Raw genomic sequence first — 61941 nt, 5'->3', positions numbered from 1 at the left:
AGAAGCTAAGATGCGAAAACTAAATAAGTAGTCGCATCTCCAGAAATGGAGAACCCTATTTGTTGATAGATACACAAGATCATTTTTATATTATCAAACCAAAACTATATTTGTTGATATTTACACAATATCATTTTTATATGATCAAACAAAAACCCTATATGTCGATATGTACACAAGATCATTATACATGATCAATTCTAAACTCATTTGTCGATGGTACATACGATCATTTATGATGTGTGTCAAATTCACCCAGTTGTCGATGGTACATGTGATCATTTATGATGTGTGTCAAATCAAAACACACATGTCGATGGTACATGCGATCATTTTTTATGTTTGTCAAATCCAAACACATATGTTGATGGTACATACAATCATTTCTGATGTGGGTCAAATCCAAACCCATATGTCATGATACATACAATCATTTCTAATTTGTTTTAAAACCCATTTATCAATGGTACATACAATCATTTTTTATGTGTGTCAAATCCAAACTCATCTGTCAATGGTACATACGATCATTTTTGATGTGTGTCAAATCAAAACCCATATGTCGATGGTACATATGATTATTTTTGATGTGTGTCATCCAAACTCACATGTCGATGATACATACAATAATTTCTAATGTGTGTCAAATACAAACTCATCTGTCGATGGTACATACGATCATTTCTGAGTTAGTTTTTTAATTGTATTTTGAAAAGTTAGTTAGCCTTTTGTTTTAGAAAGTTAATTAGATTAGTTAAGAGTTAGTTGCTTAACTTTATAATTTATTTTAATTGATTTTGTTCCATTTTTTAAGGGAATCTTAAGAGGAAAACCAAAAATAGGGTTTTATGGGTCAAGATTCATCACAAAAAAAATCAAGATCCAGAAAAAAATCAAGGTCTATAAAAAAATCTAGGAATTCAAAAGGGTCAAGATCCACCAAGGAAGAGGCCCAATTCGAAATTCAAGCAATGATCAACGTCAAGGTCAAGGTCAATGTCAAGTCAAGGTTTGGATCCAACCGATGACTCAACCCAATATTTGTTCAAGAAAAGCCCATGGAGCCTCCAATAATTCTAGTCGCTTGTCATGAAGGAAATGAGGGAAGGTTTGAATTTCAAAATTGAAATGTTAAGGTCATGAGATGTAAACTAAATAACACCAAGTCATGACATTGTTCATTAATCTTATTGGCCAAAATGTGCCACATCATTTCATGACATGTCAAGTGAGCCACCTCAAGAGTCATGAGTTTTCCTTAAGTTACTACATGTGTTACTTAGAGAAAAACTAATGACATTTCAAATGTCATGAGACTAGATAGGTAGTTAGCCTCCCAAGACTTGTAAGTTAGTTTTAAATGGGCCTTGGACCTAAAATTTCCACTACCATTCCCTACATAACAAAAGTTAAAAACACTTTACAAAAATATCTGACACTAATACCCCTAGCTGCCCCTTAATTCTAAACTAGGGCGCAATGCCCATATAAAACTAACTTACCAAGGTCTTATAGACAATTTTAACTCATATTTTTATGTAATTATTGTGGTTGAATGTATTTTTCAAGATTTTTCTTTTCCAAATAACAAGAGAAGTATCTACCATCTTGTTATTTAGCTTGATTCACAAATTCTAAATTATTCAATCTTGTTTTTCTAAATTCATCATTGGTTTGTTTTGATGTTTAGAGTCAATCTTTTCACTATAACTTAAAACATGCTAGTTCTTTTGAGTGACAAAATCCTTTTAAAAGAAAACATACTCTTATTGGATGCTTTAATACTAACTAGTTAAACTTAAAAGACATAGGCAAGATATAACATAAAAGATGAATGTGGACCAAACATATCTTTGTCAAAATTTATTAATTTGAAATCCGCTGAAACAATTAATATTATCAAATACTAATTAGCAATTATTTTGTAAATAATAATTGAATCCACACTGGAACGTTTAAGTTACTAATATGAATCAAAACAACAATTTAATGACCTGTATCATAATCCAGAAGAGAAACATACAAAATAATTTCAAAATATAATGTTCTTGCTGACTGTTATTACAAAAAATAAAATAAACCAACTTTACTTGTAATAAATCTAGATTTCCTACATATAAAGTTTCATGTCCGTATCTATTTGTCTATCTATATATTCTGGTATGATTTCAACTACCAACCAACAAACCAACAAATACAACCACCTTTTTTTTCTTTTCTATAATTTACATAACATTTTTCTTCTTTAAATAGTCGCTAGAACTCACCCTCTTGTGGTCATTAGTCTCGATGTTCTATCCAAAAATTCGCTCAACGTAGAAACGAATTGAAGAAAGGATCTTCCACGTTTTCTTCTTTTGCTTTAGACAATCCATTTTCAGCGTAGTTTACAACGTTAGCCATGTTTGAGTTCCCAAATCCCGAGTAACCGTAATTGCCTGAACCCTGGATCAACTCAAGCCTATGCGGTGGTCTTGTACCCGAAGAATTGTTCGAGTTACCACCGTTCATAGCCACTGGCCTAATTGCCCCTGTGGGACCACTGTTGTTACTAACGGAAGGAACCCTATTAACAGCACCATAACCTCCACTCCCCCTCGGTGCAGGAACATCGTGATTGTGTTTCCCTTCGTATGTCGTGATCACAGCCCTCAAATCATGGGATGCCCGTTCCACGTGTTTTCGCACTGGACATCCTATGAATGTACATTTATAATAGCTCCTGTAAAGTTTAATTATTAGTTGGGGACCCAAGAAAAGAAATTGACAATATTTTGAGAATGTTTTGTTGTTTGAAATTACCAACCTAGGATTAGGATTTCCTTTGACCACCTTTTGTCCATATTTCCTCCATCTATAACCGTCATCAAGAATATCAATATCGCTCGTGGTTTGAACAACAACACGTGGCTCACGGACAGTTCTGTTTCCAGAAGCTGACATAGCTTCATTTTCATTACTAAAATTGTTGTTGTCACCTTTCCATCTCTTAGCATCCCGTTCATTCCCATTGTTCTCCTCCTCCGATTTCGTCATTGAATTAGATTCTTGATCGAACTCTTCGTCACCATACGACGTCGTGGAGGAGTTCTCGGGCGTGGTGACACACTCTGGTTTAGCATACATTGTTGTTGTCATTTGGTCAGATGATTTTCTAGAAGTATGAAGTGGTTTAGGATGATTGTGTGTTCCTTTGTATACTATTTCAGTTATTTCTCCTCCATCAATGTTTGTTTCAACTTTTTTCTTTGTTGGACAACTTGGGTATGTGCATTTGTAATAACTTCGAGGATTTTCGCTTCCTTTTACTTGTTTCTGACCGTATTTTCTCCAATTGTAACCGTCGTCTGATTTCTTCTGTAATTCTCTTGTGTTTTGGGAGTGATTTGGGCCGTTGGTATGTTGATTCGGTTCTCGGTTGCTTATTGATTGGATTGGCATTATTAACTCCGGTGATTTTTTCAATGAAGGTAATTGATTGTTCATGTTCCAACCATGTTCTTGCTCTTCTCTTTTCAATCCTGATGATTTCTGCTCAAAAACCAATAATTCCAATTAGTAAAAAAGGAAATAGGTTGTAAAGGAAGATGAAATAATCAAATTTGAAAAAAAAATGCTAAAAAAACCAAAGATTTCAGTTCAATTTTTATTAAAAACACTTTAAATTTTAGTTATTTTCGAACAAAATCAAAAAACAAATATTTCAATTAGGAAAAGATGAAAGTTGTTATAAAGGAAGAGATGAAATAATCAAATTTGTAAAACAATTGCTAAAAAAACAAAGGATTTTGGGTTAATTTCTTTTTAAGAATTTAATTCTTCTATTTCCAATCTAATAATATCTGCCAAATATCAAAATTTCAAAAAAAAAATCAATTAGAAAAGTTGTAAAGGAAGATGAAAGAATCAAATTTGTAAAAAAATTGTAAAATACAAAATTTTCAAGTTAAATTCTTAATAAAAATGACTTAGGATGTCAGTATTAGCATAAAGGAGAACCTTAAAGTAAATGAAAATAAGAAAATTTCACTTTAGGTTTTACCCTAGACCAGCAGAGATCAAATTTAAATTAACATATTAAGAAACAATTAATAATATCATTTATTAATCAAGAGAGATTTAATGAACATATTGGAGTAATTAAGATCAAAGTAACATTGTTCCTATTTTTTCTATGCTTTCCATGTGCTTGTCTAAATCCAAAAAATCAACAAAAATCATCATTCCTTTATGAAAAAATAAATTAAAATAAAAAATGATGAAACATACCGATAGAGTTGACCCATTAGCAGAAGATGAGAACATGTTTGAAGAAGATCTAACAAGAGCTGTTTGAGGCAATCTAAAAGAGAAATCAGAACCACCATTCTTATCATCCTTAAAAGAAGCAAAACTCGAGTAACTTCCAGTTGTAGGAGAATTAAGAGCCTAATAATCAAAACCCACAATTAATCCAATGAATCATCACAAAAAGATTCAATCTTTAACCAAATTAAACAATTAAAAACTTACATGAGATGAAGATAACATAATAGGAGAATCCAAGAAAGAACTAGGGCTTAAACCAGATGGAATAGAGAAAAATGAAGAAGGTGAAAAGGGTGTAGAAATAGGTAGAGAAGGAGGTGGAATTGATTTAAACTTTGGTATCTCTGAATTAAATCCCCAATTGTTATCATAACTATTAAGTTCTTGACCAAAACTTCCAATTTCTTCATTTCCTTTTGCTAAAAGATCAGTCAAAGATGAACTCATGAATTGAGATGGAAAAGAAAAGGAACTGTTTAAATTCCCACCAGAGGAAGACATTTGAACAAAGAATCAGAAGATAGATTTTGAGATTGATTGATTTGGTTTTGATATTTTATGGGGAAGAAAGAAGAAGATGAAGTTTATATTATGTGGGTTTTTTATGTTTAGAAGTTGTTTCTGGGAAGAAGCTTATACGAGAATTTTGACTGTGGAAAAAAAAAACAAACATGTTTGGTCAAATGTTGTGGCTTTGACTGGACTTTTATCAGGCGGCTGAATCAAATGGGGGGAGTAATCGTATACGGCGTTCCCTATTTGACACTTGTGTGCTCTACATTTGTACAGATAGACAGCCTAGAAATAATATTACTTATGTAATAGATGACATAGGGAAGGAAAGGGTAGTATTGTCTTTTTGTTTTTAAAATGACATTTTTATTTTTTTATTTAATTATGGTTGGATTATTTAATTATCATCGTATTTTTAAATGGGCGGATTTGGCACGCTTATTAAGTAAAAAAAATGGTTATTATTATTATTTTATTTTTAAAATATCAATTATATTAAAAATGATAACAATTATTTAAATTTAATGATAATGAAAAAAAGAAGAGTAGAATACAACCATATTGTTTAATAGATTATTGACATATGTTTTGAAAAATAATTAACTCTCTTAATTGATTTTAACGACTCTTAAAAATGATCATAATAATAATATAATTAAACAATATGTATCAAACAACTAAGATAATATTGAAGTTTGGACGATTTCTTTCAGATAATTTATCTGAAAATAACGAAAATAATTGGGATATAACACAAATATGTATAATTGCTATATCGATGCTTCTCCAAACTTTCAAGCAAGTACTCAATAGTTCAGACATCATTCTCGCATAAGTTCCTTATTATTATTAAGGAGAAAAATGTTATAGAAATTTATAAAAATGTAATATTAGTCCGAATAAGCATAAATTCTTTAATTTTAGTTTTTTCTTTTAGTTTTTTATAGTCATTATTAACACGATTTTCATTTTCAAAATCTCAAAATCAATATAAACCCAGTTTTATTTCAAAATTTGCGATTAATTTTTTTTAAAAAAAAAATTCAAGATTGATTCATACAAATATAAATTGTTTAAATTTATGTAGATCTAAAGAAATAATTGAGTTATTCTCTAACTATATTATAGGGGAAGAAAATGAAAAAATATCACAGATCAATCGCATCTATACCAAGACGATTAATGGGCCTGGACTAAGGTGTGGTTAAAATTTCAGAAAAAGTTAATTAGTGTAATTTTAAATAAACTTTTAAATAGATAAACTATTATGATTTTAAATTTACGATAATAAAATTTTACGATTTTATACTATTTTACGTTAAAAAAATTATATTAATAAATCAAAAAATGTTATTATATATTCAAATAAATAATTAATTTTGTAAATATAATTTGTTTAAGTGTTATTTATTTATTATTAATTTTTAATTAATTTATATTTAAATATATAATTTTTTTAAAATTGGTTAAGTATAAAATACTTAATTATATATATAGATAATAATAATATATTTTTAATCTCAAAATCTTATCTAAATTCTACATTTTACAAGTTTATTTGTACTTTGACAATTTGTGTAACCTCTCAATTTTGAGATGATTGGTATAGACTCTGAACTAGGCCGATTTGAAGCTACCTAAAATTTAATAAAATTGTTTTAAGAAAAGGAACTAGATTTGATGCTCATTTGGATTGGGTTTGGTGGTTGCCACAATAATCCAATTATATAATAACAATAAACAATCCCATCATTACTATCACTAATCTAATAATTAAGTGCAATAAATGTATTATTCATTTATAAGGTATTAATGAAACATTATTAAGGTCAACCATCAAATAAATCATAACTCTATTATTGAACATTTTTATTCATAATTCTCCTCAAATTCAATCATCAACAATCTTTTATATGATGATTCATAGGGCAATATGAACATCTCATATATCATGGGTTTTGATCCAACCATTCATTTCTAGACTGGCTTAATTAATTATGTTCTTTGACCTAATCCAACTTATTATTAAATATGTTTATTAACAAACAATAATCTTATCATGCTCTAAGTTACCCTCTTAAAAAGCCCATAACATCAAAACATAGTTATAGTTCAATTTTCATCAATCAAAGTGCTTTAAATAAGTTTCCAATTTGATACATTTAACTTCACAAATTCAAACCCTATATAATATACCCACTTAAACTAATATGAAATCAAGAAAACACCACTCAATAATTAAGAAATTATTTGGTCCTCAGCTTCTCCATAATATTATTTATACAGTTACAAGAAAATATACAATTAAGGAAACTTATAATTCATTAAATTATTGACACTCCAATCTAACTAGTACTAAGAACCATTAGCAATACATACTATTACTAACCTCTCCTCTCCATGACAAATGGGCCTTGGAGACTCTTTCAAGCATGTTTTGATTACACAAATTCTCGTTTCAAACGATACCTTATGCACATTATGCGGTTGGTTGGTTGGTTGATTTTATTAATCGCTCCAGCTATCCTCATCGTCGTCGTCATCATCGCTTCCAGCGTGTGCCTGAAATCCCAAACCATCATCATATATGACACCAATGCTCTCAGTAATGATGTAAATAGAGATGGAGAAAGGATAGAAAGAGACCTGTCGAATCGAGTTTGCTTTTGCCAATATTGCGGCAACTCTTAAATTTGTCTTATTAGGACCCTGAATGCTGGGTCGTGCCACTGCCGTAGGTCTCAAGTTGAAAGACTGGTGAATTCAAGATGATTTTTTTTCATTTGTAAGCACGCTATAATCTGAATCATAATCTAGAAAACAATATAATGCCAAAGGAAAAGAAAATAGTGTTGGCTTACTTTTGATCTTATTTCTTCCAGGAATGAATTTCTTTCATCAACCTTTTGGCCAATTGCAGGCATAATCCTGTCTGTTACTTTTCGCAACTGTTTCAAAAAATAAAGTATATAATTAATTAACTATAAATACTTCTTTTGTCTGTTGAATTGTCGCAAAAGAAAACATACCTTGGTTTTATCAAGGGCAACAACAGCATCAATTAGAGGATTTCTAGGTCGTGGAAGTTTCTTATGTAGACCTCCGTTTAATTGTTCATCCGCAACCTCTGGAAGTGGATCAGAAAACATACTTGATGAATAAGAAACCGACTGTGGTGGTTTCTCATCATTCATATTGGTTGATGTCTGCTCCATAGTTGTTACAGACAGTGACGACTTCTCATTCTCTGAGCTCGTTTCTGGAGCTAATATACTTGATGAATAAGAAACCGACTGTGGTGGTTTCTCATCATTCATATTGGTTGGTGTCTGCTCCATAGTTGTTACAGACAGTGACGACTTCTCATTCTCTGATCTCGTTTCTGGAGCTAATATACTTAATGAATAAGAAACCGACTGTGGTGGTATCTCATCATTCATATTGGTTGATGTCTGCTCCACAGTTGTTACAGACAGTGACGACTGCTCATTCTCTGAGCTCGTTTCTGGAGCTAATATACTTGATGAATAAGAAACCAACTGTGGTGGTTTCTCATCATTCATATTGGTTGATGTCTGCTCCATAGTTGTTACATACCACGACGACTTCTCATTCTCTGAGCTCGTTTCTGGAGCTAATACACTTGATGAATAAGAAACCGACTGTGATGGTTTCTCATCATTCATATTGGTTGATGTCTGCTCCACAGTTGTTACAGACAGTGACGACTTCTCATTCTCTGAGCTCGTTTCTGGAGCTAATATACTTGATGCATAAGAAGCTGATTGTGGTGATTTCTCATCATTAATACTGGTTGATGTCTGCTCCACAGTTGTTACAGACAGTGACGACTTATCATTCTCTGAGCTCGTTTCTGGAGCTAATATATTTGATGAATAGGAAACGGACTGTGGTGGTTTCTCATCATTCATATTGGTTGTCTGCTCCACAGTTGTTACAGAAAGTGACGACTTCTCATTCTCTGAGCTCGTTTCTGGAGCTAATATACTTGATGAATAAGAAACGGACTGTGGTGGTTTCTCATCATTCATATTGGTTGATGTCTGCTCCACAGTTGTTACAGTAAGTGACGACTTCTCGTTATCTGAGCTCGTTTCTGGAGCTAATATACTTGATGAATAAGAAACCGACAGTGATGGTTTCTCATCATTCATATTGGTTGATGTCTGTTCCGTAGTCTTTACAGACAGTGACAACTTCTCGTTCTCTGAGCTCGTTTCTGGAGCTAAACCGTCTAAAGGTTCAATCGGTTTCTCCTGTAAACTATTATCTTCCTCATTCACCATTGGCCCTGGGTTTAAATGGGACTCCTCTGAAATGGGAGAATCTTTTATTGATACTGAGGACAAATTGAACTCATGATGAGATACTTCGTCTTTCATAGAGAAGAAAGTTGAGAATGGGTGTGGGATTTTTGTTTCATGATCCAATGATGACATCATCGGAGGATCGATATCTTGAGGTGAGGGAGCATGCTGAAACTTTGGTGTTCGCCACTGAACTGGAGGAAGTGGTGGTAGGGGAGGCATTTCATCGAACATGTTATGAGATGGACCTGGAAGACTGAACCTGGGAAATGTTGAAATTGAAGGAACCCTGATTTCTTCAGGTTTAACCAGAAAATATGACGATGGAAAAGATTGTACAACAGGATGAGATTCTTCTACCGAAATTGTTGACAAACAAACATCGTCCCTATCACAAGAAATGGAAACTGCCGTCGTGGTCTTTGATTGTTCCGTGTTTGTAGCTTCAGCACAAAGAACTAAGGGAGAGTATTCCAAATTTAGAGCATCATCTTGGACAAAATCTCTCCTATCCATGAAGAAATCAGAAGAGATGCTAACATTTTCTCCATCATCTGCTAGGCGAAGGTTAACTGGAGAAACAGTATCTAAACTTTCTGGGGAAGGTTCTTCTGTTGATGATGTTATCAATTGAAGCTGCTCTTCTTCAGCTTGTGATGGTGATAATTGAGGGTATTCTTCTTGTGACGATGTCAATTGAGATTGTTCTTCGGCTTGTGTATCCAATGGGTTCCTCTGCATTTCTATGTCCACAACAACCAATTGGGTCTGCTCTTCTTTGTTTGATACAGACAATTGATTATGGTCTTCCTTTGTGTATGATAGCACCGATTGGGATTCTTCTTCTAAATGTGAAACAGCAAACTGATGCTGTTCTTCAGCATGTGAAACCAACATTTGAGGCTTCTCGTCTTCTGACTGTGGAACAACCAATCCAGGTTGCTCTTCTTCATACAATACAGAAAATTCAAGTTGCTTTTCTCCCCCCCGTGCAACAATCGGTTGAGGTTTCACATCTATATGCAAAAAAGAGAAATGGAATGGATTCATGTAACTTTCAAAAGAATCCTTCACGTCAATATCAGGTTCTTCTGTCACAGTATTCATCAAATCTTTTGAAGGTGGAACATCTCCTGCATTGTCTCCTTCAGTAGAATTTTCGGTGAAATCTGCATAGTTACTGATTTCACTCTGTACGGTTTTTATAAGAATAGGTGAAGTAACAGCTTGATCTTGATCGTCTAGATGGTTTTCAGAAGAGGATACATGGAGAAAATTTTGAGCTGCATCTGAAGGAACAAAAAGGTCATTATTAGTATAATATACTTCACTGGATTCTGAATGCTCAAATGCATCACCTTCTAAACTTCCTTCAAGATCAAATGATAACGTAACAGGATATGAATCTGTACGACGTGAACTAGAAGTCTGTTGTTGTTCTTCCCCAATGTCATTGTACATACTTTCCAAATCATCTAAAGTCTGTTCAGATAACCTATGAACATCTTCGACTATTCCATAATCACTAGATTCAATACCATCGGATGATAGTTCAGATAGCTCTTCGCTGGAAGAAAGGTTCTCATTATCTGTTAAACTACTGAAACTTCCAACAGGTTCAGAGTCTGGCAAGTCGGACAGATTTTCTTGCAGCTTACTTGAATCTTCAACATTATGCAAGTATTTATTACTGTTTTTGTACTCAATATCTGATTCAATATCAGAATCAATTGTAGCAAGGGCATCCATGTAATTGTCAACATCACTAACAATTTCATCTGACCGGTAACTATTAGCAGTGCTGCCTTCCATTTTTCTTTCTCCATCAACTTCTATTTCCTTTTCATCAGCCTGTTGATGAGGGAAGAAAGTGTCGTACAGTTCAGAACTCGAGTCCGTTGTTATCCCTGAGAGTTCATAATTAGCTTCCATGGGCAACTGATAAATTGATGGTTTCGGTAGAGTGGCGTATATCTCTGAAGATGAAGATGACCTTCTTTTATGCGATACCTCTTCCCTACTTACGTTGTTGACATAAAATTCCTCAACCGTTGATGACGAACCTCCATTACAAGGCACCAGAGGTGTGTAACTAACAGATGTTTCACTAACCAAATCAAGCTCTTTCGAATTTATTTTCAAGAATTTCTCCATGTAACTTCCTCCACTTTTCAAATTACAAGGAAATTCACTCAGTCTTCTCTTCAATTTTACATGAGGTGCAGGGACGTTAAGATGACCTCCGACTCTCTCTTCTTGAAGCAAGTCATGCAACCTGCATTTTTCACGAGTCATTGATTGATAAGTTATAGTTAGAGTATACTTGCAGTTAAAAACACCCAGAAATTCAGTCCATGATTGGAAAACTAAGATCCCACCTAGTCTGCCCTTTTGGCAAGGCTTGGGGGGTTCCTCCATTCATCCATTGGGATCCTTTCTTCTGCAAGTTAAGATATATGTATTTTTTTAGCAAAAAGAAAAGACATATGTAAACATGTAAGTTATTGTTCATGGCAAACTTCGATACCAAGAAATTTAAAAAAAAACTTGAAATGCTTTGGCAACTTGTATTATATAAGGAAGAAATGAGCTCAATGTCACTAGGTATTTGCCCTATATATCATGCTCAATATGATACAAAACAAAGATTAGGGTTTTGAAGGACCAATGAGACAAAAAATTAGAATAGGATAATTATGTATTTATTAGTAAATAAATAGATTAAAGAAAAAAATGAAAAGGTGTTATTTGATTACAGTTGGTAGTTAGTAAAGATAGAGTTAGATAAGTTATAGTTTTATTAGGATTTAAATAGCTACTACTGTATATTGACAGTGATAGAAATTACATAAAGCATGACATTATTGATAATCAAATGACTGGAGTTCTTGGCTTCTCAACTCTATTCCCTTTATTTTCTCTCCCTAACTTCTCTCCAAATAGTGATTTCTATCACAGTACTCCTGATTTATACCTTAACCTATTAAGAGAAGATTTTTCACTTTTTCATCCCAAGGAATTGACAGCAATATCTCAAAGATTATTGTCTTGACATCCAGAAAATCTACATCCCATATACATTTTGAAGATGCGTATAAAAATCATATGAAACCTAAGAGAAATAATTGTAACGGAACAGTCATGCCATTCAAAATATTATTTATACAATGATTGAAACTTTTGAACAACCTCATAATTCTTTGAGTAACCATGGACTATTAAGAAATATAGTTATAATTTCCTCAAAGATGAGCCTAAGGAATTCTAACCCTTTAGGAGGAACAACTGACACAGTAACAAGACATTGATATTCTCATGGACCTCAGCCTTAGAAATTTATGTCAGGGGATATAAATGCTTAGCTGTATCCATGAAGACCGAATATATCAGACAATACAATAGCTTGTTATGAACAGGTAAAAAAAGAAGCCAAAGTTTGTTCCACAAGTTATTTCTGATGTAACACTGCTCTTATCACTCACCTTAGCTTTTCTTGTCTTGTTTTCCCTATGATTTTCAGAATTTTCCAGTCCATCAACCTTAAAAGATGGATCAGTGTAACGTTTCAAACATGCACCAGCACCAGCAACATCAAACCTGCATTGCCATCCATATAACAAATTAGTCTCTTGCATGTCTGCATCTCAAGATCCTCAACTACTCCAACAAGCACAAACCAAAAGAACACACCTGTCTAGAAGGAATAGTTTGGGAGGACCACGACATTCTTCATAAGAGTCCATAATGAACCGTGGAAAATCGCCTTGTGTGATCAGATTCTGCTCCATCCGCAGGTTAGGATGCCAGTCACTACCTACATTAGTTACACATCAAAAAGCTATAGAAAATCTCTCAAATGTAAGCATTTACTTTGTAATGCAATTCACGTCAACAGACTAACTCAAATGATGAAAAAAAATATAGACTTAAGCATGATCAAATCTCAGGTGCACTTAGTGGCGAAAAGAGTACCAAATAATCATTGTTTGCTACTAAGCTATTATTTCCATTCAACAAGAAAATAAAGATTTGAAGAAAATAGAATACCCCCAAAAAGAGAAGCAATGAAGTTTAAAAGGCATCCTTACCTGAATTATAAAGGAGATATGAATGGCTGGTCTGGGATAATAATGTCCTCTCAATAGAAGGAAGATCTGCTTCAAGCTGTTGAACACGAACCAATAGACCATGACCTCTGGAAGCAGTAGCCATTACTTCTTCATGTAAGTCATGAAATATTTCTGCAGCAAACCTTGAGAAATTGAAAGAAATTGGTGATTCATGATGAATATTTAACAGATGTACAAATAAACTGATGGCAACAGAATAAGAGAAGAAAAGAGATGAAGGAATGATCCAAATATGAGTTTCCTTACCGTCTTCCAAAAAATAATGAGGAAAATGTGCAAGTGAGAGAATCTATCAAAAGATCATGGTTAATCCAGTGAGAGATCTATGTTTTAATCTACTATCTTGCAGTGCATATCTACATTAACCCATATATGCTCTTTTTATTGAGAATCAATTTACTGCACATAATGTTTGAAAAGACAAATGGGCAGAAGGAAGAGCTCTCAAATGGGCTAATTAAAAACTGGATACACTATATTTGAAAAGCCAAAAAGCAAAGGGTAATAGGTTTAATTGATATTGATTAAAATCCATTTACACAAAATTTGTGACAATTCTAATATATGCAAGCTTTTACCTTACAAAAAACACTCATAGAATTGGTTCTTGATTGAGACTTCTATCTACAAAACCTTTGTGTGAAGGAATGGTGATGATTTATGTGATATAGTACCTAATATGCAACAAATTAGTCTTCTGGTTATACCTGTTATTCCTCCTAAGAACAGCTATGCTGAAGACAATAAAATACCCAATGATACATATTTTGCTCTATCCATGTTTATTTCTCTCTACACACATAGAGTCCTATATTCCATAACAATAAGACCTTAATTTTTTATTCTAGAAACAGAAAGGTAGTCTTTTCAATCTGGGGGGATTTTATTCTATTAACAAATAAATAATATAGAAAATAACGTTTTTCTAGCTTTTCATTCCAACAGGAACCATCTTTTTAAGGACAAAGTGGGAGGTGACTGTGGAGAATCGTGCTAGCTTCTTCAAGACACTAAACTCTGGTTTAAAAAAAATCGTTGAAGGCCGCGTGGTAACTATAACACATCCAGGCTCAGTTGTCAATTTCTAATGTAAGAAAAAATATACTTCTATTTACAAGAATGTGCTTAACCATATACTACTACTTACATTCCTAATGGCATCTGAGCATACTTGTTTCAGAAAAATCCACACATCATTTGCTCAAAAGGTGAGAATTCCAGAGTATCTTTTCGACTTAAAACAGAAACAACAAATATTTGTTTGAAATTTGTGAAATGCTTATGTATGAGAGAATATGCACCTCAAATCAGAAAAGAGAATCACTTAAGTCCTGAAATCATAATATGCTAGTTTTTTCATGTATATCACTAGGATTTAGAAGGCTTGATTCTTACTTTTTACACAACATAAATCAGAAGCTGATTGAGCACAATGTCACTAAAATATCACCATGCATTCAAGTTAGATTAAGAAAAAAAATGCTCAGTATACATCTCAATCTCAAAATCAACAACATTTTGGTAAATTTTATTGTCCAATTTGTCCCGATTGAAGAACTAATGGAATTCATCAATGACCAATCTCCAAACAGAATTCATCATATAGCATCAAAACTAAACTTTAAACACGAAAAGATCACAGGTCCGGATTCATCGGAGAAATTACGCACAAATTTCCGCTTGAAGAAATCTGACCGAAATTATACAATTCATCATATAGTTCCAACATTCCATCCAAACGCTAACTAAACAAGACGAATTGCAATAAAAAAAACAACCTAAAGAAGGAACTGATAGGAATAAGAAAACTCACTCGGCTAAATCTCCTAACTGACGCAAGAGACCGACTAGACCAGCCATGGCCACACCTTCAAGTATAGCTTCAGGATCATCTTTGTCAGCTGCTCCATAAAGCTCTGGATCGGCCAATCCGTATTCATTCTTTATCTGGTAACGGCTCAAAGGCATTATTATCCAGTTTCTCAACTCAATTCAAAACTCTGCTGATTTCTTCTTCGTTCTTCCCTTCCGTCCTTAGTTTCTCTTTCTCTGTTCTTCTTCAACCTTCAACTATACATTTCCGTCATTAATATTATTAACCAGAGTAAATACTTAAAATGTAAAAGAAAACAGACTGGGGAGGGAGATAGAAGGACTATCTTATTAAGCCTTGTTTGTTATTCAAACAACTTTTATATATAATCAAATCATTTTCAATTTTATTCAACTCATTATAAATAGAATTAAATTGTCAATCAGATCAAATAATTTTGGCAATCTACTTGTTTAAAAAAGCAATCTAAATATTATTTGGATACAAAATGAAATTTAAAAGTAATATGTTATCCATATTACAATCTCAATTAAGATTCAGAATCTCTCCTTTCTGCCATTTGTTGTTTTTTTTTCTTTAATAAATAATATTAAAAAAATTTCTAGCACAAAATAAATTAAAAATTAATTTGAGAATCATACTTATAAGCATTTAAAATGTCAGTCCAAAATATGTACCAATTATAATTTTTCTTTACATAAATATAAAATATAAACTTTTTTAAAAATTTTTAAAAAAATAAATTAAATTAAATCAAATAAATTGAGACAATTCTTTCATAAAATAAACAAATAAAATTTAGGGTGTAAAACAATGTTTATTTTTGTGTTTGATTATAAATAAAAGTTTGGAGTTGCTCCTTAGAGCATCTCCAGCGCATGACCTGTGCCCGCATCGGACAGCATGGAAAAGGGCAGGTCATTGGGTTTTTTCATTTTTTGCATTGGAGATAAAAGCAAAAAGAGGGCAGTGCCCTCTATGCTGGTCATGCCCTCTTCTGACTTTTTCATAATTATATAATATAATATATTATATAATATAGGAATATTAGTTATATATTTAATTATAATATTTTTTCCTACTATTTTTAAGTAACATTATTATAATAACGTTAAATAAATATATATTCTAAAGTTTTACTATAAGATAGGAATATTAATTATATATTAAATTATAATAATATTAATTATATATTTAATTATAAAAATATTATAATATATTTTAAATTATAAAAATATTTTATATTTTATTATAATATAAAAATATTAATTATATATTCTCAAATTTTCCTATAATATAGTAATATAGGTTATATATTCTCAAATTTATTCTTGTAATTGTAAATTAATATATTTTTCTATTAATTATATTAACATGTTTTATATAGTTATAAATTATATCCGTTATAAAATATTTTCTATTAATTATATTAATATGTTTTAAGGGTGAAATTTTCAAATTCTCCTATAATATATATAATACAGGAATATTATTTATATATTTAATTAATAAATATATATTTTAAATAAATTAATATATTTTTTATTAATTATATTAACACGATCTCAAATTTTCCTATAATATAGGAATATTAGTTATAATATTCCTATATTATAAATTAGTTATTTATTTAAAATAGTATAAATAAAATTTATTATTTAGATAAGAGGGCGGGCAAAAGCGTTGGAGTGTTTTGGCCAAGTACAATGTGTGCCCGCTTTTTGCTGATGTGGAATATTGATTTCACAAAATAAGAGGGCAGAGGGCTTGTGCGCTGCTGATGCTCTTAATAAAGATTCATGCCTCGTTTGATTCAGCGTTAATAAGCCGCGTATGGGCATCCGCTTTCATAAGCTGCTACAGTAACTTTGTGTAATAAGTTCACACACAATATTATAATCAAACACACAATTTCTGTTCAAATTCAATTTTTTTTATACCTCCCTCTTCAGCGTTTAAGATTATAATATCAGTGTTTTTCTCTCTCATCATTTTTATTTATAATTATAATTTCAGAAATCAACCTAACTTTAATTAATTATTTAAAAGTATCTATTACAATTGAAATGAATTAAAGGTGGCCGAAAGAATGATAATACTAATAGGGTGGAGAAAATCGAAAATGAATTGACAATTTAAATATTGAATAGGAGAGAAATGGTTGAAAGTTGAAAAATATATATAATAATAATAAATTACTTTATTCGTATAATTTATTTTAAAATATATTAATTTTTAATTTAAGTCATTTATTAATATTTAAAATTATATATTAATAAAAATTTATAAAAATTAATATATAATATAATTTATTTTTTAATATATATTCTTTTTTAATTTAAATAATTTATTAATATTTAAAATTAAATTAATAAATATACATAACATTTTATATATATATATATAATATTAATTATTAAATAATATTATAAATATAAAAAATAAATAAGTTGGGATGGGTTATTAAAATAAGATAAATGATTTGGATGAAATTTGGAAGAAAAAAAAAAGTTAAGAAAAAATTATGGTATAAATTAATTTTTTGAAAAAATAATAATATTTCTTCTTTTTCTCTTTCCTCATTCATTTAGAGATAGTAATACAGTGACATCTTCGTTCTCTAAATTCTTTTTTTATCATTGATCTTCAAATAATTAAAATTTTATTTACACCTCTAAATTTTGAATTAATTATGACAAAAATGCAGAAATGCTGGACAAATTGATGACCGAGAAAATAGTAAAATAATTATTTAATGAGGTAGAGTATTAATTGTGTACGGTGGAGCACAACAAAGACTGACTTATGTGGAGCACGAAAAGAAAATGAACGGCACAACAAAGACTGACTTATGTGGAGCACGAAAAGAAAATGAACGGCTGTGATATTTTGGATGAAAAACAAGCACAATCAAGACGTGTAATCATGAATAGTTAATGTGGACCCCATAGAGTCCAGACCAACCAAGACTACTACGTACGTTAACTCAGTATTTATTTATACTGTCATGCCTTCCATTATAAGCATCAAGCTCCCACATTAATGAATCATTTTCTTCATTTTTTTTCTTCATTTAAATTAAATATATATATATATATATATATATATATATATATTCATATTAACTAAACTGGTCAAAAATCGGAATATGCACGAATTTATATATTTTTATTTTAAAGATAAATAATTATTAATTTAATAATTGATAATTAAATATTTTAAAAATATATTAAAATATACCATACATCATAAAATGCATAAAATAATTATTTGATTTTATTAAAAATTATATAAAATAAATTTAAAAATATTTATTTTAATGATAATAGAATATTATTATTCAAATGTTTATAGTTAAATAAAAAATAAAATAAGTATGTATATTATAATCATATAATTATGAAAAATATAATATTAAATATAATAATTTTTAAAGTAAGTTGAAAGATAATATATCAATATTAATTTAATATATAATTAATTTTTTTAATAAAATAAAATTTAAAATTAATTAGAATTATTATCTTTTTTTTTTATTAAGGTTATATATATTAGAAGGGGACACTTGTTTGCATCCAGGGTCGAACCTATTTGGAGGCGAGAGAGGCCATTGCATCAGGGCTCCGCCTATCAAGGGGTTCAAACTTTTTAATATTAATATATATATTATATTTAATATGATGAAAAAGGCTCGCCAAGATTTCTACTTGCGTAACCTACCGACTATCGTCCCCAATCTGGTCATCTCATGGCCGCAAAGGTATCAACAATTCAAATCTTTCTCAATCTGACCATCTCATGGCCCCAAAGGTATCAACAATCCCCAATATTTTTTTATTCTTCAATTTGTTGATCTTACAAGCTGAATAAAGAAGTATTTTCTCTTATAGACTTATGTGATTTTGATGAAATGTTTGAAACAGGTGGAGCTTTAGTACTTTACTTGCATTAATAGATTTTTTTTCTTTATTATATTATCAATGATTTTTTAGAATTTGTAGGATAGAACTCAAAATCAAAATCATATCAATTAATTATAATAGATATTCCAATATATTGAAACGAAGAAGTCCTAGTTCTATACTTCTATTGCTCTATGGTATGGATGAATGTGTTGTTGAGTTAGGTTGTGTTGAATAAATTAACTTTGTTTGAAAAGAGTTAGATGAATTCAATCTTTATTTGATGAAATTCTAAATTGTGACAATTTCAGAATCTGTCAACTGCAAAAATTGGTTGTAGATACTGGAATTGATGTTGTGTAAAAGGCCTCCTAAACATTTATTTGGAGCTCAAAAGAAAAAATTGAAACAAAGGGAGGATACATTAATTCAAAGTCAAGCCGAGTGATATTAACAAATATTTTAGTAGAAATAACATAACAGAAAAAGAGGAATTAGGAGATAGTTTGGTGATTGAAGAACAAAGTCATTATGAAAATGAAGAATTGGTTGAGGTTGTTAATTTGGGTGAATCGAATGAGAACTTGGAGAATGACTCTCAACATGAAAAAAATTAAATTCGACTAAGAATTTGGAGGATCCTAGACATTGGAATAACATCAGTAAAAAACTGATAGATTACTTGGTACATATGGGTCCAAAAAGAGTGGATGATTTTTTGTTTCCTAAGGATAGTAACAATAAAAATTTTGATTCATCGCATTATACACGGATAATAGAAAATGGACAAACATTTGATAGACTATGGCTTGTATATATTATGTTTCATTAGATATAATATTTTGCTTAATCGTTGTATGTTTTTCAAGACTGAACAAATGATGAGTAGGATGGGGGATTTGGCTAATGACGGATACAAAGACTGGCATAATATACATAGAAGTCTTAAACACCATGAAGTTAGTAGGGATCATATAGATTGCATGTTTGCTTGGGTTGAATTAGAAAAGAGGCTGAAAAAAATCAAACAATTGATGACAGTATGCAACTTCAAATCAACAAAGAAAGACAACATTGGAGGCAAGTGTTAACAAGAATAATCTCCATTGTGAAAACACTTTCCAAAAATACTTTGGCCTTCCGAGGAAATGATGAGAAACTTTATGTCGAAAACAATGGACTATTTTTTGCAAATGATAGAAATGGTTGCTGAGTTTGATCTAGTGATGGAGGAGCATGTTCGATGTTGTGAAGCAAGAAAATCACAATATACATATTTGTGGAATTGAGCTTAGGGTTTTGAGGCTCAATTTAGTGTGCTTCAATGTTAGGTACAAAAGAATGAAAGAATCCATATATATTATATTAGAGGAGTGATAGAGGGAGGGAATTTGGTGAGGGAATTTGGTGAGGGAATGACGTGACATCACATTCATTGGTTGGAAAATGTAAAAGTGGGAAGAAAGAGAGAAAAGAGAGAAATTATTTGATTTTTTCAGCGAATAAGATTATGTCACGTCATTCCCTCACCAAATTCCCTCACCAAATTCCCTCACCTAATCATTTCTCATTATATTATATGGAGAGAGAATGATATATTTTAAAACAAGTCCAAGATGTGTCCATAATGATAAGAAAGTTAGTCTAGTTTGAAGCCACGCCTGAGCTCTTTGCAAGACCTCTTTCTGCTCACGAGGTAATGAGAGCCACCAGAAAGGCTGTTGGAATAACCATTGGGGAACCAAGGCCTACTCCAAAACCTTTTAAGGTCATTGGAAAAGGCAAGGCAATTGCAACCTATTCAAATGAGGAGGTCTCTGAAGCAACATGTATTGTTAATTTAATGATGGATTATGCCAAAGTAAGGTCTGGTGAAAAGATCAAGATCTTCAATACTTGGGTTTTAAACAGAATGTCCATTAGGTATGATGAGGTCATCAATGGAAAAGGCATAAGTAGGCAATGGTTGAAGCTGGTCAACGTTGAAAATAGAGTATTGGAATGGACTAAAACTTCGAAGTCTATGAAGCTCTAAAGAGAAAAGAGCTAGTTGAAGCCAATCTGAGAGGTCGGGCTCTCTTTCCGATCCTCCAAGCCAGAAAAGCCAACTTCAATCCTTTGGAAAGGAATGCTAATGCAGAGGAGAAGGCTCTAAAAAGACTTAATGAAATCATGCAGGATTACATCTCTATCATTCTTAGATACGTTCATGAAGTAGATTGTTCCGGGGTTAGTCCTTTCGGAAGCGTGTTAGATGAATATGATATAATGCAACTATCCGATGATTGTAATTTTGTTCTTCCGGAAGATGAGCAAGTCGCTGCTCTTCTCATTGAACTGGGAAGCCTTTCTATTGAAGAAAAATGTCTAATGGCTCAACCTAGAATTGATCAGATTGTGGAACCAGTTCAACCCGATCTTATAATTGAAGAAGAAGAAATCAATATAGAACCTGTTCAACCACTTGTAACCCAAAAAAGGAAGCGCTGAAGTCTCCTGTTTTCGATTCAGAGGCATCTCCAGAGAAGGAGGCTGAAGCCAGTCAGCCCATCGAAGCACGGTCTGAGGGGGAACCCTCAAAAGACAAGGAATCTGATAAGAATTCTTCATCTGAGAGGGAACCAAATAACAATGATACTTCCTCGGAAAGTTCTGAAGATTTTCCTCAACCAACTCCGTTGATTACGGCCGCGAATATTCATGATAACGTTGTTGACCTTCCTCATCATTCAGACGGTACGTCTGACCAGATTCACAAGGTGTGTGAAGATATTCTGGGTGATGAAGAAGAGAGAAAGTCTAAAAGTGATTCAGAGAAGGATGAACTAGAGCAGTCCCTGAAGGTTCACACTCATATCAGTCTCATTCGGACCGCTCCAGCAGATTCTCAAGAGATTTTATCAAATGAAGGAACATCCGCTAGTGGTGCAAAGCTTCTGAAGTCTATGACAGAAGTGATATCAGAAGACTGTTGCGAATTTGCAATCCAACATGGTGAAGATCTTAAAGAATCATAAATTTAACAAGAAGGAGTTTGCCTCTCTCGTTAGAACTCATAATGAAATGGAGCAAACCATAAAGAGGAACACGTACGAAATCAACATCCTCAACAAAACATACGCCAAATTCGAAAAGAACTTATTCAAACGGCAAACCGATTTATATGACTATGAAAGGGAAAACTCCATTGAACTTCATCAATAAGTCATGGATGAAGTGAGCTTGCTTCAAAGTCAAATAGTTGAGATACAAGGTCATATGAGTAGAGCTAATGCTGAGCGAAATGAACAAGCTGATTCTTTTACAAGGCAAATTCAAGCTATAGAAGATGCTGAAGAAGCTGCTAGTAAAGAGAAGAACCTCATTTCTCATGGCGACGATAATGTTAAACAGGGGGAAGGAAGTTTTAGAGGAAGCAAAAGTAGTAGAGGATGCGGTGGTGTTTCAACCGACACCAGATCAAAGAGAAAACAAACCAGTGATGGAAGTTGCAGGTCAACCAAAAGAGGTGGAGGTCGTAGTGGTGATCGTGGTGGTGGAAGTGGTCGTGATGGTCGTTCTCTCCCTCCTTTTCGAAACCTTCTGAACGGTGAAGGATTCAGCGGTGAAGGATTCAATTACCCAATCGTGAAAAGGGAAGATCAATAATTTCTCCTCTTCTAAACTATCTTTTATTGGTTTTTGAACTTGGTTTTTAAACTTGACTCTTTGAATATTGGTTTTTGGAACTTACTTCTATAGTTTGTGAACAAGTTATATTCTTTCTTTAATTGGATGGATATTTATCTAAGTGATTGTGTAAAGTTTTAACATCATCATCAAAAGGGGGAAATTGTTGGGTTAAATTATTTTGACTAAGGGTCAAATTATTTTGACTAACAAAATTTTGATGATGAGTTTGTGTAAAATTTGAATAAGATGGAAACTAAGTTGTCTAATTGTTTTTGTGCAGGTGCATTAAAACGTGCTAAGTTAGACTTAGTCTGAATGAGGTTCATTAGACTTACTAGCTATTAAACGCATTGAGTTAGACGTGTAGTCTAACAAAGACGTAATTAGACGTGAAGTCTAACAGATACGTAATTAGACGTGCAGTTTAACTGATACGTAGTTAGACGTGCAGTCTAATAGATACGTAGTTAGATGTGCAATCTAACAGATACGTAGTTAGACGTGTAGTCTAACAGATACGTAATTAGACGTGCAGTCTAATAGAGATGTAGTTAGACGTGCAGTCTAACAGATGTAGTTAGACGCGCAGTCTAACAAATACATAGTTAGACGTGCAGTCTAACAGAGACGTAGTTAGGCGTGTAGTCTAACAGATACGTAGTTAGACGTGCAGTCTAATAGAGACATAGTTAGACGTGCAATCTATTAGACGTAGTTAGACGTGCAGTCTAACAGATGCGTAATAAGACGTGAAGTCTAACAGATACGTAGTTATACGTGCAGTCTAACAGATACGTAGTTAGACGTGTAGTCTAATAGATACGTAGTTAGACGTGCAATCTAACAGAGATGTAGTTAGACGTGCAGTCTAACAGATGCGTAGTTAGACGTGCAATCTAATAGATACGTAGTTATACGTGCAATCTAATAGATACGTAGTTAGGCGTGCAATCTAACAGATACGTAGTTAGACGTGCAATCTAACAGACGTAGTTAGACGTGTAGTCTAACAGATATGTAGTTAAACGTGCAGTCTAATAGAGACGTAGTTAGACGTGCAGTCTAACATATACCTAGTTAGACGTGCAGTCTAAGAGATACGTAGTTAGACGTGCAATCTAACAAATACGTAGTTAGACGTGCAGTCTAACAGACGTAGTTAGACGTGCAGTCTAACTGATACGTAATTAGACGTGTAGTCTAACAGATACGAAGTTAGACATGCAGTATAACAGATATGTAATTAGACGTGCAGTCTAACAGATACGTAGTTAGACGTGCAGTCTAATAGATATGTAGTTAGACGTGCAGTCTAACAGATACGTAGTTAGACGTGCAGTCTAACAGATACGTAGTTAGACGTGTAGTCTAACAGATATGTATTTAGACGTGCAGTCTAACTCTTTCAGATTAGTTTGAAGGGACACGTAGTTAGACGTGTCGTCTAACTCCATTAGACTTGGTAGTCTAATGGATCCTGCTATTAGACGGGGACGTCTAACTTCATTAGACTTGTCAGTCTAATTGGAGCACGTCTAATGCCTTGCTTTAGCAGTTGCTTAAAGCTACCATCCGTCTACCCATGATCAACTAGTTGTACGCTACTCCTACTCCACTAATTTGTGCAGATTAGTACGACAACCAATTATATCCTATGAATTAATGTCACGTAAACAAATATTCTTCCCACTACTTGTTTCTTACAAGACAATCCTAGAAGAATATTTGGCACACTACCAGATTGGTACGGCCACGATCTTTATGCACAGAGTCTGTTGCACCAGTGTACTATGGAGGCTTCCCAATGGGTGCTTGCCATGTGTCATTCTAGAAGATTCAACTATTGGTACCTATTCTCTATTTAAAGACCTTCGAGGACAACAGACGAATATACACGCAAACATACAAGCTGATACACGAACGAATTACTGAACTTACAATCTCACGAATTGCTTTCTTGTTTTACTGTGTTTGTACATCAAGAGATAGATAAAATCAAAGTATTGTCTAGCTGAGTGATATTCTTCAATATACTGTAAGTTGAACAGAGTCTGATCTGTTCAACAGTGAGCTAGTTTTGCAACTGTAATTAATTCTAAGAAAAGTATAGTGAATCCTTCCGGTGGTTGGAAGAAGGGGTGACGTATAAGAGTTTTGCTCTGAACATCCATAAACATCTCTTTGTGTCATTTACATTCTGTCATCTTCTCCTTCATTGGTTCTTAGCTTCAAACCTAAGCAAACGTTTCTGCACTTGAATCGTTCAAGACTTTGCAAGGGTTTGTAAAGAATAGAAAGTGATACAAATCCCTAACCAGATTTCTATCAAACCGTTTTTGTACTAGGTTGTCATCAATAGTTAGACCCCTGTCTTTATTGGTGCCACTAATCCTTTTAAAACTCTATTATGAGACGAAGTCTCCATAATATTTAACCTCCTTCTATATCTAATTCGGTTAGCAAAATTACAATACTGATGATCAAATATGTCCTTAACTATGACAACATATAACAATGGATGCAATCTCAAAATATGTTGCATCTAGACTTTTGAAACTACATCAAATGTCGTTACAAAAATTAATCGAAGAACCATCCTCACAATGAATCTAGATTGCTTACAAAAAATTTCTAAATAGGACAAATTACCCTCCAATGTTACACCCTTTTGGATAATTAGACATTTTGATGAACCAACTAGACCAACCATGATCATACTTACATCTGATTATCGATGCCCAAAGACTATTTGGCTCTGTTGTAAACCTACTACACCATTTTGATAGAAGATCCCTATTAAAGAAAATAAGATCTCGAATATTCAGACCTTCTTGATATTTTTAATATTTAACCTTATCCTAACTAACTAGATGACAAAATGATGAGTTGAAAGATACCCATAGAAATTTACACATTATTCTCTCAATTTTTACCGTCACACTCTTAAGAAGAATGAATAAAGACATCATATATTGGCATATATGAAAACACACTCTTAATGAGGATAAGCCGACCCCTTTTTAAAATTATTTTACTTTTCCATCTAGACAATTTACATTCCATTTTATTGATAATCGGGTCCTAAGAGAAATTGGATCGTAATTTAGTACCTAATGACATACCAAGATATGTTGATGGAAGATCACCAATTTTGAACCCCACCATATTTGTTAACCTTATATTTCTTCTATTCGAAACAGAATATGAGAAAAAGATGTCTGACTTATTAAAATTAACTCAAAATACCGAAACATGCACTAAATAAATATATCATGAAGGTGTTTAAAATTCATATAGGTAGCTTGAACCATGTAGAGCTTGTCATCGGCAAAAAGTAAATATGATATAGAAAAATGATATATTCTTGACCCACAACTCACTCCATGGATGAGTTTTGAGTTTTTTTTGCAAAAATTATCATTTTTTTAGAGCTTTTATAATGTTATGACGAACAAAAAAGGAGAGAGTGGATCACCATGTTTGATCCCTCGGAAGCTCTCAAAAAAAAATTGAAAACTCTTATTAACAATGATAAAAAAACTTAACCGTCAAGAGACAAAATCTAATACAACTAATCATATTCGCACACATTCTGATTTTGTCCATTACATCAAACAAAAACTCCAAATTAACATGATCATAAACATTTTCGATACTTAATTTGAGAAAAATACATTTTTCACCTCTTAAATTAACTAAGTCAATGCACTCATTGACTATTAATACAACATCATAGATTTGACGACACTTGATGAACGCCATCTGATTACTAGATATGACTGTCTCTAATACCCTCCGCAACATGTTGGTCAAACATTTTGCGGCAATCTTATAAACAAACGAAATAAGACTAATATGCCTAAAGTTCTTCACATTAATAGTCCTTAGAGCTTTATGAATGAGACATATCAAAGTAGAGTTCTAACTCTTGTCAAATGATGAAAATCGACAAAAATGATTAATCGCTTCTATAATTTCAGTCTTAAGGAAATGTCATGCCTTCTTAAAAAAGCCAAAGTAAACTCGTTGCATCTCGGTGTTTTATCACTTCAACACCCTTAATAACCTCCTCGACCTCCTCCAACGTAAAACTAGTCTCCAACATATTTTTTTGCATTGTACTAATTGAATCAAAAGTAATATCATTCAATTTAGGCCTGACCTTAAATGACTCCTTAGAAAAATTCTTATAGAATTTGAAAATACTCGTAGAGATTTAAGCTTCACTATCATGAACTTCTCCCTCGATCGAGATCAAATTAATCACATTTTTTCTTATTTACGCATAAGAGATCCCATGGAAAGACTTGGTGTTTCTATCTTTGAATCTTAACCATGTAGCTATACTTCACTTTCGTGCCCTAATTTCTTCCTCCTTACACATATTGAGCAACTTGCTAACAATGTGAATCCGAGAACTAACCTCATCAACGGAGAGTTCACGAATCACATTACCCCGTTAATGACATTAATTTTATTACACAAGTCATTGTTTTTAGCACAAAATAAAGCACAATCTCCCACGAACCAATTTTTGAGAAGTTCACAAAAATGTTACTCGATGGAGAACCAATCGATGTCTAATTCACCCACCATAATTGCACACACGATATAAAGTCTTTCTTGATCAACCTTTTATTTTTAAATCTAAATAATCGACATGTTCCCTCCACCATTCAACGTTCCATCAAGATTAGTCGGTAATTTGAACAACTCTATGGAATGACCTTTTGAAATATATTAAAAAAAACCTCAAAAAAATGATTCACTAATTAGAAATATGTCGATACGAGAATGAACTTGACCCCCATTATTATTACCTCTCCTAAACGTTCAAGTTTTTAATTGTCTGTAAGAACTCGCGCATTAGGCTACTATGCATGTTGACCCATTTTCTTTAAGACGGGAATCTAACTTCGTTCATGTCGCCCGTAAAAACAATTGGTAAATTATAGAGACTAGCCATATTCTTCATATTATTAAAGAACTCTATTTTAAATTATGAAAGAATTGGTCCATAGACCGCAAAAATTACTCATCGAAAATTATCCTTCCGATTTCTTAATTGAACATTAACTGATATCTACCCAAATTAACATCCATTTTCTTATACATGTCTTCATTCAATACAACAAAAATTCCACCCGATGCCCCTATAGAATTAAGAGCCTCCCAACTATAGAACCACCAATTACATAGATCCTTAACGATCTACTTATCCATCTTCTAAATTTTAGGCTCACTAAAACAGTATATGCTACAACCAAGGGTCCCATTAATGACGATATGATATATCTCTTCACACCATCATTTAATCCATAAACATTGCAAGCAATAATCTTTCCAATAATTGATAAATCTAGTCGGAATAACTCTTTTTCCACTTCGAGACACACTTTCTTACATGCATATAACCCTATAATAGATTATTTAGCTTCTTTGGATCACAATGTTGGTAGATTTTTTTATGAAGAAGGACTTGGGTGGAATGTATACGGGAGGGGTGAAATATCGTGCACATTGAGCCATATTTTAGTCTATAATTCAAGAACCTCCTTCATGTAGGAATTGTTTTCATCCATCGTCATATTATGTGTCAATAATTCTATTTGAATATTCTTGTTGACATCATAATCTAGCTTAGAAACTACCAATGTCTCATCAGACACATCATGAATGAAAACGGATGATTCAAGAACATTAATCTTAGGATAAAATATCATAATAGGATTGACTTGAATTATATCTTCTATATTAGACCAAATTTATTTCTACTTTGTCAATCGTTTTTTCTCGGACAACAAATTCGAAATAGGATGAGGAGTAGATGCTCGCTCACCTCTTGATATACCACTACCTACCTACTCTCCATTTTTTCGACATTTTGGGAGTCATCATAACCCGAGATCTATGGATGGATGCTCCATCTCAGCCTCACGAGAAATTATTGGCTCATTTAATTCATCATCGTCCTTCTCAACCACCCTCCCGACCATATCAAATCCATCGGATTTGTCATCCCGACAATTAGCTTTTCAACATCAGCAAAGTTAACCATACAGATCCAATCAATATAAAATGGTGTAATCATTGATTCTCTCGTTAGTCCAAACGAAGTCGATGCCTCTAACACAATCAGATTTGACGATGAAGAGGATCCCCGTAAAGAAGACATGACAATAGGACGTTCAAAACACACCATCACTTTATATACTTGTGTCCCTTTATCAACACAGGGTAACGACTATTTGGATCAAAATGATGCACCTTAATTCTAACACAATCGTTCTCTTGTGTTAATTGAGTTTCTTCATCGAGTTCAATAAATCCCCCAAGATCATTATTGGCATAACTAAGAAGACTATGATTCCACATATATGTTTTCATCCCAAATAATCGAATCCATGTACCCTCCCTATCTACGAGCGGTCTTATGTTGTGTCCGGGCGCAACTACATGTGTGTTTTAAATATTAACTGACCGACCATCAATGAGTCGTCGGATTCCTTCATCGACTAAGGGTCTAATACGCTTATCAATTTGCATGATAAATGTTGTTTTAAATTATTTACATAGAGCAATATATCTTCCACGAGAATTGAATGCATACCAAAAGATGCTCTCATTAGATTCGATCCTAAGACGCCCTTGGTTCTAAGTCGACGTTTGAAGGGCCCGACGTAACAACTTTAATTGAATCAAATCAACCTCAATCGCTCTATTTTTTCGTTCTTAATTTTCGATATAGCCACAACTCCAGGATGCGTCTCCAATGTTTAAAATTCAAAATATTTAGGTCTGACATGAACCGCCTTCATCTAGTCGACCCAAATAGTATGTTTCCTAGCGCCTACCACTATTGTATAAATCTAAGCTTCAGCCTTGCGAGGATCTGGTTGCACCACTCCGAACCTATTTTCCTGCATAAGTTGCGTGTTAACTAGAGATATCTTCTTCCTTTGATTGTTAACACGAAGTCTAGTCGATGACAAACCCTTTTATAGAATCCTCCTTCTATCACCAGTGACATTCATGGTACAAAGTCTCCCCGTACTCAAATGTGAGAGACGCCTTTTAAGGGTTGTTTAGAAATTAATTGAAGATCGATATCCGATTTAACCATTTTACTTCTCCTACTCTCTTATGAAGTTCTGTGTTGCTTTACCTTGAACGCTCACCAATGGTTGTACATCCACTTTTTGGACCGCACGACCAAACCTATTAACCAAGAAAGATTTTTTTTTAAAGTAAGATAGTTTTCCAATAACTATAATTGTACGTACAAATAAATTAAAAAGAGAAAGATAGAAAGAACTAGACTTCTTATTATATTTTTCTTATTAAAAAATTAAATAATAGAACACAGATTAAAAAAAAAAAAGTTTAATTAGAATTATTATTATTATTATATATAATCTAACATTAATATGGGAGAATGCCATTTATTTTGTTTTTAATTATTTATTAATATTTAAAGATATATTATTTTATTTTGTAATTAAGATCTTCACCTACTAATATGTCAATTCATATATTATTCATAATCATTTATACTTATAAACTAAAATAAATGAGATCTACTTATTAATAATTAAGTTTTATATTATATATAACAGATATCACAATTATTATTTTAAAATTGTTAATTAAAAAATGAATTTTTTTTATTGTTAAATTTTGTTCCTGATCATTACATTTAAATATTGTAAAGTAAAAATAATTTGATTTTAATTCTATTTAGTATGAAAAGTGTCTTTTTTTTTTAAAACGTTAATTGTGCATATATATATATATATATATATTATTTTTAGAATACATTTTAATATACATAATTTTTTGTTACTTTTTTTCTTATTAAATTAGTGTTTGTGGTTAAATTTTTTTTATTTAATTAGTAATCAACAAAATAATCCAGTTATATAAAAATTGATAATTATAAATGGACTATATATACTATATATGCTATTACTCAGTTAATTATTCATTACTTGTACTTTTATAAAATTATTAAAATTAAGCTCATTATCAATTTAAAAAACTTATAAATTGCATAAGAAATAAAATATTTATAATATAACATCAATAATCACGTCTTTTCTTAAATAATTTGAACCAATAAAAAAAGAATAACAGTCACACACCAATATTATAAATTAATTTTTAAAATATAGTCATAAATATCATAAACTATTCTAACAAATAATAATTTAAATTTAATAAATTAAAAAAATTGATTGTAATTATAAGAGAGTAAACGGATTTGTTTCACAGATTTAGTGCTAATTTACACAGATAACTAAAAAAGTGTAATTAACTAGTATATTAATATATAATTTAAATATTTATACGATTATATTTAATATTAAGCCAAAATAATTATTAGTTTTTCAAATTTAAGTATTATATTTTATTTATTATTAGTAATATATAATTAACTTATGATTATTACAATTGAACTATTTGAAATTAAGGTGTTCAAATAAATAAACAAAAAAAAGTAAAATATATTGTTTATATAAAACTTATATCAAACTAATTAAATTATTCTTAAAAATTATGTCAAAAGTGTTGACAGTGTATAATTAACAATTATTATATATTATAACCTATAAATTCAAATAATAAAATAAATAAATAATTTCTTTAAATAAAATAATTAAATATAGTAATCTATTCGTAAACACAATTTAATTAAAATAAGAATACTATCATGTACTTAAAAAAATATATTAAAATTTAACATTGAATTACATATATAATATATATTCCTTTCGTTCAACTATTTTTTTTTTATTTTTTTTAGTCAAATATTTGTCTTCTACAAGATACAAGAGAGAAATAAAAAAACTAACTTACAATAAAAAAAATTAGAAAGTTCAAAAAATAACATGGTTTATAGAGTTCGGCTCAATTTGATCTCTCGTACAAATTACGATTACCATTAATTTCTCCTCTCCTCTAATTTTTTTATTATTATTAAATTGGTTTATAATATATTTATATATTTTTATTTTTTGCCGAAAACTTCAAATCGAGATTTCTAGTTGGGAGAAGGCCAAAATTCTAGGATAACTTTTTTCGAACTTTATAACTTGAGGTTTCTTATTATTAAAGTTATACAAAATAAGATAATGGGTTAATGGCTTCAAACGCATTGACTACTAAGTCGTTAAAATTTAGTAGTAGCAATCATTAATTCGCTGAAATTCGATAATCTATATATATATAATGATGCTTAATTTTTAAAGTGTCCAGATTGCCGGGTCGAGAGCTGTGGTTAATTTGGATATTTGGGTCGGATTGTGGGTTTACCCGTTTTTAAATTTAAAACGGTTAAAAATAAAATTAAAAATGCTAGAGGTATGTTTCGAACTTGCAACCTAACAAAATAAGTACAACTCTTTAACCAACTAAGCTACAAAGACTTTATATTTTAAATTCAACACCAAATTTGATAAACGCGGAACGTTTTAACATTAATATAAGTTCAACTTTTTTAACTAACTAATCTATATATATATAATGATGCTTAATTTTTAAAGTGTCCGGATTGCCGAGTCGAGAGTTGTGGTTAATTTGGATACTTGGGTCGGATTGTGGGTTTACCCATTTTTAAATTTAAAACGGTTAAAAATAAAATTAAAAAATGCTAGAGGTATGTTTCAAACTTGCAACCTAACAAAACAAGTACAACTCTTTAACCAAATATATAATGATGCTTAATTTTTAAAGTGTCCGGATTGCCGGGTCGAGAGCTGTGGTTAATTTGGATACTTGGGTCGGATTGTGGGTTTACCCATTTTTAAATTTAAAACGGTTAAAAATAAAATTAAAAATGCTAGAGGTATGTTTCGAACTTGCAACCTAACAAAACAAGTACAACTCTTTAACCAACTAGGCTACAAAGACTTTATATTTTAAATTCAACACCAAATTTGATAAACGCGGGACGTTTTAACATTAATATAAGTTCAACTTTTTAACTAACTAATCTATATATATATATATAATGATGCTTAATTTTTAAAGTGTCCGGATTGCCGGGTCGAGAGCTGTGGTTAATTTGGATACTTGGGTCGGATTGTGGGTTTACCCGTTTTTAAATTTAAAACGGTTAAAATTAAAATTAAAAATGCTAGAGGTATGTTTCGAACTTACAACCTAACAAAACAAGTACAACTCTTTAACCAAATATATAATGATGCTTAATTTTTAAAGTGTCCGGATTGCCGGGTCGAGAGCTGTGGTTAATTTGGATACTTGGGTTGGATTGTGGGTTTACTCGTTTTTAAATTTAAAACGGTTAAAAATAAAATTAAAAATGCTAAAGGTATGTTTCGAACTTGCAACCTAACAAAACAAGTACAACTCTTTAACCAACTAGTGTACAAAGACTTTATATATTAAATTCAAACACCAAATTTGATAAATGCGGGACGTTTTAATATTAATATAAGTTCAACTTTTTAACTAACTAATATATAATGATGTTGAGTAAATGGATACTTGGGTCGAATTATGTGTTGACCCACCCATAAATTTAAAACGATTAAAAATAAAATTAAAAATGTTATCCGTAATTTTTTTTACGGTTTTTTATATTATTACTCGTGCAAATGCACGGGCTAAATGCTAGTTAAATTAGTGACATAATTTATTTATTTATAAATGTCACGTATATAATAAATTAACTATAATGTTGAGACAAAATCTTATTTTATATAATTTTAACGTAAAATGTTTGTAATCTCGTCTACTCCAAAATAATTAGTTTTAATTTGTAAATTTGGTCTTTTATTTTTTTTAATATAAGGAGAATCTTTATATTTTCATCAAAAATGTTTAATTATAAATTTATAAATTAATTTAAAATTTAAATATTATTTCATTTAATATTACAAAATAAATTTTAAATTTATTTTATTATTTTCTCTTATTAGTTAGACTTTTAATTATTTTTTTATTACTCAGTTTTTTAGTTATATAAATAATTTAAAATTTCAAAAACCCCAATCCAAACAAAACCTCAACCAATCCATTTGAATAGTACAAAAACGTCATGTATACTGTCTAAACAAAATGGAGTAGCCGAAAGAAAAAATTGTCATCTACTCGAAGTAACTCGAGCTCTCTTAATCGATTCAAATGCTCTCAAAATATATTGGGGAGATGCCATATCCACCGCTGCCTACCTCATCAACCGTATGCCATCACGCATTCTTTGATTCCAAAATCCAATTGAAACTCTTTTAAAAATATTTCTCGATTCTAAAATCGCATCCAAACACATCCCCACAAATGTTTTTGGATGCACATCCTTTGTCCACACTCATAACCACAATCGGGACAAACTCGACCCTCGAGCCACAAAATGTATCTTTCTAGGGTACTCGCCAAATTAGAAAGGATACAAATGCTATTGTCCTCATTCTAAAAAGACTTTTTACTCCATAGATGTTTCATTCTTTGAAGATCAACCCTTCTATCACCATGTTTAGGGGAGAATCTCAACAATCTTTAACATGTTGGTCCTCCCCAAAACATCATCCCTCGTACCTCCATACATGTACCCAAATCTGTACCTGAAACCACAATATAATCTCTAATCGAAGTTACATCCGAACCTACAACCATTTCTTCACCAGCATCACATATATTCATACCTGTACCAGAATCTGTAATTGAAAACACAATGTCATCTCCAATCGAAGTTACAACCGAACCCACAACCACAACCTCACAGCCACCTCCTTCCGAAAAAGAGCTAAAAGTCCACGACGAAGAGCACAACTTGCACCCTTCCATGAATCCTCCTCAGGACCGAGTCCAACATAAATTTCAGGTACGACAGTTAATCATGATATTCCTTCTATTGACTTACCCATTGCTCTTAAGAAAGGTGTCAGGTCATGCACAAATCACCCGATCTCGAAATTTGTTTCATACAGATGTTTATCGGAGTCATACCAGGCATGCATTGCCGATTACGACAATGTGAAAATACCTACATCCATTCATGAAGCCTTCGAACAACTAAAATGGAAGCGTGCCGTTAATGAGGAAATTGAGGCACTTATAAAAAATCATACATGGTCCCTTTGTGAGCTTCCAAAAGGAAATAAATCTGTCGGATGTAAATGGATCTTCAAGACTAAACATAACTCAGACGGATCAATTAAAAGGTACAAAGCACGCCTAGTCGCCAAAGGATTCTCCCAATCATATGTGATAAATTACTTAGAAACCTTTGCGCCTGTTGCCAAACTCAACACCATCCGAATACTTATATCTCTAACAGCTAACAAAGATTGGGAACAACACCAACTCGACGTAAAAAATGCTTTCCTAAATGGAGACCTTGAAGAAGAAGTTTACATGGACGTGCCTCCTGGTATTAGTGCTTCACCTAACGAAGTTTGTCGCCTAAATAAATCTTTGTATGGTCTCAAACAATCACCAAGGGAATGGTTTAGAAAATTCTCAATCTCCATCATCGAGAATGGTTTCTCTAAATGCCAAGCTGACCACACAATGTTTGTCAAGATTGCTCAAAATAAAAAGACCACAATTCTCATTGTCTACGTTGATGACATCAATATAACCGGAGACGATAAAAAATAAATTCTAAATTTGAAAGAGTTCATTAGTAGCTGAATCGACAATAAAGATCTCAGACCCCTTAAATTTTTTCTAGGAATGGAACTTGCCCGATCAAAGAAGGGTATCTCCTTATCTCAAAGGAAATACACCATAAACTTTTTAAAGGAAACCAACATGCTCGGATGTAAGCCTACTGACACTCCCATGGATTCCGTCCACAAAATTGGAAATAACAACAAAGACACCCCAACCGACAAAGGTAGATACCATCAACTCGTGGGGCGACTCCTATACTTATCTCACACTCGTCCCGACATTGGCTTCGTAGTGAGCGTTGTTAGCCAATTCATGAATTATCCCTCCGAATATCATATGAACGCAATTTTTAGAATTCTAAGATACCTAAAAGGTTCTCCGGGAAAAGAACTTCTATTCACAAGTAAAACCGACAAGTCAATTCATGTGTTTACCGATGTCGATTGGGTTGGGGACATTACCGACATAAAATCCACCTCTGGATATTATTCATTTGTATGGGGCCACCTCGTCACATGGAGAAGCGCGAAACAATCTGTCGTCGCTCGAAGTAGTGTCGAAGATGAGTATCGTTCTATTGCACTTGGAATTTGTGAAAGAATTTGGATACGCCGCATCCTTGAAAAGTTAGGATTGCCTCCAGACGGACCTATTCAAATGATGTGTGACAACTACGCTGCAATCAGTATTGCAAAGATTCCGGTTCATCATGATAGGACCAAATACATTGAAGTTGATAGTCACTTTATTTCAAAGAATGTCAATAAAGGCTCTATTACACCTCTCTACATTACATCTAACAATTAGGTGACCGACATACTCACCAAAGCTCTCTCCAAGCCAAATTTCAAGAACTATGTGGCAAGTTTGACACGTTCAATATCTACTACCCAACTTGAGGGGAGTGTACGTAGAATTATCTCTTAAATATGGAAAGTCGGTATCAAATCAATCAATTAGTCTAATTGATCTGCTACTATAAATTATGATCATATTATTAGAATATAAAATAATATATCTTAAGATATTATCAAAATATGATAATTTGTGATAATATCATTATTATTTTATATTATTAGATTAGTTTCCTTATAAATTTAATGTAATGTCTATATAATAGACATAACCTATGTAACCGAAAACATTTATTCTAATAAAAATTTTCTCTTCTATTTATTTTTTCTACCATTAAAAAAATATAAAATAATAATAATAATTAATAGAGCATTATTAAAAGATATAATAATAATAATAATTAATGACTAAGGTAACCATTGATGGAAGCAGCGAAAGACTAAATTTGTAGCTCAAGAACAAAAGTTTGGCTCTGATACCATGTAGAATTTTGAGAGAAGGAAAATAATATTTTATTGATGTATTTGAGAGAATATTTTATTAATCAACATTCAGCGACACTACGGTGATTCGAACGTCACTCGCTGTCATCAACATTAAACGACACTCCAACGATTCAAACGTCACTCGCTGTCATCAACATTCAGCGACACTCCGGCGATTTGAATGTCACTCACTGTCATCAAAAATTCAGCGACACTCTGGCGATTCGAACGTCATCATATCCAACGATACTTCAGCGATTCGAACGTCACTCGTTGTCCTCAACATTCAACGACACTCCGGCGATTCAAACGTCACTCACTGTCATCAAATTCTAGTGAAACTCCGGAAATTCAAAGCCTTTTCACTGTCATTTCATCCCATCGGCAACACCCACTTCAATCTCTGCCCAAGGCTCTATTGTACTCCACTACGTTACATCCCGCAATTAGGTGGCTGACATTAGGGTTGTAAATGAATCAAATACTTTTGATTCGATTCGGTATTTGTATTCGAATTTTGATATTCGTATTCGTAATTTTGTGATTCGAATTCGAATAAAAATATTCGATTCGATTAATAAACGAATACAAATACAAAATCAAGATATTCGATTCGGTATTCGCTAATATTCGATTAAGACATTGCAATTTCTTTTGAAGAGGTGCGTGCAAAAGAAAATGCACACTGAAAAGCAAAAGACATTGCAATTTTAGCCTATCAAATCCAAGTTTGAGATGAATCCTTTGTCAGATGGTAAATATGATCATATGAAGCAAAGAGAGGCAATTGCCTCCACGTCTAAAGAAAAATTTGTGCCTTCTGGTTTGTCTATGTTTGATCGGTATTTGGATAATGTTGAGGTTCATGATCCTCTGAAGTCGGATTTGGATATTTACTTGGAGGAAGGGGTTTTTAGAACTCAAGACGAGGATACAAGTGTACAGTTTGATGCCTTGGCTTGGTGGAAATCTCAAGAATTGAAGTTTAAAATTCTATCCAAGTTAGTTCGTGATGTTCTAGCTATCCCTATTAGTACAGTGGCATCAGAGGCTACATTTAGTGCAGGAACGCGAGTGTTGGATCCTTATCGATCAAGGTTAACATCTGATATGGTACAAGTGTTGATTTGTGGAGCAGAGTGGGTTCGTCAGATTCATGGGATCAAGAAACCCCTTATGACATATGTGAGTTCTCTATTTATTTTATAATTTATTTGAGTTATAGCATGTTTTCATAAATAAATAATTTTTTAATTGATTTTTATTTTTGTTTAGGAGCAAGAACAACCGATCAATGTCATGTTGCAAACCACTTGATTTGCAAGCCATGAAGGATTCGAATATTGATTTACAAACCACTTTAATGAAATGTTCTTTTGATAACTATTGTTTATGTTATGTTACGCGTAATGGTTTGCATTGCATTGTATTGGGAGTTAAATATTGAAATCGTAATTTGAACATTATTATTTAATTTTTATTAGGTAATTTTATTGAATATTGTTATATATTATGTAAAAATATTAAGTTTCAAATTTTCGAATAAATTGTATAAAATATGTTTTAAAAAAATCGAATCGAATACTCGAATCGAATCGAATAATACGAATATCAATTTCCAATCGAATACGAATCACTTTAATTATTCGAAAAAATTTCGAATACGAATATTCGAATAGTTTCACGAATACGAATCGAATACAATAATATTCGCTTCGATTCGATTCGTTTACAACCCTAGCTGACATACTCACCAAGGCGATTCGAGGAAGTATGTGGCAAGTTGGGCAGTCTCAACATCTACTACCCAACTTGTGGGGAGTGTAGAATTATCTTGGAAGGAAACAATTTCAATAATGGAAATTCTAAGAATGGAATGTTATCCGTAACAAATCAATGAGAATAATTGATTTGCTACTTGATTGAATACTTGATTGAAGATTTGTTGCTGATTGTCAATTTTTCTTTTATTGATAAATTTTAATTTTTTTATTGATATTTTTTTATTGATATATAATTTTTACTATTTAAACATTAGACTTCTTAGGTAATACAAGTAAATACGTAAAATATATAATAAATATTATATAAAATTAAATAACATTGTTGTATTTATAGTCCACAAACTCTCACTTTTTATAATTTATTTGAGTAAGCAAATTTTGACCACTTTGACCATGCTTTATTTTCTTCCTCTTCATATCTTCATCAGCAAAGAAGACAATCCATTTCTCAATTATTTACAAGTTGAAACATCTAATATACTTGATTAATGATTAGATTAAACACTTATTTCTAAATTTCACAAGTGTTTGATAAATTGTGATATGATTGATTCTATTATTTTCAATCTAGGTAGAATATCAACAACTAACACAATATGTGAAAATAGAAAATTATATAACGTATTTTGTTTTCATTTTTTTATGTTTTATTTTCTATTTGTTATATATAATATTTTTAAATAAATTATTTTATTTTAATTTTTATTTAATATATTTTATTTTATACTTCATGATGTAGTGTATTTTTATTGTAGTGTATAATATTTTATTTTAATTTATAATATTTATTTGAATGATTTAATTTAATATGTTTAATTTTAATTATATATATTATATTTATAAAAAAATAAAAAATATATGTGTTATTTTAATATATTTTAATTATTTAATTAAGTATTATTAATTTTAATTTATATATTTTAAAATTAAAGTTAAAATAAATTGCCCCTGCATATGCATGATCAAAGCTTGAGTTGGTCAATTTTCTTAAGATTGTTAATTGTCAGAAAGTTTCAACTTAATCAATCCATTTGAATAGTACACAAGAAAAGAAAACGTATGTATACTGTCTAAATTGATCAACCTTACCTTATGCACTGCCTTCAATTTTCTACGTCAACAAGTCAACACATGTAGTTTCTCTTGTTATTCCAAATTTCCAATTAGTCATCTCACACGATTTGTTTTATATGATCTCAAAGTCAAGAGTCAAGTCTCCCCCATCTTACTCTTTTTCGTGTAAAAAACTTCTTAAGCTTTAAAAGTTGAAATGCTTTTAGTATTTATTACCATACATACTCTGCTGATGTGTGATGCATACTCTAACTAATACAATTTCAAACATGATGAGTTTCTGGTTGGTGCTACAACAATTGGCACTCCTCATACTAATCATTACTACTGATGCTCTTAATAATAATAACGAATCTGATCATGCTGCACTATTGGCTATGAAGTCCAAGATCCTCGACCCTTTTGGTGGAGGAGCTTTGAGTTCATGGAATGAGTCTTCCCATTTCTGCAATTGGGAAGGCGTGGTCTGCGGTAAAAGGCACAAGAGGGTCACTATCATTCATCTAAGCTCTTTGGGTTTGTCGGGCACCTTGTCTCCTCATGTAGGAAATCTCACCTTTCTTAGACGACTGTTGCTGAACAACAATACCTTCCATGGGGAAATACCAAATGAAATAGGTGGCTTGTACAGGCTGAAAGCATTGGTGCTCCGAAGGAACAGTTTCCAGGGAAGGATTCCTTCTAGCCTGTCGCGCTGCTCTAATCTCATGAATATATCCATTGGGTTCAATAACCTGGTGGGAACCATCCCCGAAGAATTTAGCTCCTTGTCGATGCTCAAGGAGATCTCCGTACATTATAACAATTTAACTGGAGGAATTCCAAAATCTCTGGGCAATATCACTTCTCTTGAAGAATTCTCTGCTGCATATAATCACTTTGCTGGAACTATTCCAAATAACTTGGGGCAATTAAAGAACCTCGTATTTCTTGGATTGGCTGGTAATCAGATCTCTGGTATGATCCCTTCATCATTGTATAACCTCTCCAACTTGAATTTTTTATCTTTATCATTTAATCATCTTCACGGGAGTCTTCCGCCCTACTTTGGCAACATGTTCCCGCATTTGAAAATCCTTCAACTCCATTATAACAACTTTACCGGACAACTTCCAAATTCAATAGGGAATCTTACCAAAGCCAAGACGCTAGCTTTTTCCGGTAACGAATTCAGTGGGAAACTAACGGTTGATTTCAGAAAACTAGTGAATCTCAGGCGTCTTTATTTAGATTCTAACAATTTAGGGAGTGGAGATTTTGACGAAATGCATTTCCTCGAGTCGCTTACGAATTGCAACAGTTTGGAAGTATTGAACATACATGGAAACCAGTTTCGAGGAGTGCTTCCCGATTTTGTAGGTAATCTATCATCAAATTTGTATTGCTTCGGCTTTTCTTCAAACCAACTGCAAGGCAGGATTCCTCCAACCATCGGAAACCTTGTTAACTTGTCTTTGTTAGGCTTATCTTATAACAGATTCACTGGGCCGATACCTAGTACCATAGGTAAACTTCAAAAGTTGCAGAGATTTGTCCTTCAAGGAAACCAGCTTTCGGGTACTATACCGGTTTCAATTGGGAATCTTTCTTTGATTATTGGGCTCTATTTCAGTAACAATAACCTAGAGGGAACGATACCTTCCAGTATTGGCAACTGCAAAAGATTAATAGCATTGAATCTTGAACAAAACAACCTGAGTGGAACCATTCCCAAAGAACTTTTCCAAGTTTCATCTCTATCGATTTTTCTCGACTTATCTGATAATAATCTGTCAGGCCCACTTCCTTCAGAGATCGGAGAACTCAAAAGTTTGGTGGCGTTGGATATATCTAATAATAACTTGTCCGGTGAGATTCCTGGCAGTGTAAGCAGTTGTACCAGCCTCGAATCCTTATTCCTCCAAGGAAACATGCTCCAAGGATCTATTCCCAACTCGATGGAATTCATGAGAGGACTTCAATTTCTTGACCTGTCGAGCAATAATCTATCGGGACAAATCCCAACTTTCTTGGAGAAACTTTCCTTGATCAACCTTAACTTGTCCTTCAATGATTTCAATGGAGAATTGCCTTTACACGGGACTTTTGCAAACTCGAGTTCTGTATCCGTGTATGGGAACGATAAGTTATGCGGCGGAATACCTTCTCTACAACTTCCAAGATGTCCGGTCAAGAAACTGAATCGTAACTTCTTCTTTTCATCCAAACGCATCTATGCAATCGTGGGGGCTTCAATACTAGGAATACTAATCCTAATTTCAAGCTTAGTGTTTTACTTGCGGAAAAGGAAAAGGGAATCCACCACTTTGAAATTGCTGCCCAAGGAGTCTTTCGTGCAAATATCCTACGGCGAGCTTCTCAATGCAACGGATGAGTTCTCTTCCAGCAATTTGATTGGTGCTGGCGGTTTCGGCTTCGTCTACAGAGGAGTTCTTGATCAGATCGGAGATGTTGCCATCAAAGTACTTAACCTTGTAAACCCAGGTGCCACGAGGAGCTTCATTGCAGAATGTAAAGCGTTAAAGAGCATTAGACACCGGAACCTGGTCAAGATCGTAACATGTTGTTCAAGCATTGATTTTCAAGGTAACGAATTCAAAGCTCTAGTTTACGAATTCATGATGAATGGAAATCTAGAGAAATGGCTGCATCCATCTCAAAACACTAGTAGATCTGAATTCAATCTACTCCAGCGTTTAAGAGTTGCAATTGATGTGGCTTTTGCACTCGATTATCTTCATAATCAGTGCGAACCCACGGTTATTCATTGTGATCTGAAACCAAGTAACATTCTTCTTGACCAACAAATGGTTTCACATGTTGGAGATTTTGGACTAGCCAGACTTTATCATCCAGAAATGGGTATTTCGCATCACAGTAGTTCGATGGGAGTGATAGGTACAGTCGGATATGCAGCACCAGGTATGTTAACCAATAGTGTAACAAATCCTGTCTTTATTTTTTGTTGGCCTAATTTATTTTATAATCTTCATTAGAGTACGGTATTGGAAGTGAAATGTCGATAAAAGGAGATGTTTACAGCTACGGGGTTTTGTTGCTAGAGATGTTAACGGGAAAGAGGCCTACTGACTTGATGTTTGTGAATGGTCTTAACATTCATAATTTTGTTGGTCAAGCATTGGCGAAAAACGCGGTTGAGCTTGTATTGGATCAGGCAATTTTAAAAAGTGACATTGTTATTAGTCAGAGAGACAATTGTTTGATCGCATTGGTGAAGATTGGGTTGGCTTGCTCGGAAGAATTACCTCAAAATAGGATGTGCATGACCGATGTTGTTAGGGAACTGCAACATATCAATAAGGCCATGTTCAAGTAAAAGAAACTCCCAACTTTAATTTTGTTTTGGTTATTGTTTCATTTAAGCAAATAATAAATTAAGATTACTTCTTGAGTGTAAATAATCATATTTCGTGTTGTAATATCATTTATAAAATCATTTCAAAGTGTTTTAAAAAAATTATATTTAATTTTGTTAGTCAGAGACCGTCGGAATGTTTTCATTTATTGTCGATCTATTTCACAAAATATCTTTTTTATACATAGTTTTTTGAAGAGCTATGGTAAGAAGAATATTACTCCGCGTGTTGCTTTTATAATTGATATTAAGAAAGCGTTAAACTCAATTAAATGGTCCACAATCCACGATTTTCTTATTATTTTTGGTTTTTTTTACATTTTTGTTGATTGAATTATGCAATGTGATGCGACTCTCACTTCATTGTATACGTGAATGGTATCCATGGAGAAATCTTCAAATGTGAGAATGTAGTGCAACAATGGGAACTCACTCTTATTACCTTTTGTTCATGGAGATTTTGACTATGTTTTTAAATTGTTTTTGGAGAAATCGCATAACATCCACCATCCATTTTGCAGGGAGAAGAATATTAAGTAAATTTATTTTGCAGATGATCTGTTCATATTGACTCACACGACTTGGAATCAAAGAGACATTAACTTTTTTATTTAGTGTTACATATTTAATCATTAACCAGTATATATTAATTTTCATGGTATTAGAGAAAGTTAGGTCTTTTTTCTTTTACACATTAAAAATTAAAGATATATATAATTTTATATATTTAAAAAATAGTTATATGCATACTAATTTCACGCTTACTCTTTTGTTTCATTTTAATAGTTTATATATATATATTATTAATGACAAATATTTAGGGTTTATTTACATGTGTAATATTTACATGTCTAACCGGTTTATAACATCTACAATTATCTAGATGTGTGCATTCACTTGTTACATCATACAAACTTAAAATTTTAAATGAGAAGCTCACAATATAACATGGACCAATTCATTGTCTACACAATTTTGAAATTATTTATTTTATTTTACTTATTTTTAAAATTTCCTCCCAAAATACTCAGAATTTCTTTTTTAAATCATTAATTAACTCTTTAATTAAAATTTTAACGTCCAAGCTCATTAATTACTTTATTTTATAAATATCAAATTGTAGCGCCTTAATTTAAATAAATCGTAAATTGACTTTTAAATTATACCGTTGTCACCTAATTTTTAGAAAAATAGGAAAAATGTTTTGCGGAATTAATTTTTTTTTAGATATTCTGTTTCGGTTCTGAGCTTGGTTTCACTCGAGACAAGTCTATCGCGCTTACTCTTCTGTGTCTCTCATAATGACGATCTCTACTTTAAATTTTGACAAATTTTAAAATGTATTGTTTTTACACTTTTTAATTCTACATATGGTTTAAATATTAATTATTGAAGACATTTAAATTTAAAATTTAATTCATACGTACATGTATTGCATCGATTCCTCGGCTCTCTATTTTTTATTTATCATTAAAAATTTAATAATTCTTTTTATTCCCGGATTTGTTTAAGAAAATATTTTTAAATATTTTAAATATATCGAGATTAACTTTTAAAATTATATAGTCGCCACCTAATTTTTAGAAAATTAAAAAAATATTTTGCGTAATTAAATGTTTTTTTTAAAGATTCTGTTTCGGAGTTTGGATACACTTGAGAAAAGACATTCAAACTTATTTATCTGTGCTCGTTAGAATGACGGTCTCTATTTTAATTTTTTTTGACAATTTTAAAATTGTTTTACACTTTTAATTTTAATAAATATATTTAAATTTTAATTATTAAAAATATTAAAATTCAAGAATTTAAATCCACATGGATTTGAATATTACTTTTAATCAAATAAAAACATAAACATAGTCGGTACTATTCCTAATCAGCAACCATTTTTTTTCTATTATTATTTTTATATAAACAAGGCAAATTTTGCTTTGATCCAAAACTTCAAAATCCACCGTCACTCTTTAGCAATTTTTTTTTCAATTAAGGGCTCGTTTGACGTTTGATGTTTGGTTATTTGGAATAAAATTTAATTTTTTATTTCAAAACTCAAACATAATATTAACAATATCATCAATCATTTATTCATTTAAATATCAAAATTACCTTCTAATTTTATCATCTCTCTAAACTACCATTCTCTCTTCTAAATCATATCCTCTAAAGTCAAAAAAAAATTACTCTTTAAATTTTAAAAACCAATTTTTCTTACTTTTTTATTAAATAAGAGTTTTTAGAAGAAAACTCAAATAAAATCCAATAAACCCTTTCCTCAATCAAACTCTTAGAGAATAACTCAATGCTTTTTGTGAATTGTTTTTTTTTCTTCAAATTTTTTTCTTAAAAAATTTTGTTTGTTAAATACTTTTAAAAAACTAATTTTTTTAAGTTAAATTATCAAAAACAAATTTATATATTAATTTTTTCTCTATTTTTTAGTGTTAATAAAGAATAATTATAAATGATAATTTTGATGTTTAAATATATAAAACAAGTGATTAGATGGTTGAAATATTTAAATAATCGCTAAAGGATGATTGAGTGGAGAAACTCAAAAATCAGACATCAAACAGCCCTCAGGAAATTTGACGAAATGACCCTACAACTACAAAAGGACTAAAATGAGCTAGTGACCATCGCATAATTTTAAATGCGCGGGTGACCACTTCATATTATTTTGACAAAATTGTCCCCGTTGCGAGACGCAACCGGATGCCCCATGAAAAGTCCACAATGCCCTGTGAAAAGTCCACCATCGCGAGACGCAACTCCGGTTGCGAGAAGCAACCGACATTCGCGAAACGCAACCGACAATCACGAGACGATTTTTTTTTTGAAAAACAAAAATAAAATAAAATTGCGTCTCGCGATTGCCGGTTGCGTCTCGCGATTGTGGACTTTTCACATGACATCCAGTTACATCTCGCAATCGTCGGTTGCGTCTCGCAAAAGGGACAAATTCGTCAAAAAAAAATACGAATTCGTCACCGCTCATTTACCTCATTTCGTCAAATTTCCCAGCCCTTAATCATTTATAATTAATTATGCTCTATATTAGTATTTTTTATTTAATTATTTATAATATTAATTGTTGTTATATATATATATTTTAACCTACAAAATAAATAAAAATTAAATTAGTGTTAAATATACATAAATTTTATTCAACATATTCTCTTAATTAATATTTGTTTTGACTTTTATTTTTTTTAACCGAATTTTTTATATATATTTAAATTAGGGATGTAAAAATTGGTTGTCTACCTACATATAGGTATAGATAAGATTTGATGAAATTTGTGTACATATTTATGTTCTTTCTTCGTTCTTCTTTTCTTCCTTCCTTTATTCTTTTTTGAATCTGAAGTCTTTTTATAGCTATATCAACTGATTCAGAATCTCGGTTGACAACGTAGTTCAGATAAAGGGTCGAGATCTAACATCGGAGTCTTCCTTTTCAAGTGTTTCTTATCTCCTCCGGTCTTCGATAAATTTTGCTTGTGAAGATGACGAAAAAGCAACATCCTCGATCTTATCGCAATGGATAAGGTCGAAAGAAAGCGTGAATATGTTGTCATTTTGTGGAAGAAATGAGAGGAAGGCGCTTCATCTTCATCAGGTGTGAGAGCTCGGGGATGAGAGTGTGAGTGTTAGGATTATGTGGGAGGTGGATGAGATTCAACCCTTTTAACCACAAAGGGTTACTTTCTCTCCTTGTTATAAAGTGGTCCATGCATCTTTATTTATTTTATTTTACATCCATATTGGCTCTATGGGATTTTTCTTTGCGTTCGGCCTGCCTGTTGGAACAATTCAGATCTTCTGCTACCGATTCTCGTGTTCCCCTGTTGCGGACCAATCAAATTGCAGCATTATAATTATAATAATAAATCAATTTGGGGAGGAGACGGAGGGAGGGAGATCCGGAATCCGGGTTTCATTCCGGGTTCACACCAGACGCCGTTAACGGCAGCGCCTGTTAACGCCAGGAAATATTATAATATTCATATGAAAACTGGATAAGATATCTTCGCTCCGGACACCGTGTCAGCGGGAAGGGTGAGAAGCGATGAGAGCGAAGATTTCCACGCCCAGGAGCCCTGACCCTCATGTAAACCCCCCATACCCACCCATGAGAAGACCGCTTGTCTTTTATGTAAATACACTTACCCGTCTATGTAAAGACCAAAATGACAGGGATTTTATATTTCCGTTTATTAATTATTAATTTAATTTATTAAAAATCACATGCAGCGATCTAATATTCAATTCAATTAATTCATTCTTATTTTTTATTTTTTTTATTTAATTTTTTTTGTCAGGAGACGCTCAGGAGCGAAGATATATTCGCTTAAATTAATTTTAATAAAACCTCATGTAAACCCCCCAACCCACCCATGAGAAGACCGCTTGTCTGTCATGTAATTACACTTACTCGTCTATGTAAAGACCAAAATTGACATTATTTTTATAATTTCATTCTTTAAATATTAATTCAATTTATTAAAAATCACATGCAGCAACCGAACAAATCTTCGCTTCAATTACTTCAGTCTTTTCTTTTTTTATTAATTTTATATTTCCGTTTATTAAATATTAATTCAATTAATTAAAAATGACATGCAGGAAACGAACAAATATTCGCTTTAATTACTTCAATTTTTATTTTATTTTTTTTACGAGGAGACGATTGAAAGCGAAGATTTCTTCGTTCAATTATTTTTAACCTGACGTTCATGTAAAACCCGATTCCCTCCCATGAGAAGACCGCTTGCCTGTCATGTAAATTCACTTACCCGTGCATGTAAAGACCAAAATTAACATGCATTTTAGATTTTCATTCTTTAAATATTAATTCCATTTAGTAAAAATCACATGCAGCAACCGAAATAATCTTCGCTTCAATTACTTCACTATTTTTTTTATATTTATTTTAATTTTTTTTTGCGGGGAGAGGCTCAGGAGCGAAGACTTATTCGCTTCAATTAATTGATTTTCATAGAGAATACCCCTTCGCCCAGATTCAATGGAATGAATAGACGCCTTGTGAGAGAATATTTGTTCGCCAAGACCATGTTCCATGTAAAACGGATTGAATAGTCGTTTTTTCGAGAGAACAATTATTCGCCCCTGGTCCAGGTGTCCTGTGAAATGGAATGAATAGTCGCTTTTCGAAAGAAGACATGTTCGCCCAGGTTACATGAATATATATACACCCGAATATGATTATTTTATAATCATTTCCGCCCGATTCATCTCTCTCTCTTCCTGCCTCCTTTCACGGCGATTCGCAACCGGCTCCCCGTCGACCAAACCAGAAGCAACATCTTCACGTCTCCACAATGGTACGTACTCCTGAATAGTAACTTTTCATATTTAGGATTATGAAACTACTAAACTAGATTATGTTATGTGATGTCGTTGTCTCGTTAATCTTTAGGAAACCCTACTCTCAAAATGTCACGTTCAATGAAAATCCATCGTATTTAGGAAAACTTACCTAGTGTTAGGGTTTAGGATATTATTTCCATAAAACCCTAGTAAATACTAACAAATACCGTTTTTTCATGCATGTGCAAGCAACCGCCACAACATCCGTCCAAAACTTTGGCAAAGACTGGATTTTATGCCCAAATCAATTAACAAGTGAAGAGATAGTACTATTCTTGACATATCTCCCCTTTTTTCCAAATATTGTTTAAGTTTTCATCCTGTTTAATCTGAAATATTTATGATTGTTCTTAAACAGCACTTGATGCAACAATATGCTAACACATGTGGTGCCACGGTGACAATGAGGTGGCGAGACGATGTGACCCACGTCATAACATCCACCGATGCTAATGGTGGATGCGGTCGCACTATCAAAGTATTGAAGGCAATATTGAACGGGTGTTGGGTCCTTTCCATTGATTGTGAGACTCTGTTATTCTTAAATCTTTACTCTTAACTCAATATTCATTTTCACATATATGAAACTAAAAATACCAATTGCTTTTGTACAGGGATAAAATCATCAATCAGATCTAAATGTTACGTCGACGAGGAACCGTACGAGGTGCAGCGAGATAATCATGGGACTGTGGGCGGTCCAAGAGCTAGCAGAATGCGGTATTTGAACAATGTAAGTTTTGTCTTATTCCTACTCCTCCTCCATATGATATTCAATTCTCCATGATTACTAAAAATGTTTTGTATTTTCTTTCAGCTGTCGAAACTGTTCGACAGTTACACCTTTATATTTGCAGGGGAATTCATCCCGACTTACAAACTGGATCTTATGGGGTTTGTAATTGCTGGAGGAGGTACGACTAAAGAAATGGAGAATCCATTTGTTGAGCCCGAGGATGACAAAACTATAGTTGTATACGACAAGTCTCGGCACGATGTTAATGAACTTGTTTGGGTATTTGAGGCAGTGAATCCTTTGACGACATATTTGGATGTATTTGGTGTTCCTCAGACAAGCCTTCTTGAATCCATTGCTGCTTGTGATTTGCAGCCTTTGTTTACATAGACATGTCTTGGTTGAATTTGTTACTGAATATTTGAATATTTTGCATTCTTGAATTTGTTAATGGTATATTTGATTTCAGATTTCTCTTTTTGGTTCTTAGCTTTGTGTTTTTTTAAAACAGCAGCATTATATTAAACGAAATCTTGAAACATTAAATAATGTATAACTTTAAGTATAAAGTTTTATTCATTTATTAATACATAACACTATGTCACTTAATCGCCCCTAATGTGATAAATAATTAATATGTTTTAAAACAATTGTCAAAAGAATATTTCTACAACAATTGTCAAAATAATATTGTGAAGCAATCTTTGCTTTCTGATTGATTGATTGATTTAATAATATTAATTTATAATAAGTTTAGTCATTTAATTATTAAAATAAAATATTTTTTTATCAAGTCACCTCACCGCCACCTAACACCTGCCACCTTTTCATTAAATGTTGCATGGCAGCAAGCCATGCTGCTAAGTTAGACAAAGTTTGTACTGTTTTCTCTCTCACCTGTATGACCATTTCTTCGTTGGAGTGATACTCCATTGTCTACCATCGACCTCTCCTTCGCCGGAGAGTTCATTATAATATCAATCCATCTTCCTAAATTAAAATGGTATGTTTTTTAATGTCATCTACCTTCTTTACTTTTCGTCCCAAGCTTTTTTATGTTTTTTGAATACTCGACATGAAATGTTCTGTTCTTGTTGATTATCAAGAAGGAACACATATGAGCGAGAATGATATGAACGAGAATGATATTAATGATTTAAGGTATATCGTTTAACTCCTCTAATTTTTTTCGTGCATAAGTAAGCGAAGATCTCTTCACTAAGAGCATTTTTGATAATATCTTATAAGGCGAAACTCTCTTCGCCTAATATTACAATGTGATTAATGTTGAAGTGAAGCGCTCTTCGCTTATATTGTCTTCATTTTACAATAATCTACAAGTTTTGGTTAGTTGAAGCATTATTTTCCACGTTTTCTCAAATTGAACAGTGAATCTGCCAGTTGTCGTCGCCAATTGAATTTCGATGGAAACGGCCAACCTTTGGAGGACATTGAAGTCAACTTAATTCCACATTTAGGTAGGGAATTTGAGAGTGAAGAAGAAGGCTACGTATTCTACTTAGCATACGCTAAACTAATAGGATTTGGTATAAGGCGCAGTTCAAAACATGTTGACAACGATGGTAAAATACTGGATAGAGTTTTTTGTTGTAGTGCACAGGGAGAACGGGTAAAAGACAAACGTGATATCTATGTGAGACGTAGCCGTTCTTTGACGAGATTCGGTTGTGAAGCTAAATTGAGGATAAAGAGGGCAGACAATGGAAAGTTCCAAGTGGTAAATTTTATTAGTGAGCATAGTCATCCTCTTGCAAGTCCAAAGAAAACTCACATGTATAGATGCCATAGGAATATTTCGGCAGTTGCAGGCTTACATATCGAGATGGCCACTAACGTGGGAATTCCTCCTAAGTCATCACATGCTCTAATGTCTAAACAAATCGGTGGAAGGGAGAATCTAGGTTTTCTTCCTGAGAATTACAAAAATTATCTGCGAACGAAAAGAACCAGAGAGTGTAATTTTGGGGAAACAGGAGGTGTATTAGAGTATTTGTAGAAAAAAAAATCAAATGATCCTGGTTTTTATAATGCTTTTCAACTTGATTCGGACGATTTGATAACGAATATTTTTTGGTGTGATTCCAACATGCGGTCCGATTATTCATACTTCGGAGACGTTGTCAGTTTTGAAAACACCTACAAGAAGAATAAGGAAGGTCGTTCAGTTGCGCTTTTTGTAGGTGTGAATCATCACAAACAATCAATTATTTTTGGTGCAGCTCTATTATACGATGAAACTGCGATGACTTTTGAATGGTTGTTTGAGACTTTCACCAAAGCTATGCGTGGTAAAAAACCAAAAACAATTCTTACAGATCAAGACGCGGCCATGGCTAAGGCCTTGTCGTCTACATGGCCCGAAACAAATCATCGTCTATGTATTTGGCACATATTTCAAAATGCAGCCATACATCTTAGCTCCGTGTTCCATAATTTAAGAGAATTTTCGAAGGATTTTTCTTCGTGTATATATGATTTTGAAGAAGAGATAGAGTTTGTTGAAGCTTGGAATCAAATGTTGACAAACTACGGGCTTGAAAACAACGACTGGTTGAAACGTATGTTTTGCATTAGGCGAAAGTGGGCATTAGTCTATGGACGACAAATGTTTTGTGCTGATATGACGACAACACAGAGAAGTGAGAGTATGAACAGTTTGTTGAAAAGGTACTGCTCCTACAAACACAAGTTTTTAGAATTTTTCAAACACTTTGAAAGACTAATCGACGAAAGAAGATATGATGTGTTGAAGGCTGATTTCAAATCAATTACCAGCCAACCAAGTCTGAACTATCCAGTTTTGATCTTAAAGGATGCCTGCAAAGTTTACACCCCAGAGGTATTTAAGTGCTTTGAACAACAATGGTTTATGTCGCATGATTGTGGTGTAGAAATGTTAGAGGATGTCGACACACACAGAAAATATAAGGTAACACCCCACACTAGGAGATGCTCTCATACAGTTACAGTTCATAAGAATGATGATAAGAATATCGAGTGTAGCTGCTGTAAGTTTGAATTTGGAGGGATTTTGTGTGCTCACATCCTAAAGATTTTCACTACGATTGACGTGTTGAAGATTCCTCCTGCGTTGATATTGAAGAGGTGGACAAGAACAGCCAAAGATGGATTATTTGGAACTGATCCAATCGTGGACAGTAGTAATGTTGATCCGAGTGAGCTTCATAACATAAGATACAGAGATTTGTGTGTCTTGTCCATGCATTTATTTACCAAGGCAGCCGAAAGAGATGACACGTATAGGCATGTCAAAGAAATTATGCTTAGCCAGTGTGCGTTTGTGGATAAAAAATTACAGGAGAGTATAAATATGCAAACTCCACCAACCGGTGTATCATGTTCTGCCGAGGGTGCCCATGTTCAAGCGAAAGGAATCAAAACTAAGAAGCCAACAAAGTCCGGTAAGAGAAGGAAATGTGGACTGGAGAAGAACTCAAGAAAAAGAAAATCAACAAGAATAACTAGTGAATCACAGATTCCGGTATGAATTTGCTGTTTTAACTTCTTTACTAATAATTGGGTTATTAATATTCATTTATTAACATACTTTTAAATAAATTGATATACCTTTCCAGCCATCAAATTCAATGCCAACGACCACTCCCCAGTTCTCAACTCCTCAACAATGGGACGAAAGTTTCAGCATGGACGCCAATACTCCGTTCACTGTTCTTTTGTCATCTCAACTATCGAATTCCAGTTTCATGTGAAATCTGATATGTATTTGTATGTATATTTGATTTGAAACCAAGAAGAAGGTAATGCATGCGATGTTTTATGTAATACCAAATGAATGACAACAATAATTCATTACTAAAAATAAAAACAACTAAATCAATCGAATATTTATTCGCCCCCAGTCGACACCTATTAAGTATATCTTTTAATTAGAAATTGAGAATTTAAAAACTAAAACTGAAGCGAATATTTATTCGCTTAAATGAAAACAAGTATTTGAGGCGAATATTTATTCTCTTCACATTTCTTTCATGAAATTGATATTTTTGTAGAATTTGGTATTCACATGTTAGGGTAAAAGTGATGTCATGACAAGTAATCCGACTTCTCATGGGTGGGGTGGGGGTTTTACAAGAACATTTATTTGAGGCGAATATTTCTTCGCTTCAATAAAAAGTAGTATTTGAGGCGAATATTTATGCGCTTCATATTTCAACATGAAATTGATGTTTTTGTGGAATTTGGTATTCTCATGTTAGGGTAAGTGTAATGACATGACAAGTAATCCGGCTTCTCATGGGTGGGGTGGGGGTTTTACATCAAAGTCAGATTGAAAATAACTTGAAGCGAATAATTCTTTGCTCGAATTCGATTACTCTAAATTAAAAGTTTTCACATAATAATTATTCGCTAATACTCGACTCCTCACATATAAATTTTGATCATAATTTATTAAATAAACAAAAAATGTTTGACGCGAATACTTGTGCGCTTCATGTTTCTTTCAATTAATTTATTCACTTAATACATAAATGAACAAGTATACTGGTAAATCAAATTTCATTAAAAACAATCTGTATATATACATTTTCATTATTGTCAAAATGTGAATTGTAATGTTTTGAAAATTTAAATTACACAACATATTCATTATTGTACAAATGTATACATTTCCAAATTCATTGGCTAATCCATTTACTGCAGGAATTGTAGACCTTGCTCCTGGATTTGTTGAGCTCCGAGCCAATGACACGCCAACAATATTCCATCCTCAAGGTCTTTATTTGGTCCCGTACATTTTTTTTAACGCCGAAGCCACTTTTCCAACCCTTCACCTGACCTTCATACGTCTCCATGTGTCTCATACAAAAAATGCCGCAGTCAGTGTAATTCCGGGAATCCTGCCATGACAATTTCAAACATATCTTTTCCAAACTGCCATATTTTGCAGCAAGAACGGGGTCTACGACGTTCATATATTGTTGTATGTAGTCATCCTGATACATCATTACAAACAACATGATGTAATGTAATTTAGTGCTACTAAAATTCAATCATTGAACATGTTGAAAATCAAATTGTAGTGTCATACCAAGATTTGTGCATTCTTATATCTTCTTTCGAAGGGCGCTTGCATGGGTGACTCTCTGTTGTCAATTACTTGAAATTGCCTTTGTATGAAGTTATAGCAAACCAAGTAGAAATGTCTTTCATCAATGATTGGGAAAAACATCTGTGGATAGAATTAAAACAAATTAGATTTCAACTGAGTTGTACATGCTATTATAAGATATCATAGCGAGAGATGTACTTACGAGGTTCACATCCAAGAGGTCCCTTTTTGAAATGTCGAAAGCCCGACCTTCACGACAGAACCTTTCATTGAATTGGTCTAGTGTAGTAATCCCAACTTCACGAAAAATCTGTTTACAGCATAGTCTTTAGTCTCACACGAATAACATAATTGATAAACAACAGTGCTAGTACAACTTACGGTGATCGCGATTGTGAAAAAAATCTTATTGTAACGACGTTTTACATTTCTCCTACAAAGGTCGTTCAACATGTACGACCAAATGTCAATAATCATACTGTCTACCCAGGTTTTATCTGCCATTGTAAGCATATCCCAGCGCGTCACGTGCAGACTTAGTTTATCCCCAAAAAATAACATTTCACTGCATAACACAATGAAAACATGTTTCAGAATGGGGTAAAAATTATATTTCTAATGAATAAGTAAGTATGTCCAGGAAACATTACCTTGGATCAAGTCCCGTAGCAAATATGAAACCCACAAAAATCTTCTGAATGTTTGTAATTTGTTTGACATCCCTAAACATTTTATTGAAATATGGGGTTTTCAAAACTGGAGGCAATTCCAATGCTTTAAGCCATTCTTTCAATGGCATTTGTGGACGAGAATAGGCAGTTTGAAGTGGCTGTAGTAGACTAGAGATGCATTCTTCCGGTTCAATTTTTACTATCGCCAAAGAAGGGGAGTTGTTGTTGGTTTCGGTGTTGATGACATCGGTTAACCAATCCATTTTCAAATTTCGGGGGACTTTTCTACAGACATTTAAGGCCTTTGATGGTCCAGCTTCTTCTGTGTTTTGTACAATTTGGGTAGGAGGCAAGGCTGGGGTTGTTGGTGTGCTGGTGTTTGTGTGGGTTTCTGTTTTATGAGGAATGGTGTTGGCTATGGGTTTGGCGGTTGGAGTGCTGGTGTTTGTGTTGGTTTCAGTTTTAGGAGGAATGTGGTGGGCTATGGCTTGGTCGGTTGGATTGGTTGTGGCTCTGGTGTTGGTTTCTGTTTTGGGAGGAATGGGGTTGGCTTTGGCTTGTGCCATTGGAGGGGTTGGGGTTTGGTTTAGAGGAATAGGGTTGGCTTTGACTTGTGCCATTGGAGGGGTTGGGTTTTTTTTAGAGGAATGGGGTGGGCTTTGGCTTGTGCCATTGGAGGGGTTGGTGTTGTGGTTATAGGAATGGGGTTGACTTTGGCTTGTGCCATTGGAGGGGTTGCGTTTTTTTTAGAGGAATGGGGTGGGCTTTGGCTTGTGCCATTGGAGGGGTTGGTGTGGTGGTTAGAGGAATGGGGTTGGCTTTGGCTTGTGCCATTGGAGGGGTTGGGCTTATGGTTTTGGTTTCTGTTTTGAGTGGAATGGGGTTCTTGTGGGATTGGGTCGTTGGAGTGAGGGTGGTTTGTGTGTTGTCTTGGGTGTTTAGAGGAAGGGTGTTGACTTTCGCTTGGTGGTTGGCTTTGGTGTTTTTTTCGTTGTTGGGAGAAAGTGTGCTCCTGTTGGCTTGGGCTGTTGGAGTGTTATTGGCTTTGGTGTTGGTTTCGTTGTTGGGAGGAAGGGTGCTCTTGTTGGCTTGGGGTGTTGGTGTGGTGTTGGCTTTGGTGTTGGCATGGGTGTTGGGAGGAAGGGTGCTCTTGTTGGCCGGGGTTTTTGTAGTGGTGTTGGCTTTGGTGTTGGCATGGGTGTTGGGAGGAAGGATGTCGGCTTTCGCTTGGTTGGTGGTTTCTGTGTTGGGGTTAATGCCACTTCCTCTTGGCTGCTGATGTTTTGTTTTGTCCAAGTTCCGTTGTAACCCTTCCCTCAGGATTGAATGGGAGTTTAGTATAGTGGCCAATGGCTCAAATGCAGACTGTACAAGTTCCATGGCGTTTATCTGGTGCATCTCATTCAGATATTTAGCCCCTTGTGCCAATTCGTCTGCAGCGGCCGCAACCTTCCTCAAACATGATGCCAGGTTTTGTGGAATTGGAGCCTGCTCAGTAAGATTGTCATCCCCAGATTGTGGTGGTGTTGGCTCCACATTTTGTTGAATCGATGGTTGCTCATTCGGAATGGCTATGCGAGCAACTACCCTACCATGTCCAAACCCCCCTGTGCAGCCTCATACTCAACCCTTTCGTACATCTTCTTCTCGTCCCAGCATCCCAAGATAAGAAAATTCCTTGAGATCTGACTGTTCACCTTGAACTCAACCATACGGTCCAAGTAGCACAACTGATACATTAGCATAAACCAATATATGTTACGTTCAAATTCATGAAAAATGATGAAAGTACAACCTACAGCAAATAGATCTCTACATTCACCAAAAGAAACGTTAATGGTCCATGGAAATAGGATGTCTTTTTTTCTTTCCACTTATAAACACTGTCGACTAGTCCGTCTAACGTAAACTTGCACCAGTTGTAGTCTTTGATTTTAGATACATCCTGGAGGGATTTCAGTACTTTGAATCTGTACATAAAAAAGGAGTGACTCAAACCAGTTAAAATGACATTGAAGTTCTAAATGAAATTACAGAATTACTGCTAGGTTCTTTGTGTATACCTGCACTGTGGATTTTGGGATGTCCACAAAAAACTGGATACAACAAACACCACGAAGTCCATCTTGAAGTTACTGTCTCCGGCTGTGTTCTGTATAAAATTTCAATTTCCAACTTTTGAAAAATTTTATAAAGTTTATTTGGTTTCTATTTATACCAAACAATTTTGTTTCTTCAATTAAAGTCTTTAAATAATTTTAAACAAATTCTAAAAATTCAGGTAATCTGAAAATATTAACCTCTTGTGTTGTGGCAAGACTATAACTGTAGATAATATCTAACATATAACTTAATACTAAATCTTTAATACTCATTAAATAGAATAATAATTTAAAGTATAATAATAATATTTACAAATAAATAAATCGTGAGAAAATAAAGGAAATTAAAATTTATTATATTCATAAATTAATTTTATAATTATAAATAATTCAACACATAATTTTTGAATTTTTTACATTGGGAAACAAAAATTAAATCAAACATTTAAAGATTGAATTCAAAAAATTATTTGCTTATTTATTTTAGTAACACATATAAAATAAAATAGTTTTTAATGATAGATTAAATTATATGTTAATTTTAAATAATTTAATCTATTATTAGAAGAGAAATAATTGAGAGAGAATTTGAAAGAGTGAATAATGTGGCAAAATTTGATTAGCAAAAATAATAACAAAATTTCTCTCTTCTCTCTCCTCACCTTTTAATGTAGTGACACATTATTTTCTCTCCATTCTCTCCCTCAAATTTCTTCCTCTATCACTTCTCTTATTAAAAATGTTATTTTATTTTATATGTGTTATATACTAAAATAAATAAGCAAATAAATATATATATATATGAAAGAAATTTGGAATTAATGTTCGTGCCATTACTAGTTTTGCCCAGTCATTTTGAATTTTTGTGCTTTCAAATAATTTCTATTTTTTCACTTTATTTTCCTTAATTCCTAAAAATAAAAATTAATATATATTATTTTATTAGTCAATTTATTTTCATAAACAAACTAATATTAATATATATATATATATTCATATTTATTTTCTTATTTATTTTAATAATACATATAAAATAAAATAACATTTTTAATAATAAATTAAATTATTTAAAATTAACATATTTATCAAACTATTATTTATTTTATTTGCAATTCTTTATTTTATGAATAATAGTCAGATAAAATTTATTATGGATATAATAGATACGATATTATTACCCAAAGTAATTTTTTATTCTCGTGAAATGAGCCCATACCGGATTTTAGAAAAATATTTTTATAGGCTAGATATTATTAAAAATAATAAATTTGGGGAACAAATACGAGTGTCTACAGAATGCCCTCTTAGATAAAGTTTGGATGAAAACTTTAGTTTTAATAAAATCAATGTCCAAGCTTGACTCATAAACACTTCATTTGAATCTTCCAAATTTATTATATTTTATTGGCACTTGTTTATTAAAACATTAATAGATAGAAAGATAAAACATGATGTCCATGTTCACGACATTTCTAATCCGATACTCGTCTAACGTTGGTGGAAGATTTAGATTGTAATGACTATCTATCATGGTTCATCTATAAATTTGATAATTTTTGGTTTTGATCCCAATGGATTAATTTGTCCACATAAATTGAAAATGTTTTGGTGTTTGACCTAATTTCTTCACTTTAGTTAATAAACGAAAATCTTAAATTTGACTTAGTTTGTCCACTTAATCTAAGAACCTTGAAGTGTTTTTACTTTTGACCCGACTATAACTTAGTTTGTCTACTTAAACTAAGAACTAAAAATGTTATAGTGTTTGAATTAATTTGTTCACTTTAGCTATGAAATGAAACCTTACGTTTGACTTAGTTTGTCCATTTAAACTAAGAACCCTGAAATATTTCTACTTTTGTCCTGACTATTACTTAGTTTGTTCACTTAAACTAAGAAAGGTCTTTTAGCTTGTCAACTTAATATAATTATTATATATCTAGCTTGTTCACTTACACTAAGAAACTTTAAATTACTTAGTTTTTCCACTTAAGATAAGTATAATGTGTTTGACTTATCATCTCTTCTAGCCTAGCAACAATAGGAGAAGAATATCCTCTTAAAGTCCTGGGTTCGAGCCCATCAGGTGACAAGTTATGTTCCTAATTAAGTGATTAAGTGTGTTTGCGGGCTATATGCTTAACCCGCAGGGATTAGTCGCACTTCATACAAGAAGCGGAACTCAACGTTCTTAAAAAAATGTGTTTGACTTTGCTTGTCCACTTAAGCTAAGTATCTTTTGTGTTTAACTTGTCCACTTAAAATAAAATCTTCTACGTTTAACTTAACTTGTCTACTTAAGCTAAAAAATAGACATTTTCGTCATTCAAAATAGTTAGTTCACTTAAGCTAAGTCTTAGTTTGTCCACTTAAGATAAGTAACTAAAACTTTTCCATTTTTATTTTAATAAAAATGTCCATTCCCTTTGGGGGTAAATTTCAGCAATGTTGGTATCTCCTAAACTAGTTGACATCATAAACTCCTCCAATCTTACTTTAGTTGAATTACCTTATCGGTGCTTGGTGCTTGATGCAATAAGCAGTGTGGTCTTAACTTATTAAAAAAAATCAATTTTAAAAAGAATAAATAGAAATAAAATACAATTTTAAACTCCTGTGGGAATGATTTGGAAGATCTAAAACCAAAAGAGTGGCAATAAAATACAACCGTAAATGAATTTCTTCGACATAGAGTTTATCAATTACAAATTCAAACTCTAGTACGAATAGTAGCATTGATTTTCCTTGAAGGGTCTTATATGCTCGAACATCAATATTTGAAGTTCACGGCAAGCTTAATCTTTCAACCATGTACCATGAGGTTAGATCTCGCTTCTCTTTGGGAATTTATGTGCTTCAAACTCTAGTCCTCAAAGTGTTTTTCCTTAGACATACTCGGGGTATATATGATAGAATCGATACACTCTTGTTCTTGCATTTATCAAATACAACAAATTTTAGGCAAACAACAAGTGGTGATTTATATATTTAAATCATTATGCGTATCTTTTTCACCATCTATTTTCCTATGACTGTGGTATATATGATAGAATCGATACGCTTTTGTTCTTGTTTTAGCAATCTAGACAAGAGTCTAGGTTGAACAATAAGTGGTGATTTCTAGCAAAATCTTATTTAATACAAGTTCTTGTATTTTTTTAGTTTTTTGTAGAGGCATTGAATTCTCACGCATAATCTCCTTTTATGAAAATGGTGGAAGTTTCTAGGATCCCCTAGCCATGAGCAAGGAAAAGGAGATTAAAAAGATTTATTATTTTGAAATACAAAATTTAAATAACTAAGTCATGACATAAAAACTCATTTGGCCGAAAATGACATGTCAATTGAGATTATTCTCTTGTAAATATTTTGACATGTTAAAAAAAGAATTATTTCTAGGTAGTTGTAGATGGGCCTTGGGCCTAAGGTTTCCTAAAAAAATTCCCTATATAAACACCACCTCGTGCACTTGCATAAAGAACTTTTTCTTCATAATCCAACGCCTCTATGCTGCACAATTCTTTTCATCCTATTTAAGCCTATAGGATGCACAATTCTATCCAAAAACACAATTTATGCTCCTAGGTTGCCCAATTTTAAATCACCCTAAGAAAATACCAACTCTTGTCAAGTTGTGTCTCAAGTTTTGCTTAGGGATCTTGATTTTTGCATCCATTAGATCAAAGAAGCAACTCTAATTGTAAGCTTCCTTTGATCATCTTTATTGTGTTTGTCTTTAACTTTTAATCAAATGCATTGTCTTTGTCTTTTCAATTTATTTATGTAATTGCATGATTTCTTTTTAGTTTAGGTTTCAATTTCGTGTTTAACTATGTAAATATGTAACATATAACTAGGGATGGCAATGGGTACCCGTATGCCCGATACCCGTGGGTACCCGATGATCGGGTTCGGGTATTTTAAATCGGGTTCGGGGTCGGGGTCGGGGATGGAGAGTGAAAAATGGTACCCAATCGGGTTCGGGGTCGGGGATGGAGAGTGTTGAAAACCCAAACCCGATACCCGATACTCAAATATATTAAATATTAATATATATTAATAAAATTTAAGTGACTTATCAAATTCCAACTATTAACTAATTAACTATCATTAAATAAATATATTAATTATTTTATCATTACTCTTAACATCATTTCCTACATACATCATGCACGCTTAATATAATTTCATTGATTTGTAATAAATGTTTCCCTCTCATATATCTCAATTTAACCTTACTTCAAGAGTTCAAGTCTTCAACTTCTATCTTCTTCAACTTCTTTTCTTCTTCAACATAAGTTATATAGCTATGCAAGTAAGTAATGTTTTCAAGAGTTTAAGTCTTCAACTTCTATCTTCTTCAACTTATTTTCTTCTTCAACATAAGTTATATAGCTATGCAAGTAAGTAATATTTTCAATTTGTTCTTCAACTCTTACAATCTTATATTTATTTATTTATTTACTTAATCTTCAATATTTATTTTGTAGCTTCTTCTTCCGTTTTAACAGCAACAAAGTTGATTTTAATAGTAAGATCTACATGACTACAAGTCTACAACACAAATAGGTAAGTAATACTTTCATTATTTATAAACTTTTTATTTAATATGTGGAATCTCTTCAATACTAGACATAACTGATATATACGACAAGAGATTTAGGCATACTTTCATTATATATAATATGTCCATCAGTTATTTGACTCGGATTAAATAAACCGCATCAAACATTATATAAATTTATCCAAGTGTTAGATGGATTTTCACAACTAACAAACTACGGTTCTAAATTATAATAGAATATTAATATTATTAAATAATTTTTATGAAATAATTTATAATTTAATAAAGTAATACAATAAATAAATTTATTTTTTATAAAGGCAAAAATAAAGGATCAACAAAGTTTTTTTAAGGAATATTAAAAGTTCTTTATATTTAGTTCAATATATTAGTTTTAAAAATAAAAGAGTTTTTTTTAAAAAAATATTATGTTTAACTATATTTAGAGAATAATAGTTCAACATATT

General features: G+C 32.5%; 3 protein-coding genes across 3 annotated transcripts; 1 reads left to right on the top strand and 2 right to left on the bottom strand.

The window, feature by feature from the left end:
- Positions 1 to 2069: 2069 nt before the first annotated feature.
- Positions 2070 to 4866, bottom strand: LOC124920064 (probable WRKY transcription factor 26). The gene is made up of 4 exons (XM_047460466.1): positions 4513 to 4866; positions 4270 to 4428; positions 2807 to 3531; positions 2070 to 2722 (listed from the first exon to the last, which is right to left on the bottom strand). Exons 1-4 carry the CDS (start codon positions 4807 to 4809, stop codon positions 2311 to 2313), a joined length of 1593 nt encoding a protein of 530 aa, XP_047316422.1. The 5' UTR covers positions 4810 to 4866; the 3' UTR covers positions 2070 to 2310.
- Positions 4867 to 7056: 2190 nt separating this feature from the next.
- Positions 7057 to 15390, bottom strand: LOC124920063 (protein SCAR2-like). The gene is made up of 9 exons (XM_047460464.1): positions 15093 to 15390; positions 13238 to 13401; positions 12840 to 12963; positions 12632 to 12746; positions 11528 to 11589; positions 7851 to 11424; positions 7683 to 7769; positions 7468 to 7575; positions 7057 to 7383 (listed from the first exon to the last, which is right to left on the bottom strand). Exons 1-9 carry the CDS (start codon positions 15245 to 15247, stop codon positions 7330 to 7332), a joined length of 4443 nt encoding a protein of 1480 aa, XP_047316420.1. The 5' UTR covers positions 15248 to 15390; the 3' UTR covers positions 7057 to 7329.
- Positions 15391 to 39790: 24400 nt separating this feature from the next.
- On the top strand, positions 39791 to 42858 carry LOC124910089 (putative receptor-like protein kinase At3g47110). Its single transcript, XM_047450714.1, has 2 exons — positions 39791 to 42443; positions 42518 to 42858. Exons 1-2 carry the CDS (start codon positions 39791 to 39793, stop codon positions 42856 to 42858), a joined length of 2994 nt encoding a protein of 997 aa, XP_047306670.1.
- Positions 42859 to 61941: the final 19083 nt, after the last annotated feature.

Source organism: Impatiens glandulifera, chromosome 1 (genome assembly GCF_907164915.1).
Source record: "Impatiens glandulifera chromosome 1, dImpGla2.1, whole genome shotgun sequence".
NCBI lineage: Eukaryota > Viridiplantae > Streptophyta > Magnoliopsida > Ericales > Balsaminaceae > Impatiens > Impatiens glandulifera.
The sequence above is the reverse complement of the archived record's forward strand: the minus strand, read 5'-3'. Positions and strand labels throughout refer to the sequence as shown.

Excerpts from the sequence above, each read along its gene's own strand:
- LOC124910089 (XM_047450714.1), top strand. The coding sequence starts at position 39,791 with ATGATGAGTTTCTGGTTGGTGCTACAACAATTGGCACTCCTCATACTA. Across the intron at positions 42,444-42,517 it reads AGTCGGATATGCAGCACCAG|AGTACGGTATTGGAAGTGAA; the intron begins GTATGTTAACCA and ends AATCTTCATTAG.
- LOC124920064 (XM_047460466.1), bottom strand. The coding sequence starts at position 4,809 with ATGTCTTCCTCTGGTGGGAATTTAAACAGTTCCTTTTCTTTTCCATCT. Across the intron at positions 4,429-4,512 it reads TTATGTTATCTTCATCTCAT|GCTCTTAATTCTCCTACAAC; the intron begins GTAAGTTTTTAA and ends TTTGATTATTAG. Across the intron at positions 2,723-2,806 it reads AAAGGAAATCCTAATCCTAG|GAGCTATTATAAATGTACAT; the intron begins GTTGGTAATTTC and ends TAAACTTTACAG.
- LOC124920063 (XM_047460464.1), bottom strand. The coding sequence starts at position 15,247 with ATGCCTTTGAGCCGTTACCAGATAAAGAATGAATACGGATTGGCCGAT. Across the intron at positions 11,590-12,631 it reads ACAAGACAAGAAAAGCTAAG|AAGAAAGGATCCCAATGGAT; the intron begins GTGAGTGATAAG and ends CTTAACTTGCAG. Across the intron at positions 11,425-11,527 it reads TTGCCAAAAGGGCAGACTAG|GTTGCATGACTTGCTTCAAG; the intron begins GTGGGATCTTAG and ends TGAAAAATGCAG.